At 40.7% G+C, this 54,168-nt stretch overlaps 2 protein-coding genes and 1 pseudogene across 2 annotated transcripts; all 3 read left to right on the top strand.

The window, feature by feature from the left end:
* The window catches only part of LOC137075883 (carcinoembryonic antigen-related cell adhesion molecule 3-like), a 16,799-nt pseudogene extending 13,663 nt beyond the window's left edge, over positions 1 to 3,136 (top strand).
* Positions 3,137 to 15,933: 12,797 nt separating this feature from the next.
* Positions 15,934 to 21,428, top strand: LOC137075882 (carcinoembryonic antigen-related cell adhesion molecule 1-like). Its single transcript, XM_067444834.1, has 6 exons — positions 15,934 to 16,018; positions 19,516 to 19,833; positions 20,046 to 20,297; positions 20,446 to 20,751; positions 20,845 to 21,138; positions 21,231 to 21,428. Exons 1-6 carry the CDS (start codon positions 15,934 to 15,936, stop codon positions 21,380 to 21,382), a joined length of 1,407 nt encoding a protein of 468 aa, XP_067300935.1. The 3' UTR covers positions 21,383 to 21,428.
* Positions 21,429 to 30,083: 8,655 nt separating this feature from the next.
* On the top strand, positions 30,084 to 41,669 carry LOC137075881 (uncharacterized). The gene is made up of 7 exons (XM_067444833.1): positions 30,084 to 30,120; positions 31,012 to 31,218; positions 39,161 to 39,478; positions 39,647 to 39,943; positions 40,167 to 40,469; positions 41,098 to 41,403; positions 41,496 to 41,669. The coding sequence occupies exons 1-7, from the start codon at positions 30,084 to 30,086 to the stop codon at positions 41,645 to 41,647; spliced, it is 1,620 nt and encodes a 539-aa protein (XP_067300934.1). The 3' UTR covers positions 41,648 to 41,669.
* The last annotated feature ends 12,499 nt before the right edge of the window (positions 41,670 to 54,168 follow it).

The following is a 54,168-nucleotide window of genomic DNA, read 5'->3' as shown; positions in this document are numbered from 1 at the left end:
TGCTCTCGCTGCTAAGCACCAAAGCACTTAAGAAACTCCCTCCACAAATACTGCGGTTCCGTCTGAGGCTGATAAAGTTCACTTTCAACATTGTGCATGTGGCGGGTAAGCAAATGATAACTGCCGACACGTTATCAAGAGCTCCAGTGAAACACACATTCTTAGAAGTGGAGAAGGAAAATGAGAGCGATGTTAAGGTGTTAGGGTAATTTAAGCCCTCCCAGCTACAGAAACAAGACTGAATACAATAACCAGAAGGCTGATCCCATCTGTGCTAAACTCATCCAATACTGTAAAACTGAGTGGCCTGAGAAACATGTCCTTCAACCTGAGTTGGGTCAATACTGGCCGGAGAGAGAAAATCTTACTGTAGCTGGAGAGCTGCTGCTAAGGGGCAAGAGAAAAGTCATTCCCCACAGCATGAGGAAAGAAATCCCCCACAGTATACATGAAGGTCATCAAGGTATTGTAAAGTGTCGAGCAAGGGCTCGTCAGGCCGTCTGGTAGCCAGGACTGTCCGTGCATATCAATCAACTGGTGGAGAACTGCAACACATTCTCACAACACAGGGCTGAACACAGAGAGCCTTTGTTAACCACTTCAGTGCCGGAGACCATGGCAGCGAGTGGGTCCAGACTTATTTTTCTGGGAGAAGAATACATACCTTCTGGCTGTAGACTATTTTTCACGTTACATTGAAGTAGCTTGCCTAAATGTGGCCACAGCTAATACTGTCATTGCCACTTTAAAAGAGGGGTTTAGCGGCCATGGAATCCCAGAGACTGTCCGATAATGGGCCACAGTATAGCTGTGCACTCTTTAAGAACTTTGCTAGGGAATATGAGTTTACACACATTACCAGCAGCCCTGGATACCCACAAGCAAACGGAGAGGCAGAGCACGCAGTGGCTACGGTAAAAGGACTCTGGAAAGGGGGAGGAGAGAGATCAAAAACTTTGATGACATCTACTCCTATGGAGAATGGGTATTCTCCTGCACAGCTCTTAATGGGGAAACAACTGCGTTCTACAATTCCACAGCTCCCTACTTTTCTAACCCCACGTTGGCCAAACATTAAGGAGTCAGGGAATCTCAACTGGGCAAAAGAGAGACAGCAACGCATGTCAATGTGCGTTACAAAGCGCGTCCGTTACCAACATTGACGACTGGACAAAGAGTGTGGCTGCAGAAAGAAAAATCACAAGGTACTGTCATTCATCAAGCAGAAACTCCAAGGTCCTACTTCATACAGACTGATGGAGGTTTGATCAGGAGAAACCGCTCTCACATGTGGGCAGTTCATGGGGCATTACCTCAAAATTCCATGGAAACCACTGACACACCCCAGAAACAGAGTGAAGCCGACACTCATTAGCATGCTGCTAAGGATGTGAACAGCTCCAGAGACACTGACTTGAGTACAGCACCTTACACGACAAGTTCTGGTCGCATGTCATGACCTCCTGAATGTTTGAATTTGTGAGAGAGAGAGAAAGAAGAAAAAAATATGTTCTCTTTTCGTGTATGAGAATGTAATGCAAGTTAGGTGACTTGTAACTAGGTTCAGGTTTAAAGGTTCAGCAAAGATGCTTTCAACATGTTATTAAGAAAAGAGTCCTTACTTAAAAGGGGAAGGTGCTCTGTAATGGGAACTTGTGGTGTGATGCTATTGTTGTAGTACAGACATGGGGAGTGGGGAATGCGTTGTGTTGTGTTGTGTTGTGTTGTGTTGTGTTGTGTATGTCTCGTAATCCTGGCTCGTTATTATCAGATAGATAACCGAACACGATGTGGATGAAAAAACTGCAGCTCAGCCTGGCAAAGACTAAGCTTCTTGAATTCCCTGCCAATCCGTCTCTACAACACAACTTCACTATCCAGCTAGGCTCATCCTTGATTTCCCCTTTAAAGTCGGTCAGAAATCTTGGAGTAACCTTTAATGACCAGCTGTCCTTCAAAGACCACATGTCAAAGATCATGCAGATTTGCGCTGCACAACATCGGTAAGATCAGACCATTCTTAATAGAGCTTGCACAGCTTCTTGTCCAAGCCCTGGTCATTTCTAGGCTAGACTACTTGCGCTTCTGGCTAAGCTACCATCCTGTGCGATCCAAACACTTCAAATGATCCAGAATGCTGCGGCACCTCTTGTCTTCAACAAGCTCAAAAGTACCCATGTCACACCTCTCTTCATCTATCTGCAATGGCTAACACTCACTGCTCACATCAAGTTCAAAGCTTTGACTCTTGCTTATGGATCCACCACAAGCTCAGCACCCGTATGGCACCATCTCTTCCATGAGCATTCAACATCACCTTAATAATAAATAAAATAAATAAAACTTTTTATTTTCCTCTATTCCCTCCATACTCTACCTTGTGCTACACTGAGTGTCCAAAACTAATGTCCGGCCAATCTTTGCGTTTCTTCACCTCTTCATGAAGAATCGCTTCCTGTATGTCTCAGTTGTAAGAGGCTTTGGATAAAAGCATCTGCTAAATGCATGTAAATGTAAATATAAACACTGGACAAAAAAAATAAAAATAAGATTGATTAGATTTGTTCATGTTTATCTCTTTTTCTGTCATGTTCTCCAGCTCATCTGCCTGTTCCTGTCATCAGCAGAGACTGTTCTTCATCTTCATCTTCATCATCATCATCATGTTCATTGTTGTGTTCAGCTGTGAATGTGGGTCATGTGACTCTCTCCTGGTACAAAGGAAACAGTTTATTGTCCAGCATCATCAGTGTGTCTGATCTCAGCATCAGTCTCTCTCTTCCTCTGGAGGTGGAATATCAGGATAACAACACCTACAGCTGTGTGATCAACAATCCCTTCATCAACCAGACCAGAGATCTCAACATCACTCAACTCTGTCACACATGTTCAGGTACGCAGCGCTGCTGATATTAGTTGATGTCTGCGCTGATATTAGTGTTGATTGACTGAGCTGATCTCAGTGTGATGCTTTTATTCCTCAGACTCTGTCCACTGTTGTGGTTCTACTGAAGCTGTGATCCGATTGGTCCTCTCTGCTCTGGTGGGCGTGGCTACTGTCATTCTTCTGGTTTATGACATCAGATCCAGAAGAGCTGAACCAGATCAAGCTCATATTCACACATCAGGACCCTAATGGTGTCATTTCTCATATTCAGTGTTTCCCACAGATCCGAAAGCGATGTGTGGTGGTGGCGGCAAGGTAATAAGTAAGCAGTTATGATCTGCAATACTTTAAGCAACTTGACAATTATTTATTAAAGAGTCATACAGGCACTTTGTGGGTAATGGCATTACAAATGAAAATTATAATTTTTCCGGCCAAAAAATGACTCTAATTTGCCTCTTTGTGTTGGAATTCTCTATTTTAACCATATATATATTATTAAATAATATAATATAAATAATATAAATATTAGAAGAAAAATATTTTAAGTGGTCATTAATGGATCATAATTATTGCACAAATAGTATTTAGTACCAAAAGATCTCAAAATATTCAACAAATATTACTAAACTAAAATATAGTTTATTTAATAACATTTATTTAATTGAATAATAGTTAAGGTGTACGGTCATATTTGACCATGATAAAATATCTCAGGGCTAAATACAAGAAGCACATAACATTACAATGTTGCATCTCCATCACGCTCCATTTTAAAATGGCACTGTAAATGTGGTAGATGTAATAATCAATGCGCACTATGCTGTACAGTTTATCAAAAATTGCTGCAAATACCTGTATAATGAAGCTGTTGTATGTTCAAATTAATTGATTGACACAGCGCTGGTTTGTTTAGAACGCGCTGTCGCGAGCTGAGCGCATGTCGCAAATCTGTCGCAAAGTTGTTCAATGACTCTAGTTTTTTTTGACTTATAGCCGAACGTGTGTGAGTGAGAGAGTGAGTGAGCGAGAGAGAGAGAGAGAGAGAGAGAGAGAGAGAGAGAGAGAGAGAGAGAGAGAGAGAGAGAGAGAGAGAGAGAGAGAGAGAGCGCGCTAAGGAAATGCATGAATATGAATATGCCTGTGTCTTTTAAAGCGTAAAAAGCCTGTGTTGATTCTATGGCGGAGCGCCAAAAATTAGTCTATGTGTGGGAAACACAGTAATTTATTAATCTTCATTTATTTGTAATGGCTTTATATGCTGGCATTTACTGTATGCTTATTTTAGTGTGCTTATTTACACCCTAGAACATAATCTGAGAACAAACAGCCACAGATTTTTGCTCATTAACTCAGTGCTCAAAGTGTCAAATGTGAGTGTTTGCTTATTCATATTTGATTGTGGCTTTAAAATGACTTCCAATCTCACTTAAAGTCTCACACGTCTTGTAGTGTAATTATTGTTCAGATCAGACGTCTCTAATACTGAAGCTCTTTTACTGACTAAACATGACATTTCTCTCAGATAAAACACACAGATCTCACTTTACTACTGCTGTTCATTTGTCATTTGTGTTTGCTTTCCTTTATCAATAAAGTTTTTCACTCTGAGGTTTGAGAGTCTCTCCATGTTTTATTACTTTTATTATGTCGAGCGCCCCCTGCAGGAATACTAACATAGTGTATTTTAACAATTTCAGCGCTACACCACATAAAAAACTTTACATTACTGTAAACATACATTTTCTAATACTATTAAGGTAATTCTTCCTTTACCACTAAATCTTTATTAAAGATTTAACTATTATTAAACTATTTAATAATAGTTAAACACTTAACTATTATTAAAGTTATTAAATTATTTTTGTACCTCTGCAAGATTTTATGAAGGAAACCATATATACGCATTACTTATTAATGTACATGTAATATATGTTTGCTGGGTAAAACTAAAATATATTCATTTTCACTATAGCCTGATACTAGTTTCTGTCTATTACTTCATACATGAATTAGGACTTAAAGATTAACTTAAACCATCTAAATCTTTGTCAAATCCACATAACCACTGATTTACATGATAACTTCCTTTCTATTAGTATCATATTTTACAGTGAACTCATGACTCTCATCTTTAAGATGAAAACTATATCACCTGATCGTCTTTGTTTCTGGCTTGGTTTGCAACAAATTCTGTGTTTTGGTAAAACTACAAAGACCACAAACCTACATAAAAAAATCAAGAGTGAAACTGCCCAACTAAAGGAAACACTGATCACCATAATGGTGACTAAATCATTTTAATAAAACATCAACATCTAAACCTCTGTTCCTTCTCGAAAAGATCTGTAGAAGAATGACAAGATAAAGTCAGTCTGGTTTGTAATACAGTGCATCCGTAAAGTATTCACAGCGCTTCACTTCTTCCACATTTTGTTACGTTACAGCCTTATTCCACTAGCCTAGAAATCTAGACGCACCCTAGCGGCAGCAAATTTAATCTGCCCGCAAGTGTCGTCTAGGAACTCTCAATACCATTCTGAGCTGTATTCCCCTTACTCTGGACGGGCCAATCACATCGTGTATAGAGTCAGTGGGCGGGGCCATAATGACGACGGCCGAGTTGCGTTTGCATGCTTCTAGCAAACACAGAAACTGGCGAACGGCGGCGGTCTTTCGAATCAGCTTTGACTGCGATTCTGGAAGACTTGGAGTTCAGCTTTTCTCTGAGAAAAGAACAGCACTGAAGTCATTCTTAAAAAAGGAAGATGTGTTCGGAGTTTAGCCGACCGGATACGGCGAATGTTTAATCAGTCAGCTCTACTTCACCTTCGTTGCTCTGGTTGGTTGTAGCGCTATCCTATCGCGTGCAGAGGGAGTTTGAAAGACAACCGTTTATCCGCCCCTCCGATTGAGCCGTCAATGGTGAGTTTCCAGACCAAACATCTTGATGTGGGTCTGGCTTGTCAGGCTATTATTCCACAATAGATTCAACTGATTAAGGCATGTAGCCTATAGAGGTTCATTTTTGTGACGGGCAGTTTTCGGAAAGCGACATGACAGAAAGAGCATGTTTTCTTTATTTTACAAAAGTGCAACGTTTTGTTGTTATTGTCAGTGTTCATGAATAAAAGTAGGTCTTTTACAGGTTTACATCATGTACTTTTATCCGTAAGACCCAAAACGTTGGAGTATTAAGTTCTTTCAGCTGTTATGAGCCATTACTCCGGCGCGTTCGTTCATTGAGCGTTAATTCAACATGCCAGAATAAAACCAGATTTTAGAACAATGCTTTGCGCCAAAATACTTATTTATAAACTTTAATATTTCACACAACACAGTCAAAAAAAAAACACATCTTGCCAAATCGTGGATGGATTAAGGCATCTGGAATCGTAACTTAAATGCATCATCCCTCATCACAGAAGCACTAGTTTTGATTTTATTGTTGAGATGTGTTGCATATCTTTATTTTTTATATATATATATATATATATATATATATATATATATATATATACTGTATATATATATTGGTAAAGAAACATTGAAGTAGCACAAGACATCTGAGAGCCACATCTGATTTCACTATCAAAGCTGTTCTTCGGACGGCAGTTTCTGAGTGTGTGCTTGATCTACAGCAGATGGAGACGCTGATCGCTTTTGCGTCTTTCCTTCACACATATCAATCATCTGGCCTCCGAGCACTTGAAACATTTGTACCTTTTGAACAGATTGTGTCTGTAGTCGTATCTGCCTGTTATATCCTGTTTTATATCATATAATACATAGGTTTAGGGGGTGGGGTTGGGTTAGTTTTCAAACGTGTATAAATAGCGTAAATAAATAAAATAAATGTAAATAAAATCATGCTGGCTGATTAAATTTAGAATCACACTCCATGTCATATTGGCAAAATCATAACCAAATATCTAATTTCATCATGACGACAACATTCCCATACCTAACGTTTGTGTATGATGCCACAGGTTTCTCAGTGAAATCAATGGAGTATCCTGTGCGTTAAAAAGTGACACTGAAGGTCCTGACCAAGCATCAATATGTGAGGAGTTGGGAGTGAGAATATAATAATAATAATAATTCATTACATTTATATAGCGCTTTTCTAGGCACTCAAAGCGCTTTACATAGAAGGGGGGAATCTCCTCAACCACCACCAATGTGCAGCATCCACTTGGATGATGCGACGGCAGCCATATTGCGCCAGAACACTCACCACACACCAGCTGATTGGTGGAGAGTAGACATTTACATTTACATTTACATTTAATCATTTAGCAGACGCTTTTATCCAAAGCGACTTACAAAAAAGGGGAGAGTAATAGAAGCAACGGAACAGACAAGGCCAAAAACCTGTAAGAGCTGTAAGAAATCTCAATTAATTAGCACAATACACAATTTTTTTTTTTTTTTTTTTTAAAGACAGACATCTACAACAAAAACTCACGTCCGTTCAGTGCCGAACACTGGATTTTGATAGCTAAGATAGCTACAACCCATTAGGACTAAGGCTGTTGCCCCAGCTGTTGTCGTTAATGCAGATTCAGTGGCCCAATGGGTTGGTTTTGTATTCTAGCTAAACGCGCAGCATTCGCCATCTACAACAAAAACTCACGTACGCAATATACAGAACACTGGATTCTGATAGTTATGATTACTATGTAACATACCCGCCTGAAGGCACAAATCCGGATGAGAGACGTAGATATGATCCCGGAGTGTACGCTTTTGGTCGTTGCTGTGGTGATCAGTAAGTGCTATTCTGTATTGGTTAAGTGCAAATGGAAAAGATGTGTCTTAAGATGTTTTTTAAGAATGGCTACAGACTCGGCAGCACGAATTGAGATCGGCAGGTCATTCCACCAGGTAGGAACGGTCCAGGAAAATGTCCGTGAGAGCGATTTCATGCCTCTTTGGGATGGAACCACGAGGCGCCGCTCGTTCGCAGAACGCAAGCTTCTGGAGGGTGTGTAAGTCTGAGCAAGTGAATTTAGGTATATTGGTGCCGAGCCAGAGGTTGTTTTGTAGGCGATAACTAGTGCCTTGAATTTGATGCGAGCAGCCATTGGCAACCAGTGCAGTTTGATGAAGAGAGGCGTAACATGCGCTCTCTTCGGCTCATTAAAGACCACTCTCGCCGCTGCATTCTGGATCAGCTGCAAGGGTTTGATAGTGCATGCTGGAAGCCCAGCCAGAAGAGCATTACAATAATCCAGTCTGGAGAGAACAAGAGCTTGAACCAGGAGTTGTGCAGCCTGTTCTGATAGGAAGGGTCTAATCTTTCTAATGTTGTATAAAGCAAATCTGCAGGACCGGGCTGTTGCAGTAATGTGGTCAGTGAAGTTTAACTGGTCATCAATCACAACTCCAAGGTTTCTTGCTGTCCTTGATGGAGTTATGGTCGATGAACCAAGCTGAATGGAGAAATTTTGATGAAGTGCTGGGTTGGTTGAGAAAACAAGTAATTCTGTCTTTGCAAGATTGAGTTTAAGATGATGCTCTTTCATCCAGTCAGAAATGTCTGTCAGACAGGCAGCGATACGAACACTGACTGTAGGATCATCTGGTTGAAATGAGAAGTAGAGTTGAGTGTCATCCGCATAGCAGTGATAGGAGAAGCCGTGTTTCTGAATGACAGAACCTAATGATGACATGTAGATGGAGAAGAGAAGTGGTCCAAGCACTGAGCCCTGGGGAACCCCAGTAGCTAGATTATAAGACTTAGACACTTCACCTCTCCATGACACCCTGTAGGACCTACCAGAGAGGTAAGACCTGAACCACTGGAGAGCAGATCCTGAGATCCCCGTCCTCTTAAGTGTTGACAGGAGGATCTGGTGGTTAACTGTGTCAAAAGCAGCAGACAGATCCAGCAGAATGAGCACTGAGGATTTGGAAGCTGCTTTTGCCAGTCTCAGTGCCTCAGTTACCGAGAGCAAGGCCGTCTCAGTCGAATGGCCGCTTTTGAAGCCGGATTGGTTGTTGTCTAGGAGGTTGTCCTGTTCAAGAAACCTAGAGAGTTGATTGAACACAACTCGCTCAAGGGTCTTTGCAATGAAAGGCAGAAGGGATACCGGTCGGTAGTTTTCTAAAAGTGCTGGATTCAGAGAGGGTTTCTTAAGCAGTGGGGTTACCCGAGCCTGCTTAAATGCTGTGGGAAAGGTTCCCGTGTGAAGAGAAGTGTTGACAATGTGAGTGAGTGCAGGAGTGATTGAAGAAGAAATAGCCTGAAGGAGGTGAGTGGGAATAGGATCAAGTGGACAGGTAGTAGGGTGATTGGAAAGGATGAGTTTAGAAATATCTGCCTCGGAGAGTGGAGAGAAGGATGGAAGCGTGTTCGTGTTAGTTGTTGAGATGTGCGTGTCAGTTAGTGATGAGGAGAACTGTTTGCTAATGAGAGCTGTTTTGTTGGTGAAAAATGATGCAAAGTCATCAGCTGTAAGAGTTGATGAAGGAGGGGGAGGAGGAGGACAAAGAAGAGAGGAGAATGTTTTAAAGAGTTGGCGAGAGTCAGAGCAATTGTTGATTTTGTTGTGGTAGTATGTTGTTTTAGCAGTGGAGACATTTGTAGAGAAAGAAGAGAGAAGAGACTGATAAAAGGCAAGGTCAGTATTGTTTTTAGATTTATGCCATTTCCTCTCTGCCGCCCTGAGTCCAGAGCGATGTTCACGGAGAACTTCAGACAGCCAGGGGGCAGATGGGGTGGGGCGGGCTGGTCTGGATGAAAGGGGGCAAAAACTGTCTAAGGAGGATGTTAGAGTGGAGCAAAGAGTGTCAGTAGCACTGTTAGTGTCCAGTGCTGAGAACTGAGCAGGTGGAGGGAGTGAAGATGAAACCATAGTGGATAGGCGAGAGGGAGAGAGTGAGCGTAGATTACGCCGAAAGGTAATCTGTGTAGGAGTATGTTTTGTATCAGGAGTCAGTATGAGGTTAAGAGTGATGAGAAAGTGGTCTGAGGTGTGTAATGGAGTAACTAAAGTGTTGTCTGTGGAGCAGTTGCGTGTGTAGACCAGGTCTAATTGGTTACCTGATCTGTGAGTAGCCGTAGTAGATACTAACTTAAGGTCAAATGAAGTCAGTAGAGTGCTGAAGTCTGCAGCTAGGTGTTTATCAAGATGGATGTTGAAGTCGCCAAGCAGAATCAGTGGAGTGCCATCCTCAGGGAAGCTAGAAAGTAACACATCCAACTCCTCCACAAAGTTACCGAGGTGACCTGGAGGACGATAAACCACTACCACATGGATTTTAACAGGGTGAGTAATAGTGATTGAGTGCGATTCAAATGAATTGGCCGGTAGAGACGGTAATGGATCAAATTTCCAATCATTTGAGATAAGCAAACCAGTACCCCCACCCCTCCCAATAACGCAATAATTCTCACTCCCAACGAGTTGGGAGTGAGAATATAATAATAATAATAATAATTCATTACATTTATATAGCGCTTTTCTAGGCACTCAAAGCGCTTTACATAGAAGGGGGGAATCTCCTCAACCACCACCAATGTGCAGCATCCACTTGGATGATGCGACGGCAGCCATATTGCGCCAGAACACTCACCACACACCAGCTGATTGGTGGAGAGTAGACCGAGTGATTAAGCCAATCAGGATAGGGGGAAGATTAGGAGGCCATGATGGACAGAGGCCAGTGGGCAAATTTGGCCAGGATGCCGAGGTTACACCCCTACTCTTTATCGAAGAACATCCTGGGATTTTTAATGACCACAGAGAGTCAGGACCTCGGTTTAACGTCTCATCCGAAGGACATGTTGTTCTTTCACAGACTCCATTTCAACATCCTCAATCAGCACATTAGTCTCTGTCTGTTTACCAGCAGCCACAAAACCTTCACCATAATTATTTACACTCATTTTCACACAGTGCTGAAGTCATTCACCTTATCACTAACTTTAAAACTTAAGCAACCAATGCATTGGATTTAAGGTATTAAAGCAGCACTAGCTAACTTTTTAACCTTCATAATATATTTTCAAGACTCTTGTGATGATACATCGACTTACAATAGGTTGAATGACACGTCTGCCATAGCCTGAAGGGGTCTGTATCATTTTTAATCGTACTTTTAAACTTCGGGTTTCGGGTAGTAACCCGAGAACAAAAAGAACTACAAAATTCGACTGCTTTACGGCATATACGTAATTTCCACCCACACCTACACTTCCTTAAATTCGGATGTGTGAGCTCAACTATCGTTTTTTTGCCGGGTGTTATAGTCATGGTCGAAGCAGCACAGAAAAATAAGAAAGCAAAGGTTTTGTCGGAGCAAAAAGCAAAAAGAGGAAACGAGAAAGAGATCGGATTAAAGGCAGGACGAGGATCAACATTGGGCCAGCGTTTGCTCATTGGCCTGAGCTGAAGGAGGAGGAGGGGTGCCCGACTGATGCATAAAAATCATATTTTAGGATACCTAACATATCTGTGATATTTGTTTATGTGTCTTGCCTCAAGCTATAATGCAAAACGATTTTTCAAATTTGCAGATTCTATGGTAGCTTGATATTATAATATTGACGATATATGGTGATTACCTACCACTCAAACATTGAACTGAACTATCATATAGATTCTGTAAAACGTTAACCAATAGACTAGGCTACTATAATGACACTGGCTTGTAAACGTGAGCATCGCGGTTATTTGGCATTTGAAAAAAAATAAAACCCATGAAATTATATACATATGACATGCTGAAACATAAGCCACTGACTGTACCTGGGATGAAGACATTTCACACACGACGCAAGCAGAACACCTGCATGTGAACTCCTCCTGCAGTGTTCAGGGCTATCATGGTTGTCATGTCAACAAATGCTCACACGCATCCCCTGATGTAGGATGACAGAGTTTACGACAGTAGTAGAGGACAATTCTGTCTCCCAACTGTAGGGGACCACCAGAGCGAAACCTACCTGGTGCTGCTATAAATGTGTGCACACAGAGTCATTTATAAGGTATCGCTTCACATATCTTTCATTGGATTAATTTACTGGTCCCTGATTCATAATTATTTTCAAAATTCAAAGCAGAATCCAGTGCTAAGTCTGTTAAAAAGTTAAAAAAGTTCAAGATAATCCACAAAGAAGCAATTATCTAATTGTCCAATCTAATCGAATCTTTAATAAAAGAATTAACATTCCCATGCCCAATGCTTCTGTGTATGATGCCACAGGTTTCTCAGTGAAATCAATGGAGTATCCTGTGCGTTAAAAAGTGACACTGAAGGTCCTGACCAAGCATCAATATGTGAGGAGTTGGGAGTGAGAACGTGTTGTTCTTTCACAGACTCCATTTCAACATCCTCAATCAGCACATTAGTCTCTGTCTGTTTACCAGCAGCCACAAAACCGTCACCATAATTATTTACACTCATTTTCACACAGTGCTGAATTCATTCACCTTATCACTAACTTTAAAACTTAAAGGGTTAGTTCACCCAAAAATGAAATTTATGTCATTAATGACTCACCCCAATGTCGTTCCACACCCGTAAGACCTCTGTTCATCATCAGAACACAGTTTAAGATATTTTATATTTTATAATCTCTTGAAGTATCCAAAATACATTTTGGCCCAAAAATATCAAAAACGATGTTTTATTCAGCATTGTCTTCTCTTCCGCGTTCCTCCAAAAAGGTACAAACGGTGTGAAACGATCAATGATTCGGGTCGCCAATGTCACGTGATTTCAGCAGTTCAGATCGCGTCAAACCGTCAAACTGCTGACATCACATGACATTGGCGACCCGAATCATTGATCGTTTCACACCGTCATTTTTTTTATCTTTTAGGTGAACTAACCCTTTAAGCAACCAATGCATTGGATTTACGCTATTAAATGTGTGCACAAAGAGTCATTCATAAGTTATCGCTACACATACCTTTCATTGCATTCATTCCCTGATCCTTGATTCATAATTAAATCCAAAATCCAAAGTGGAATCCAGTGCTTGGGCCATTAAAAAGTTCCAAAGGGATGAGTGATAATACACAAAGAAGCTAAGCAGTTTGCATGTCCACTCCATGGTTTGCTTCCCTCAATCCACCTGACTTCACTTACTCTCTGGCTACCAATATACCAATTAAAGCCCACACTCCACCCAGTGTCCAACAGTGGAACTACAACAGACATTTAAATAGAGCCCAATGGCTCTTACAGCTCTTAAACTTTATCTGGTTCTCTGGCCTCGACCACAGCATGAACCCTTTCAGCGATCGAGTCAGTCCCCCTTTCTGAAATCAGCTTTGCAACGAACTTCATATTGTCTTAATGTTGAGTGTCAATCCACAGTGCACGAGCCTCTGCTAGACTACATGTAGTCTCTGAAATGATTACACAACCTCACTTTGTTTTGTGTGAGTTGATAAGGCAGACTCATTTATGTGGAACGTTGAATATGAATCATATTTTCATATCAGTGAAAGAATCCAAAATAATCAAAGATATTTGATATTTTTCTTTGAACAAAGACATTTGTTTTATTGTGTTTCACCCCCCTCTCTCTTATCAGTGGGGCTGTTTGGGATTCCTAAAGACAAAGAGATGTTGAGGGCCTGTAGGCCAAATGGTGCCACACCTGTAGTACAGTGGGGGAAGTCTGGTCTGACTGGTCAGTTTGAATGTCTCAGGGTTTCAGTCACATGGTCACGGGATGGATAAAAGAAGATTGCAACTGTTGCTCTGGGTCTCTTTTTTCTCTGGGGGTCTCTTTCCTCTGACGCTGTCTTTTTCTCTGGCTGTCTCTTCTAGGGCCTTCTTTGGCTCTTCTCTTTTTCTCTCTCTTTCTATCTTTCTATCTCTCTCTGTCTCTCCCTTTCTATCTCTCAGGTAACATTCTATACATGCAGGGTACGATTAATGGTATAAGTTTTATCATCTCATTCATCTATTTTGTAACTATTTTTAGTGTAACCATAACCGGATTTTGTCATTAAATTCTTTCAATTAGAAATGATTTGCTAACTAGTTTTGATTTGGTATTGACTTTGAAGTGCTCCCTATTGCAATACAATATTGTCACATTAAAGCAACGCTCTCCCACATATTTTGCTATTGTAACTGCGCTTATTTCCGTCGTTGGTATAAGTTGCAGTGGGTGGTTATAGACAAGAAATGTACAGTTTTCTACCATCACGCTGATAACGTTTCTTTAGTCGTTCGGCAACCCTGCAGTCAGAACCCCTGTAGGCGATCCACCCTTAAATCAAAAGAACTCTTTGGTCTGTTCCTGCTCCATAAAGCCATTAGAGTATCTCTGAAATCATTCTGAGAGGAAAAACAATTGAGACAACAAATGACCTGAAGACAGTTAGAGGAGACAGCAGAGCCGAACACTCTCATGATCTCATGACAAGATGAAACTGCTGCTTTAAGACATTTTAACACGTTTCTATTGAAACTGACATCATTGATCTAGAGGAAGTGGAGGCCCACTGGCACTGAAATGGACAATGTTCAGAGTGTGAAATAATGAGCTAAAAATAGGTCAGATGCATTAAACCCTGAAGATGTGCAGTTATTTCAGATGTTGGTGGCATATGATATCATTTCACCACTGAGCAGCTTCACATCAGCACGTCTGTCATTTTATTACTGAAGCAGTTTTGAAGAGTTTGTCTTCTCATATTTGTGGACTGAAACCGCTGAAGATGTTTTGGACTGTTTTGTTCTGTTTGTGTTTCTGGCGTCTGGATGGTGAGTTTTAAATGTGTTTTTATGGCTTCAGCTGCTTCTGTTCTGGTCCCATGTAATAAATGACTGGTTAAATTAGTCAGAGAGGATTAACATTCACTGTCAGGACAGCACTGATAGGGGGCATTCAAATTCTAACGCAAACCCACAGAAAAATACAAATACAGACACAGCGTTTATCCATATATAACCAAAAAACAAAAGTCAAGCTTATAGTCCGTAGAGTTGGAGACATCGCAACTTACAAAGTTAGGGTTAGGATTAACCATTTCAAGATTTGAAAGACGTTCGGCTTTGTTATGGTACGAGATCTCAATGACGGTTAGTTTAGTTATTTTATAAGATTTCAGTGACGGTTGGTTTTGTTTTGTTGAGTTTTCAATGAGGGTCAGTTAAATAAAAGTATTTCAAAGGCGGATGGTTTTGTTCAGTTACGTGATTTCAATGAAGGTCAGTTTAGTTTGATTGCAAGATTTCAACGATGGACATTTTTGTTCAGTTAGGAGTTTTCAATGACAGTCAGTTTCTTTCCCATATGAGATTTCAAAGACGGTCGGTTTTGTTCTGTTACATGATTTCAATAATAGTTAGCTTTGTTCGGTTACAAGATCTCAATAACAATCGGTTTTACTGGTTTTACTTTATTATGAGATTTTTATAGCGGTCAGCTTTGTTTGGTTATAAGATCTCAATGAAAATCGGTTTCTTTTAATGTCAAAACTTCAGTGACGATCGGCTTTGTTTTGTTGAAAGCCTTTGGTTTTGTTAACTAATGATATTTCAATGATGGTCTTTTTTTTGGGGGGGGGGGGGGGGGGGGTTACGGGAATTCAATGACGATCAGCTTTGTTCCTTTACTCAATCTCAATGGCAATCGGTTTTGTTACATTAAGAGATTTCAATGATTGTCGGTTTTGTTCAGTTATGAGGTTTCAATAGCATTCAGTTTTGCTACCTAATGATATTTCCATGACAGTTTTTTTCCATTGCATATCTCAATGAAAGTCAGTTGTATTTTATTATGAGATTTTAATAACGGTCGGCTTTGTTCTGTTACGAGATTTCAATGACGATCAAGCAACTCGTCAACCCTCAGCATTGGATAAGCTTCGGATTTCGACACAGCATTCACCTTGCGGTAATCCACACAGAACCGAACTGAGCCGTCTCACTCACTATGGGATTCTTCTAGTACCTGCAAGTCTAGCATCCTAGATCCCTCTATCCTCTAATTCCACCTGGACTACCTTCTTCTTATGTTCAGGTAATCTATATGGCCGGCTGCGAACTACCACGCCCGGCTCCGTCTCAATATGGTGCTGTATGAGATTATTTCGGCCGGTAGGGGCAAGAACATGTCCACAAAATCTCCCTGCAACCTGGCAATGTCAGTGAGCTGTGAGGGCAAGAGGTGATCTCCCCCTGGGGCCAGAGCAGTCGGATGGCATTTGATGCTCGCTTCTGGCCCAAGATCCTCCTCGTCTGATATCACCATCGCCAGCATCACTGACTCTGCCTCGTTCCATTTTTTTAGGAGATTGAGGTGGTATATTTGACGTGCCCCATTCCTATCCGTCCTAACTACCTCATAATTGATATCCCCTATTCGCTGTATGACTTCGATCAGCCCTTGCCACTTAGCGAGTAATTTTGAGCTAGACTTTGGCAATAATACAAGCACTTTTTCTCCCGGTGTAAATTCTCATAACCTGGTTGGTCTGTTGTACAACCGGCTTTGTTTGTCCTGGGCCTGTAGCAAAATCTCCATTGATAGCCACCCCAACGTGTGGAGTTTTGGTCTCAGGTCCAGGACATACTGAATTTCGTTCTTGCTTTCAGACGGTCCGTCCTCCCAAGTTTCCCGCATGATGTCAAGTACCCCTCGGGGTTGACTCAATACAACCTGCCTTTTATTACTGCAAAATAAGGATACAAAAGCGGCCAGTTGGAGAAGCTGTCCGTCGACGATACGGACGTGCTCAAATGCATTTTTGAGCAATTTGCCCTGAGACTGTTCCAGAGGAAAATCATGCAATCTGAAAGGATTAGCCTATCCATTGCACTCCGTTCCTCTGACCCAGCCCCAGATGGTCCTGCCTCGGCTTCTCCTAGCTGCGCGACTGCACTCTCCCCCCGCTCTCTTTCCTCCTAGGAGGAGGAAACCTGTCAATTGACACCTGTCAATAAAATGTCCCGGGTCCCCGCAGCGCCAACAAGCCGGCCCAGACTATAAGCCGGCCCAGACTTTGAAACGTATAATTTTATGAATTCATCCAAACTGTCTGCAGGGCCCTAGAGCACGGCCCTAGATTTACACACTTTCAAAAATTAATTTATATTTTTTTAAAAAGTGCCTATTTTTTGGGGGGTTATTACAACTTAGACAACATATACTTACATGTTTATCACTTTTAGCAGTGTTTTACGTAACTTCAAAGAGTTTCCTGTAAATTGACACCAACAGTTTGAACTTAGACCACTGTATGTGTGTATTGGAAGCTTTTCAATTTGGGTAGGCCAAATCCAGGCGGAAATCCCAAAAATGGTCCTGGAGTTTAAGAGGTTAAACAATTGCAATAGATATTATTATTTTTAGTATTTTAAAATTGGACAGTTGAAAATCCTTATACGTCATTAACCCATCCATAGATAATAAAAAGTCTTTTTGCAAAATTGCAAAAACTGACCAAAAAACAGTATAAAAGTATTAACTCATGTTGCATTCCAGGTCTTCTGAAGTCATAAGATATCTCCATGTGAAGAACAGAGTTGATCTTATTGTTTTAGTCGTTGAAATGATGATCGCGCTCCTTTGCGAACAGAACACACACGCACTCGTTCATTCATATGTCTGATTCAAATGATACACACAAGTTGAATGACGCGATCGGTCAAGAGACACACGAGAGCCAATGGCATTTTACAATCAAAGCTGACGTAATGACGCAATTGGTCACGAGACACACGACAGCCAATGCTGTCAAAGCTGACGTGACGTTTCTTCCGGCGGCTATATTTGAAATGTATTAATCTTTGGCGGATGGATTCGACATTCTGATCGCTTTTGGGGATTTCCTTCACACAAATCAATCGTTTGGCCTCGGAACACTTGGAGTATTTGTACTTTCTGAATAAATTGTGCCTGCAGTCATATCTGCCTGTTATCCTGTTTTTTATAATACCAAATGGGTAGGTTTAGGGAAGCGTTTGAGTTATGCGTTCAAAATGTATCTGAATATGTGTGTGTGTCCACAAGGTAAATGGATTTATAAACATACTAAATTATGTTTTTTTTTTGAAAATGTAAAAATGCAGAATGCTTCTTGTGATGGGTAGGTTTAGGGGCTGTGTGTGTGTGTGTGTGTGTGTGTGTGTGTGTGTGTGTGTGTGTGTGTGTATATATATGTGTGTTTGTGATAGGTAGGTTTAGGGGTAGGGGCAGTGTAGGGGGACAGAATGTAACAACGTTGATAAACACGCTAAAAAGCGATTATGCGTCTTGATAGCACGCCAAAATGGTATACGAATTGAATACGAATACGCTAGGGGTGTGCATTGGCACTGCCTTCACGATTCGATTCGATTTCGATTCACCAGGTAACGATTCGATTCAATTCGATTCTACGATGCATTGTGATGCATCAAAATTGTACTGCACACAAAGCAAATTTTTCATCAGTTATGAGGCAATACAAGCAGATATTAAACAACAGATTGTATTGGCTGCTATGTGTCTCCTGTATCTTTGACATAAAAGTTATTAAATAAAATAAAATGTAATTAAATAAAATGCAATTAACCCTTAAATGCATGACTGTTTCACCAAACATTCTTACATATTCAGGTCGTTAGCGACCCAGATCTATATTTAACATGGATAGACCTCTACCTGTCGTGAAAATATATAAAACTCCTGATTTTAGAGTAACAGCTACAGAAGAATAAAATAAAACCTATTTCGTTACCTTTTGGAGCTTGGAAGGGTTTAGTTTGAGCAGATGTTTAATACCATCACCATCTGTCCTCGTCAGAGCTCATTTACCACTATATTCAGCATCTGCCTCATATTCGCGATCTCCAGCATATTCTCCAAACTCATTTTCAATGTCTTCAAAATCAATATTTTGATCGCTGACAGCTTTTTGACCACATCCATCATCAGTGACAGTGACACTAACATATGATTGTGTTTAGTACTTGCTCTCTGAAGTAAATCACTGAGTCATTTCAAGTTTTGCATATTATATTTATTGTTTTGTTTTCTGTCAGAGGTAACTATGAGTGAAACGTCACTTCATCATTGCGTATCAGACATCGCCACCTTGTGGAATAAAGGTGAATTGCGCCGTATTTCGTCATTATAGATTAATTTATTATTGTGCAAAAAATATATACGTACAATCCTACACACCTCGGGTCGTTAGCGCGTTTTTAATAACCCGTCTATCGCGGTCATCTCCCTCCGCCTCAGCCATCTTCCTTGTTGTTGTTGTTATTCTCCCGGAACCAGAAGTATTTGAAACTTCACAACTTTATCGTCCGCCAGAAAATAAACAGTGACATAATCGATTATGGCACTTTGCCGCATCGATGCTGAATCCTTCATGCCCCGCATCGCGATGCATCGCCGAATCGATTATTGTTGACACCCCTAGAATATGCCATTTCATGAGATCAGTCTGGGAATGGAGAAAAAATATTACCACTTAGCGCCTCCGGTGGACGTTTCACCCAAAAAGTGCAGGTAAACGTACCTGGAGGTACATATTTCGGGTGTTGCAAAAATGTAGGCAGAGTCACATTTTCCAATGAGCCTGGGTTGCATATTTTAGTGAAACTTCAAACCAACATCAAGTGATTTTAAAGCTTTAATCTGTGAAAACTCTGTTCTTCAGCTGTGTTTGGTGTTGAAGAGGAAAAGGAGTCAGTGCCAGAGGGATATTCAGTCGCTCTAAACTCTGGTCTCACTGAAATAAAGGATGATGATGAGATTCATTGGAGGTTTAGAAACACTGTAATAGCTGAAATCAATAAACGGGCCGACAGATTCACTGTATATGATGATGTTCTTGATGGGAGATTTAGACACAGACTGAAGCTGAACAATCAAACTGGATCTCTGACCATCACAGACATCACAACTGAAGATGATGGATCTTATACACTAGAGATCAACAGTGTGAAAAAGAAAAATATCAAAGTTAATGTCTATGGTGAGATTTTAAAAAAACTTTGTTTAACCTGTTTTTTATTGACTAAATTTAAATTAATTCAAGCATGATTTTGTTTCTTTTGTCATTTTATGATCTTGTTTATTTCAAACAGACATTTAACTTTAATTTAGTAAAACATTATGAAGTGATTTCACAGTATTCATTTTTGACAAACCCTGTGTGTGTTTTTGGTTTTACAGAATGGTGGTCAGAGTCAGTGACAGAGGGAGATTCAGTCGCTCTAAACTCTGGTCTCACTGAAATAAAGGATGATGATGAGATTCAGTGGTGGTTTGGAGACACTGTAATAGCTGAAATCAATAAACGGGCAGACAGATTCACTGTATATGATGATGATCTTGATGGGAGATTCAGAGACAGACTGAAGCTGAACAATCAAACTGGATCTCTGACCGTCACAAACATCACAGAACAGACTGGACTTTATACACTAAAGATCAACAGTATGAGAAAGAAAAAGTTTGGTGTCTATCTCCATGGTAAGGTTTGAAACAATTGTCAAACTTACATTTGAACTACTTAATGTAGTGAAACATTAAGTGATTTCACAGAATGAATCTGACAAAACCTGTGTGTTTGTATCAGGATCAGTGAAACCAGTGTCAGTGAAAGAGGGAGAATCACCAACTCTAGACTCTGGTCTCACTGAAATAAAGGTTGATGATCGGATTCAGTGGAGGTTTGGAAACACTGTAATAGCTGAAATCAATAAACGGGCCGACAGATTCACTGTATATGATGATGTTCTTGATGGGAGATTCAGAAACAGACTGAAGCTGGACAATCAAACTGGATCTCTGACCATCACAAACATCACATCTGAACATGATGGACATTATGAGCTACAGATGAGGGTTTCAGACAGATACTCATTAAAAGCATTCAATGTTTCTGTAGGTGAGTAGAGATCATTTAAACACTGATTGAACCGAAAATAAGATTGTTGATTAGTTTTGTTCTTGTTTATCTTTTTTCTGTCATGTTCTCCAGCTCATCTGCCTGTTCCTGTCATCAGCAGAAGCTGTTCTTCATCATCTTCATCATCATGTTCATCATGTTCATTGTTGTGTTCAGCTGTGAATGTGGGTCATGTGAATCTCTCCTGGTACAAAGGAAACAGTTTATTGTCCAGCATCATCAGTGTGTCTGATCTCAGCATCAGTCTCTCTCTTCCTCTGGAGGTGGAATATCAGGATAACAACACCTACAGCTGTGTGATCAACAATCCCTTCATCAACCAGACCAGAGATCTCAACATCACTCAACTCTGTCACACATGTTCAGGTACGGCAGCGCTGCTGATATTAGTTGATGTCTGCGCTGATATTAGTGTTGATTGACTGAGCTGATCTCAGTTTGATGCTTTTATTCCTCAGACTCTGTCCACTGTTGTGGTTCTACTGAAGCTGTGATCCGATTGGTCCTCGCTGCTCTGGTGGGCGTGGCTACTGTCATTCTTCTGGTTTATGACATCAGATCCAGAAGAGCTGAACCAGATCAAGCTCATATTCACACATCAGAACCCTAATGGTGTCATTTCTCATATATTCATTTATTAATCTTCATTTGTTTGTAATGGCTTTATGTAACTGATCGGTTCTCTGTATTGTGTTGTGTGTTGGAAAAGAACAGGACAGCATTTGAATTACCAATAGCCAGTTTCGCTTATCTTTTAATTCTGATAGGGAACATAAAACAGTCTCTTTACAATTTAAAGTTTTCACTCCTTTGGGCCTAGTAGGAAAAAATGAGCTGCGGGTGATAAACCTGATAGATGATAGAAGTAGGCTTCCTGATCATTCGATGCTAAATTTACGCTTTAAAACACAAAAGCCAGGCTTTACAAAAAAGTATATAATTTGGTTTGATAAGTAAAAGTCTAATGAGAATTTTGCATAATCATTTTCTGGAGTCTGAGGTCTGCTATAAAGCTCTGAATGACATTGCAGACCAATTAGAGAATGGGGGGAAAACACAGGAAAATGTGAATCATTGCTATGGCTTTTCAATCAATCAATCAATCAATCAACTTTATTTATATCGCGCTTTTACAATTACGATTGTGTCAAAGCAGCTTCACAGTGTCAAACAGGATAATATTGCAACAAAATTAGATTTGGCTGTACAGTCGTACTGGAGAAAACAGTGATGTTATCAGCTTATTTTAATTTATCATATAGCGACAATGTTGGCAGATCAGTATTATAGTTTATAGAATTAAATAAGACCTAATTCATACATTTTATTTGTATAATTAGTTGAATAACTTTAATCATAATTGCAGTGGCTCAGTGGTTCATGTAGGTTGTCTACAAACCAGAAGGTTGGTGGTTCAATCCCCGGTTCCACCTGACCAAGTGTCGAGGTGTCCATGAGCAAGACACCTAACCCCAGCTGCTCCCGACGAGCTGGATGGCGTCTTACATGGCTGACATCGCCGTCGGTGTATGAATGGGTGAATGTGAGGCAAAATGTAAAGCGCTTTGGATAAAAGCGCTATATAAATGCAGTCCAGTCCATAGTGTCCCCAACTGAGCAATCCAAGCCAAAGGCGACAGTGGCAAGGAACCGAAACTCCATCAGGGCATGATGGAGAAAAATAAACCTTGGGAGAAACCAGACTCAGTCGGGGTGCCAGTTCTCCTCTGGCCTATTAACACACCGTGTAAGATTATTATTCTGGCAACCTTACAGGTCAGAAATCATATTAGATTGGAATATTCAAAATTTCAGGGTATCACGGAAGAGACGGATTTATTTAGGATGGGGCATCGATTACACAAGAGTATGAATACATGAAAGATCGGAATTATTTAAAAGTCCATTCAAAAGTTCCAAAAGTTCCAAAGCGATGCGTGACACAAAGAAGAAATTATTTTACTAAAAGAATTGACAAATGACCATCTTGTCACATAGAGGATTATTTCTGACATGTGAGACGCTTCCAGTCCTGCATTTATCAACTGTATTTGTCACTGATACACATTGTAATCCTCAAGTTTGCATGTCCACTCCTGACGGTCAAAGAATGGTTTGCTTCCCTCATTCCACCTGACTTCACTTACTCTCTGGCTACCAATATACCAATTAAAGCCCACACTCCACCCAGTGTCCAACAGTGGAACTACAACAGACATTTAAAGGGTAAGATCACCCAAAAATGAACATTTTGTCAATAATTACTTACCTTAATGTTGTTCGACACCCGTAAGACCTCCGTTCATCTTCGGAACACAAATGAAGATATTTTTGTTGAAATCCGATGGCTCAGAAAGGCCTTCATTGACACCAATGTCATTTCCATGTTCATGAGAAAAAAATATTCTCATCGCTTCATAAAATTATTGTAGAAGAACTGTAGTGAGATGGGCATTGTAACAACATCTTTAGTGCCTTTATGGGTCTACAGTAGCCAACACAAATGTCAAACGGGATTTATCATTTACACTACACAGCGTTACATAAAGCACCAAAACTTCAAAGGAATTATATTTGAAACTAGACTTCTGAGAAATACTGAAAATATTATTATAAATTACAGCAACACCTCCCCCTTTACCTTTCAGACGTGGCTCATGTTTGTAACAATAATCTCGGGGGGTGGACTCATTTAAAGTAATGTAATCGTCAGGTTTTAGCCAGGTTTCTGTCGAACACAGCACATCTAAGTTATGATCTATAATCATATCATTGACAACAAGCGTTTTTGGCGAAAGGGATCGAATATTCAGCAACCAAAGCTTTATCAATTGTTCATCCGTATTATATCTGTTGTTTATTTGTTGGACATCAATTACATTTTTACTGTTGAATGGTTTTGATGGTTTTTTGTATTTACTAATTCGGGGAACAGACACAGTCTCTATATGATAATGTCTAGGTGAAAGAGTCTCTATGTGCTGGGATTTAGCTGACTTTGGTGACGTGAGACAGCTAGCAGACGGTTGGTTTAGCCAGTTTGTCTGCTTCCTGACCTGGGCCCCAGTGAGTCAAGGTTTAGCTTTAAGACTATGTGCCAAATTACTAGAGAGAAGAGCAGCACCAGCCCAGGAGGGATGAATGCCGTCTATCTTCAACAGGTCATGCCTGCCCCAAAAACGTTTCCAATCGTCTATGAAACCTATGTTATTTTGCAGACACCACTTAGACAACCAGCCATTGAGTGATGATAATCTTCTAACTATTTCATCACTCCTTTTCGCAGGGAGAGGACCAGAGAAAAATACGACCTTTGACATCGTACTTGCGAGTTTACACACCTCTTTAATGTTAATTTTGGTGATCTCCAACTGGCGAAGTCGAACATCATTAGTGCCAACGTGAATAATAATCTTAGAGAATTTACGATTAGCTTTAGCCAGCACTTTTAAATTTGCTTTGATGTCAGGCGCTCTGGCTCCCGGTAAACATGTGACTATGGTGGCTGGTGTCTCTATTTTCACATTCCGTGTAATAGAATCGCCAATAACTAGGGCACTTTCAACAGGATCCTCAGTGGGTGCGTCACTGAGTGGGGAGAACCTGTTTGATGTTCTAATCGGAACGGAAGAGTTGTTTTTTGATCCGCGACTATGCTTTCTCATCGTCACCCAGCCCTGCTGCGCGGGCTCAGCCGGAACCAAACAATGAGTGTTCACTAAGCTAGTCGCATCCAAAGCAGTATCTAAAGCTGTTACATTCTCACTACTCTCACATAAAGCTTGGATGCGTGTCTCTAAATCTGAAATCTTCTCCGTCAGCCTGATTAATTCCTTACATTTATCACATGTGAAGCCCTGTTCGCCACGGAGATAGATATGCTAAACATGTAGCATGCAGTGCAAGTGACAATGACAGGAGAAGAAGACATGGCTTACCGTATTTGTTGATGAATCCAAAACCACAGTTGTCTGATGGAGTCTTTTTAATAATCCAACTCACCACAGTTGTCTAAAGAACTCAGAAAACAGGAGACCCGGATGCCGGGATGGAAGGCTACCAGGCTAGCGAAAAGCTAAGGTGTGGTAGTGATTTAGATTAAAAGCTAGTAAGGTCAAATTTAAATTGATAGGCTATATTAAACACTATATGGTGATGAGTAAGTTATATTTAGCAGTGTAAATAGCAAAGAAAATATATCAAATAGAGATTCAAACAGTTATACAGAGCTACAAACACTGAGGCTGCAGCAGCAGCAGGCAGACAGACAGGAGCAATCGATCAGGAAATCGATATTAATGTACTAAATAATGTTCATGTACAGTCTTGTTCAAAATAATAGCAGTACAATGTGACTAACCAGAATAATCAAGGTTTTCAGTATATTTTTTATTGCTACGTGGCAAACAAGTTACCAGTAGGTTCAGTAGATTGTCAGAAAACAAACAAGACCCAGCATTCATGATATGCACGCTCTTAAGGCTGTGCAATTGGGCAATTAGTTGAATTAGTTGAAAGGGGTGTGTTCAAAAAAATAGCAGTGTGGCATTCAATCACTGAGGTCATCAATTTTGTGAAGAAACATTATCTTTTTACCAAAGATAATGTTAAGATGATATGTCCAGTTAAAGGGGTCACATAATGCCATTTTTGTACAAGTTAATATGATTCTTTAGTGTCTAAATGAAAACTTTGTAATATACTTTAATTAAAAAATCTCATTAGTATTGTAAGAAAACACTAATTTTACCTGGTCAAAAACAGCTCTGTTACTACATACTGAGCTGTTTGAAACTGTCTGTCTGTCTGTCTGTCTGTCTGTCTGTCTGTCTGTCTATCTATCTATCTATCTATCTATCTATCTATCTATCTATCTATCTATCTATCTATCTATCTATCTTCCACCACCACGTCCCGTTGGGGGCGGAGCTCCATTCAAACGAGCTTTTCTGATTGGCCGTGATTCTCTGCTCTCTCCACCTTCCGCTTCCTCTCAGATGCACAACTCACTTTTGCTCCACATTTCTCGGCGTATATGGGGGAAAAGTGAGAACTGAGACTCGTAGCAGCAGATTCAAGCAGTTAGATTAGAGTTGAGATTGTGTTAGAAAAATATCCAAGAAAAGTAATGAATGCATTTGTGACCAAATATTCTACAAGTGTTCAACTCTCATTGCATGGATTCACATGTTCATTTGCGGATGTGCAAAATTTGTTCGTGACTTCACATTTTTGATACTGGTGTGTGACTTCGTTTTGCACCATATGCACTGCAGCAACTGTAGCAAAAATGTGAGCGCATGAGTTTCTTCATGTGTGATTCGTAGAGTAGGGTTTGTGCAGCTGCAGTGAAGAATGTGTGAAGGTGTAACTGGTGTGTTGTGTTTGTAGGAGAGGAAAAAAAGCTACATGTGTTTACAACTCCTAAAAGATTTTTCTCTGTGACTTAAAATGTATTGATACACGTGTGGATATTCTCAACAGATACAAATTTCACTCTCACACGTTTTCAGTTGTTTTTCACCAAAAATACCTTCATAGTTCCAGCCACGACTTCTTTGCAACATCTCTTTAAATACCCAGACCAAGATGCAAAACTCTTTCAAAAGAGGTAAAGAACATTTAGCCGGAGACACATCCAACACACACACACACACACACACACACACACACACACACACACACACACACACACACACACAAAAATCTTTAAGCCTTTAAAAAAGCCTTTAAAGCCTTTATTATTTTTTGTTTAACTTCTGTGGGGATGAGATCTCTGTACCAGTCGCACTGAGACATTTCAAATAATATCAAACATGTATAATACTGTATAACTAGAATTCACATTAAACCATATAGACTTTGAGTGAATTCTGTAGGAGGGATGTGGGAAGAGGAAAGGGAAACGCGTGTGAATTCAAGTCATTCTTAGATGATTCCCTCAGTGTGAAGTTGTCTCGGATGGGGACACTAAATGCATGAGTGAGTTCAGATGCTAATTTCCATTATTTTCTCAGAGAGTCCTCGTTCCTCAATCAGACATTCTGGCATTTGCTTGATTTTTTGCTAGTGAAATTATTGTAATAATTTAGAGTAGTGTAAGCATTTAAAAACTGTAAGATTGTAAGAAATGTTTGGTAAGAAATTGTCATGTAAATTTAGGTGATCCTAAAGTGATAAACAATTTTTTCTACGTAAACCATTTGAATATAAATCAAAACAGTATTGAGTCATTTACTCAAGAGACCCCTTAATGCTTAAAAGAAATCGAAATAAAAATCTACTTTATATCATTAATGTTTGTTTTAATCATCACATTCTACCCCCTTTTATTTAAACAACCTTTTTCAGCAGGTAGGTTTTGTGGTGGCGTGAAACAGCTTCCCCTCCCCCAATGACTTCCTGAGCACTTGAACACAAACAGTCCGGAAACGGAAGAGCAAAAGGTGACAACTGCACACATGTTAGTAATAAATCATCTTATAATAGCACTTAGGACGTTTTCACACCTGAAAGTCCGCACCAAGATCCGATCCAAAGTTCGTGTTTTGATATATTGTATGCATTTGGTTCGTTTTGGTTTGCTTTCACATTGCAATGTCAGCACAGCAAAGAACTTTACATGAGGCTGGCGTCCTGTCGTCATCATCTATGAGGGCTGCATCTTAACATTGATTGGTTTGTTAGCGGACGTGCGTCTGACGTCAGTGTGTTGTCAATTCAGCGGCTAACTTTGACAAGAATGAATGAACAGACGCATATCGTTGCCAACCCTGTTAATATTATGGCATTACTCTCTGCAGCACCAACTATACTCGAGGCAAATTCACCAAATGAACGTCCTCGTAGTGCAAACATTTTATCGGCGCCGACAGGAAAGGAGGAGAAGACTAGGCTTTTTAGCCAAACAATGTATTTGGTTTTATAGTTATGTTTAAATATTATAAATGTTATTTTTAGATTTCATCTAGGCTATATTGATTATGAAACGCGCACAGTTGTGCAATATATGTCAAAGACATCGGGTCAGAAATGATTTTGACCACTTTTGTTTTGTAGAAAGCTTTGTATAAATTGTATCTTAATTGTAATAAATGTTTCATCATTTGCCTGAATTTAATAAATAAGCTTTAATAAATAATATAGCAGACAAACCGTGACGGAGCGATCATTTGCGTTACACATGAACTGGAGCGGTCTCATAAATAAACCGAAACTGAGCATACAGGCTACTTCTCAGAGACATTAGAAATATATATACAGGTCCTTCTAAAAAAAAAATGTGCATATTGTGATAAAGGTCATTATTTTTCATAATGTAATGATAAAAATTAAACTTTCTTATGTTTTAGATGCATTGCACACACTGATAAAAACAACTTGTAAGATTTACTTGATAAAATCTTTTCATCATTTGCACTCAGTTTTTCTAAGTAAAATTTACTGCTGTGATATAAAGTACAACTTACTTGCCAATATCAAGTGAAATGTACTAACTATAAATGTAACATTTGCAAAGACATTAAGTAAAGGTTACTTAATTATATTTAACTTAGCATGTTGTATTTATTAAAAGTAATAAGTAAATTTAATTTTAAAAGGAGCATAGCTTATGAAAATATCAGGTAAATTTGATAAATCTGTATTATTTACTCTTAGTAGATTTTATGTCTGTCCATTTCACATTTTGAATTACTTAGTTAAATTAATTTATATTACTCACTATTATTATGTAAATGTTGCTTTTTTAAAGTGTTACCAAATAAATGTAATAATTTTCTCTGCATCAAATACATTTATCACAAATCACACATAAATACAATAAAGTTGAACAGTTTATTATGTCAAAATTTACAATTAACCATTAAATCAGTAATGTTCACATCAACTGATTAGTAGTTAAGGTACATTCATTATAATTTACAATAACTGTAGAATTAACCATGTATGGTTCAACTAAACATCAGCAGCCAACAGTGGCATAACTAACATTAAAGGGTTAGTTCAGCCAAAAATGAAATGTCTGTCATTAACTCCTCTCCCTAATGTCGCTCCACACCCGTAAGACCTCGGTTCATCTTCACACACAGCTTAAGATATTTTATATTTAGTCCGAGAGCGTATGCAAGTGTATGCACACTATACTGTCCATGTCCAGAAAGGGAATAAAAACATCATCACAGTAGTCCATATGAGACATCAGTGGGTTAATTAGAGTCTCTTGAAGCATCCAAAATACATTTGGGTCCAAAAATAACAAAAACTACGACTTTATTCAGCATTGGCTTCTCTTCTGGGTTTGTGTTCAATCCTCAAAAAAAGATTCAAACGGTGAAGAGAAGACAATGCTGAATAAAGTCCTAGTTTTTGTGAAGTGAATAACGTCGGATGGCATGTAAACATGAATCTGTATCCAGTGTATGTGCAACTTCAATATGCACGGCTCTCGTTGTCAGGCAGGTAAACAATACGCCATATCTTTTAACATTACTTCTACCTTGTCTGACTTCAAACGGTCCAAAATAGTCTACCCCGACATTGGTAAAAGGGGGATGATCTGGTATTATTCTGTCATGTGGCAGCTCAGACATCTTCTCCTCTACAGCCTTTGCTCTGATCTTTCTACAAGTCACGCATCTGGAGAGAAACTTCCTCACAATGCAGTTTGCAGAAGAAAGACAGAATTTTTGTCGCAACTTTGACAGCATATAGTTCCTTCCACAATGTCCAATTCTCTCATGAATGTCTCTTAAGATTAAAGTTGTGACATGTGAGTCTTTGGGTATAATGATCGGATGCTTTACATGCTCAGGCATTGCAGATCTACCAAGACGACCTCCCACTCTCAGCAATCCATCCTGAAGTATTCGACCCAGTTTAGAGAGGCAACAGGTCATTTTAACAGATGGATTACCTTTGTTCGACATGGAAGTTTCCTCTTTGAATCATAGACTTTGAGTGAACTTGATGATTTCATTTTCAGCCATTGTTACTTCTTGCATTGTTAGAGCTTTGCAGGTTTCTGCTGTAGATTTTGTTTCACCATTTTAAACTTTACTGTCTTTGGCTGTTTTCCGTTTGCTCCGCTGAATAACTATGTCCTTAAAACGCAGGATCCATGCCACAGCTCTCTTTAATTTGTACCAATCAGAGTAATAGTTGATCAATTTGTTCACAGCATTTTCTCCGTCCATTACACTCACATAACTCACTGAAGCTGAGTGTTTGACCTCACTGTCATCCACTTTTGTTGATGGGTCATAATTTGTCTCAGGCCACTTGCTCTCTGGTTCTTTGAGAAAAGAAGGACCATGGATCCAGCTGACGTTTTTCATGAACTTTTCGCAAGTAAGTCCCCTGGATGAACAATCAGCCGGATTCATAGAGGTATTGATGTACCTCCACTGCTTAGGTGTGGTCATCTCTCGTATAATGGCAATCCTGTTGGCAACAAATCTTTTCATACGAAGACTTATGTCAGCAACTCTCTCACCATCCGGAAGAGAGGCCAACAATGCACGACTGTTGCTTGCCCATTTTGTAAGATGAAATCCTCCACTTGCACAAAGTTGTGAGATCATTGTACAAGGCAATTGCTTGAGCATGGTTTGAAACAGACTTCAAACAGTCGTCTACATAAAAGTTCTTGAGAACTGTGTTGACTGCTTCAACTGATGACTTGCTGTGATTTTCTTCTGCTGTCTTCTTAAGAGCAAAATTGGCTACACTTGGAGATGACTGCTCCAAAGAGATGGACAACCATCTTGTACTCATCCAAGTTCTGCTTTACATCTCCATCTGGCCACCATAGGAAGTGGAGCATGTTGCTTTCATAAAAGACCTAAACATCACGCTGAGGTAGACAAGACATCCGTTGGTTCTTCACAAGCATTGCTGTGATATCTGTCTGACGTTGCATCACTTGTTGAAGTTCTGATGCATAAGTATCGCGGCAAAATGTTTCATTGGCTGGTGTTGACCATTCCTTTAGAGTGTTTGTTCTCTTAGGTTTGACACTTGCAGGTATACTTGAGTGAACTTCAGGACGTGGTGACCTTTTGCCATGCTTTGATGATGCACTGTATTCATAATGCTCCTGTTTTGGAATGCCCACATCTATTGCTTGGATAACCAAATTTTGACCTGAATACTGTTGTTGTTCTGCACAATCTTGACACACTTTAATTTTAGCCTTAGACATTGCAAGAGCTGTTTCTATTTCCAACTTTTCCATTTCAGCCTTTAACTTCGCTTCTTTCATTTCCAATGCTTGCCTTTCTTTCAAAGCGGCTGCTTTAGCCAACAAAGCAGCTCTGTTAGCTTCTTCTTTAAGACGAGCTGAAGATGCTGTGAATATTGAGGATTTTTTGGAAACAGACGTTGCTCCACTTCCTGACTTATTAGAAGTGATCGTCTTAGTCGACACCATTGAAAAACTGTCCATTGGTGAGACTTCATTATCACAAATATGAGACACTTCTCATATGCACTTCTTAATTTCCTCAATCCAATATTCCACCTTTTCCATGAATTTTTTGCAGAACATTAATTTAGGCTGAAACCAGAAATCCTGATCGGCACCATGCTCTTTATCCTTCAAATACAGCTACACTGATGCATTACTTTCAACAAATTCTTCAAAGAGTCGTTTGTAGAGTTTAAACTGCCTGTTTTAAACATCATTCAAGTTGCAAACATCCTCCATAAGCAATTCAATCTCGTTTGATTTTGCAGTTAACTGTCTCAACTTGCCTCTTCTTGCGTTTATCTTGTTATGAAGCTTCTCTTCCAGACCCTTGTCAGTGGGCGCCCTCTTGCGTTCAAACCAAGCATTGGCATCGGTGTCGTCGTCATCTCTGTTGTCCGCAATTTATGAAACTTTAAAGTGTGCAAATTCACTTACGATCAAAGTTCCTCAATTAACACTTTTGTACATAGTAAAACATCTAAAAATAGAAATTCTGAAATATTGAAATATGGCTCTTACAGTTCCAAAGCGATGCGTGACAATCCACAAAGAAGCAATTATTTTACTAAAAGAATTGACAAATGACCATCTTGTCACATAGAGGATTATTTCTGACATGTGAGACGCTTCCAGTCCTGTATTTATCAACTGTATTTGTCACTGAAACACATTGTAATCCTCAAGTTTGCATGATGTCACGCCTGGCTTTGCCGTGCTGGGGGTGCTTACTCCACTATGGATAGAATGTGTGGGTTGTGTTTCTTCCCCCAGGCTGAAGGGGGAGCTGTCCGTTTTCGGTCCGTCTGATTATAGGGGATGGGTTCGACTATGGTGAAAAGGATCTCCTGCCAGTTGCTCAGGGCTGCTGCTCTGAGCTGGGTGTCTCTGCGTTTGCTCTGGCATCCAGGTTGATGGCAGCCATACTCTCCTGCTTTTTTTGTTGTTTTCTTTTGTATTGCACATGTTTGATACTTTACTGATTGGCACTAGATTTTGATTTGTTTAACTTTGTTTCTCTTTTGCTGATTACTTCTCTTTTGACAGTAATTGATTTTAAAACATATATTCCTTATCTTTATCCTTGTTTAAATAAATTATTTTGCATTTAACTTTACATACGGTGTGGTCTCCCCTATGTCATTGCTACTATGAGCTAAGTGGTCGTGACAATATCCACTCCTGACGGTCAAAGAATGGTTTGCTTCCCTCATTCCACCTGACTTCACTTACTCTCTGGCTACCAATATACCAATTAAAGCCCACACTCCACCCAGTGTCCAACAGTGGAACTACAACAGACATTTAAAGGTGCCCTAGAATGAAAAATTGAATTAACCTTGCCATAGTTAAATAACAAGAGTTCAGTAAATGGACATCACATACAGTGAGTCTTAAACACCATTGCGTCCTCCTTCACATGCAAATCTTGCTTGTGAAAAACTACGAAAAAACAAGCGATTCTCAACATAAAACCAACTGTGACGCAAGCGTCAGAGACGTCAGCCCATGTGCAATGTCAGGCGGAACTGAGCAGCCGAATCATCGGGAGTTCAGCAGATACAAGCGTTACGCGAGGATAGCGAAAACATCATGTCAAAAAAAGGGAAAAAAATGTCATGTTCCCGGCTGTGCAGGGGATGTGAGGACTTTTCATACCATTCCCACAGATAAAAAATGTCAACAGTCATGGTTGATGTTTATTATAATCGGACCAATTTTACCGCAACAATTTATTTTAAAGTTGTTGGTTTGCTCGGCCCATTTCACCATTGATAGTTTTTCTAACCTGGGACAATATCAAGCAGGATTCGCTCAGCGTCTAAAACTGAAGAAAGGCCCTTTTCCAACTATATTCCTGCAAGCAGTAAGTAGGGATTTTATCCACTTTGTGACTGTCGAACCCATTTCTGATTAAATTCCAAGTAGCATACATAACAGTTTGTCAAATGACAAAGGTTAATATCATTTCCTGCCAGTCCGTGATTCAAAGTTGAGAAGCTATCATTGTAAAATCATTGTCATTACGGATGGTATAGATGTGTTAGCTGTCTTAGATTCAGTGATGCAGGGAAACAGCCAATCAGAGCAGAACTCTACATTAATATTCATGACTCTCCCAAATAAGGTAAAAACAGGGGCATCCTAGGGACAATTTTTAAGGTTGTAAATGGACCTGTAAAACTGTATCTAGACAATTTTTGACCTTAAATAAGCCACATACCCTCTATATAGATATCAGAGAACAATTTAACATATTGTTTCAAATCATTCTAGGGCACCTTTAAATAGAGCATAATGGCTCTTACAGCTCTTAAACTTTCTCTGGTTCTCTGGCCTCGACCACAGCATGAACCCTTTCAGCGATCGAGTCAATCCCCCTTTCTGAAATCAGCTTTGCAACTTGCACTTATCAGTGTATCTGTGTAAATCCATTGCACCAGCACAAGGTGTGGAATATGCTGGAATACATTCACTCACCTAGTGTTATGTGTTACAGTGAATAAATTCATGGGAAAAGAGTTCTTGAAACATGAGCTTTATTGATATACAACACAATGCAGAGAAGAAAAGAGACTAGTTACACATCTAGTCTCTGAAATTATTACACAAACTCACCTTGTTTTGTGTGATTTGATAAAGCAGACTCACTAATTTGGTGTTTATGTGGAACGTTGAATCCATAGCGTATGAATATGAATCATATTTTCACATCAGAGATCACTTTGATTTGTCCCTGCTCAATAAAGCCATTAGAGAAACTCTGAAATCAGTCTGAGAGGAGAAACAATTGAGACAACAAATGACCTGAAGACAGTTAGAGGAGAGAGCAGAGCCGAACACTCAAAGGATCTCATGACAAGATGAAACTGTTGTTTATTTCTGTTGAAAATGGCATCAATGATCTAGAGGAAGTTGAGGCCTACTGGAGCTGAGAGTGACAAAGTTCAGAGCGTGAATTATCAGAAATTAAGAGGTAGACAGTCACATGCATTAACACCTAAAGATGTGCAGTTGGTGTTGGTGGTTTCACATCATTTTACCACAGAGCAGCTTCACATCAGCACGTCTGTCATTTTATTACTGAAGCAGTTTTGAAGAGTTTGTCTTCTCATATTTGTGGACTGAAACCGCTGAAGATGTTTTGGACTGTTTTGTTCTGTTTGTGTTTCTGGCGTCTGGATGGTGAGTTTTAAATGTGTTTTTATGGCTTCAGCTGCTTCTGTTCTGGTCCCAATTAATAAATGACTGGTTAAATTAGGCAGAGAGGATTAACATTCACTGTCAGGACAGCACTGATAGGGGGCATTCAAATTCTAACGCAAACCCACAGAAAAATACAAACTCATGTGACAAACGCATTTATATACAATATTTATACGAGACAATCCCAACACTTAATCCCGGAAACAATTGCTATACAGTGTGAAATCCACTATAGACACAGAAATGAACCACAGCAGTTTATCCATAGATAAAAAAACAACATTAAAACTTTTAGTCAGCAGATTCAGAGGTGTCGGCATGAATCCAACTTCTGCAGTTCTTTCTCAAAAGTAAGTTTACAAAAAAAATTCAGACTAGGTGGCTAACTCAGTTTGCTGGATTTGATTGTTGACGATTTGGCTTGATCTCGGACCGTTTGGTTCTTTGAAACTCATCCTGGACTTGCTGTCAAAGCAACATGTCCGTTAGCTTAAACCTGCTCGGGAGCTTATTTCATGTAAACACGATTAGATCGCATCTTGAGGTGATGTTAAAATCTGTCCCAGCCACTGATACTTTATTACCAGAGTTGATTACTGAACCAGGGGCAATAATAATTTAAAATAATAATAAATATAAAAGTTTATTTGAAAATAATATTTTAATGTTGTGTAAAATGTGTGTATAATTCTATAGACAGAGTCACTTAATTGAGAGATTAATTTGTGAATTGTGATGGAATAATTACTTTATAGTTGTATTGGAGGTTTACACACATTGTGCAGTTAATCTTTGTTTGTTTTTATTGCCAGAAAAAAAACATGTAAAATACAGCAGAGAAGATATATTAATACACATAAACAACAAAATAAAATAAAAAACATAATAAAAAAGAACAATGAAACAAAACAATGCCAGAGTATACAAACCTTGATAAATTCATCAAAAAAATATATTCTTTAAGAATATTCTTAAATATTCCATCTTTCTTGCTTTTGTATTCATGCTAAATAATATAATAAAATGATTTTGTATTCATGCTAATATGTAATAAATGCTAATAAATATAACATTTGTTTTCCTTCTAATGAAATTTTCAATGTCCACCCAAAAAATCTTTGTGTACACAATCACAAAAGAGATGAATAATAGATTATTTTTTAATTGAACAAAACTCACATGAATAATCAATATCTAAATTAAACCTCTCTAGTAGTTTTTAACTGGATATATACCATGTAAAATGTTAAATGTAACTTTTTTTACTTTACTATTATTTAAGCAGTATGCTTCACAAATACACCAAGCTTTATTCCAGTTTATATTCCTAAATACACGGTTCCACAATAAACTTTTATGAGTATCTGTTTTACCTGTTATAATATCCCTAATATGTTTATTAGTACAACTGTGTTTCAGAAAGTCAATGGGTGCGTTTACATGCACAACAGTAAGCCGATAACTCCAAAAAAATCAGCTTATTGAAATAACCAGTTTTCCCCGTTTACATGCAAACCAGTAAACTGACAACGCAAGTAAACCGCATTTACATGACTATTTATAAACCGGGTTATTTCCTTGTAGTGCCGTCAAAAATAATAATGTCTATATCTGACTCTGAGTTTTTCAAATGTGACGTCAATTGTGATGTTAAATAAAGCGTGCGCCGTGTCAGCGGGAGATTTACGGCTCATATTACCCCTCATGCAGTTATGCAGCGTTTAGACTGAACCCTTTTCTACTTCTGCTGCGAGAGATGAGAACACATCTTTACAATTTTCTGGGTCTTAAAAGTGTCTGTGTTTGTGATATACAGTCTTGTTCAAAATAATAGCAGTACAATGTGACTAACCAGAATAATCAAGGTTTTTAGTATATTTTTTATTGCTACGTGGCAAACAAGTTACCAGTAGGTTCAGTAGATTGTCAGAAAACAAACAAGACCCAGCATTCATGATATGCACGCTCTTAAGGCTGTGCAATTGGGCAATTAGTTGAAAGGGGTGTGTTCAAAAAAATAGCAGTGTCTACCTTTGACTGTACAAACTCAAAACTATTTTGTACAAACATTTTTTTTTTTCTGGGATTTAGCAATCCTGTGAATCACTAAACTAATATTTAGTTGTATGACCACAGTTTTTTAAAACTGCTTGACATCTGTGTGGCATGGAGTCAACCAACTTGTGGCACCTCTCAGCTGTTATTCCACTCCATGATTCTTTAACAACATTCCACAATTCATTCACATTTCTTGGTTTTGCTTCAGAAACAGCATTTTTGATATCACCCCACAAGTTCTCAATTGGATTAAGGTCTGGAGATTGGGCTGGCCACTCCATAACATTAATTTTGTTGGTTTGGAACCAAGACTTTGCCCGTTTACTAGTGTGTTTTGGGTCATTGTCTTGTTGAAACAACCGTTTCAAGGGCATGTCCTCTTCAGCATAGGGCAACATGACCTCTTCAAGTATTTTAACATATGCAAACTGATCCATGATCCCTGGTATGCGATAAATAGGCCCAACACCATAGTAGGAGAAACATGCCCATATCATGATGCTTGCACCTCCATGCTTCACTGTCTTCACTGTGTACTGTGGCTTGAATTCAGAGTTTGGGGGTCGTCTCACAAACTGCCTGTGGCCCTTGGACCCAAAAAGAACAATTTTACTCTCATCAGTCCACAAAATGTTCCTCCATTTCTCTTTAGGCCAGTTGATGTGTTCTTTGGCAAATTGTAACCTCTTCTGCACATGCCTTTTTTTTAACAGAGGGACTTTGCGGGGGATTCTTAAAAATAGATTAGCTTCACACAGACGTCTTCTAACTGTCACAGTACTTACAGGTAACTCCAGACTGTCTTTGATCATCCTGGAGGTGATCATTGGCTGAGCCTTTGCCATTCTGGTTATTCTTCTATCCATTTTGATGGTTGTCTTCCGTTTTCTTCCACGTCTCTCTGGTTTTGCTCTCCATTTTAAGGCATTGGAGATCATTTTAGCTGAACAGCCTATCATTTTTTGCACCTCTTTATAGGTTTTCCCCTCTCTAATCAACTTTTTAATCAAAGTACGCTGTTCTTCTGAACAATGTCTTGAACGACCCATTTTCCTCAGCTTTCAAATGCATGTTCAACAAGTGTTGGCTTCATCCTTAAATAGGGGCCACCTGATTCACACCTGTTTCTTCACAAAATTGATGACCTCAGTGATTGAATGCCACACTGCTATTTTTTTGAACACACCCCTTTCAACTAATTCAACTAATTGCCCAATTGCACAGCCTTAAGAGCGTGCATATCATGAATGCTGGGTCTTGTTTGTTTTCTGAGAATCTACTGAACCTACTGGTAACTTGTTTGCCATGTAGCAATAAAAAAATATACGAAAAACCTTGATTATTCTGGTTAGTCACATTGTACTGCTATTATTTTGAACAAGACTGTATGTACTTATTTCATGTAAAACGCTAGCTCACTCTGTCTGGATGCGTTTAAATCTGCTCTAAGTTTGTGTTTTTGTCACCTATCACACATGCGCACTTCAATAAGCCGACAGAAAGCAGGTTAATGCGTTTACATGCTGCGTGAAATCAGGGTAAGAGGCAAAAAATGACCTGTCCCGACCGGTTTATGCTTACGGCGTTTATGACCTTAATCTGATAAAAGAAAACGGGTTACCGCGTTTACATGACCATGATCATTGTCGGCTTACTGGGCATAATCGGCTTAAGAACGTGCATGTAAACGCACCCAATGTCTCCTAAAAACATGCTGTCTTGAACATATACTGCCTCAGAAGAATCACTTCCACACGCTCTTACAAACTGTATAACTTGTTGAGGTATGGCACCAAATACAGCAGCATACTCTTGTGGTGTAACTGGAAACCCAAATGTTTCCAAAAATTCACCATAAGATAATAAAATACAGTTTGAATTTAAGAGTTGTTTAACTAACACAATGTTGTTTTCATGTTTCTATTTTTATATTGAATGCATCTATTATTCCAAATGTGCAGTTAATCTCCGTCGTGCATTAATGTGAGAGATGAAAAATATTATGGGATGGCTGATGCAGCGCAAGAGATGCAGATCATTTGATCTTGACTGTTAAGAAACTTTAATTAATATTGTCACACAACAAATCTGCTTCAAATTGAATTAAAAATGAAATTACAACATTAAAATAAAAATGTAAACTGTGTACAATAAATATTATAAAATCGTGAATATAAATAATTGGGAATCATGTTCATCAAAACAGTGCACATTTAATTTATCTAACTTTTAAGTTGGTTTGTTCGTTTGTCTGTTTCCTTATAAAGGTTCTTTTTTTTTCTTTGACAAGTTTTTTGCCAGGTGGCTTTTTTAATTATATGTCATTACGTTGTCTTGACGCCAGCCAATCGCTGCATTACTGATCGTGGTTTCGAGTATCGATCATCTGCCCTCTTCAGGGAACACAGGCACGAGCAGTGATCTCAGATAACTTAATCCAGATATATTAATCCAATCCACAAATTCGTTTGAAGAACCAAATTAGCCAGAGATCAGTTATCATCTATCTATTTCTCTTTTTATTTGTTGTCTTTAGTCTTTGTACTGCAGTAGAATATTATTAACATCACATTTAACTAATTACAAGTATTTCAGTGAAACTTCAAACCAACATCAAGTGATTTTAAAGCTTTAATCTGTGAAAAATCTGTTCTTCAGCAGTGTTTGGTGTTGAAGAGAAGTTAATATCAGTTACTGAGGGAGATTCAGTCGCTCTATTCTCTGGTCTCACTGAAATAAAGGATGATGATGTGATTCTGTGGAGGTTTGGAGACACTGTAATAGCTGAAATCAATAAACGGGCAGACAGATTCACTGTATATGATGATGTTCTTGATGGGAGATTCAGAGACAGACTGAAGCTGAACAAACAAACTGGATCTCTGACCATCAGAGACATCAGAACTGAACAGATTGGATCTTATACACTAGAGATCAACAGTGTGAGAAAGAAAAAGATTGATGTCTTTGTCTATGGTGAGGTTAAAAAAAACTTTTTTAAATTTATGAATAATTTTGTTTGTGTCATTTTATGATCTTTTTTATTTCAAACAGACATTTTAACTATTTGATTTAGTAAAACATTATTAAGTGATTTCACAGAATGAATCTGACAAACCCTGTGTGTGTTTGTATCAGGATCAGTGAAGTCAGTGTTACTGATGGAGGGAGATTCAGTCGCTCTAGACTCTGGTCTCACTGAAATAAAGGATGATGATTGGATACGGTGGAGGTTTGGAGACACTGTAATAGCTGAAATCAATAAACGGGCCGACAGATTCACTGTATATGATGATGTTCTTGATGGGAGATTCAGAGACAGACTGAAGCTGAACAATCAAACTGGATCTCTGACCATCACAAACATCACAACTGAACAGACTGGACATTATGCACTAGAGAGCTACTATATGTACACTGAGTTCTTCCTCGCCGTCTTTGGTGAGTTAAATATCAGTTTTACCATTTTATGTTTGAATCACCAGATACAATTATTAATCCAAACACCATTTTGCTTCTTTTCTGGCTGTTTTTGTTTTATTATATTATTTATTTGAAATTGAAATATATCAAATGATTTACTTTTAAAAGCCATCATAAAGTTATTTAAAGTCTCTCTCTGCTACAAACTCTGCTTCTGTTTGTTCTCTGTTTGGTGATACAGAAGAAATATCAGTGATGGAGGGAGATTCAATCGCTCTAGACTTTGGTCTCACTGAAATAAAGGATGATGATGTGATTCAGTGGAGGTTTGGAGACTCTTTAATAGCTGAAATCAATAAACGGGCCGACCGATTCACTGTATATGATGATGTTCTTGATGGGAGATTCAGAGACAGACTGAAGCTGGACAATCAAACTGGATCTCTGACCGTCACAAACACCAGAGCTGAAGATGATGGACTTTATAAACTACGGATGAGGGTTTCATACAGATCCTCATTAAGAGCATTCAGAGTTTCTGTCGGTGAGTAGAGATCAAGTCACCTTCATAGCGCTTTTTACAACACAGATTGCTTCAAAGCAGCTTTACAGTGATAATAGGAAATACAATTTTGCTTTTGAAGAAATATTTTTGATAAATTTCTGTCATTAAAACTGATTTAATTCGGTGACATTTAAACAACATCACATTACGTGTTCAGCCTATAGGCAAGCGTGTTTAAATATATTTGTTTGCATACGTGTTTTTATCTGAAGGGAAGGGAAGGGAAGGGAAGGGAAGGGAAGGGAAGGGAAGGGAAGGGAAGGGAAGGGAAGGGAAGGGAAGGGAAGGGAAGGGAAGGGAAGGGAGCCTTCACAGGGAGAATCTAGTTGACTTGGTCTCTGCAGAAACTTCAGGGATGTGTTGGTCATGTCCAGGTGCAGGTCCATCTGATCTGGATCCAGCTGACTACAGTAAACCTCTGTATAAACAGAGAGGCTAACATTAGCGTAAATGTAACGAGTACATCAGGTGTTATGGGAAGTGTTCCCGGTTGCGGCTGACCTAGTTAATGCAGCCTAACTAGCATCATTTCAACACTGATTGAACCGAAAATAAGATTGTTGATTAGTTTTATTCTTGTTTATCTTTTTTCTGTCATGTTCTCCAGCTCATCTGCCTGTTCCTGTCATCAGCAGAGACTGTTCTTCATCATCATCATCATCATCATCATCATCATCATCATCATGTTCATTGTTGTGTTCAGCTGTGAATGTGGGTCATGTGACTCTCTCCTGGTACAAAGGAAACAGTTTATTGTCCAGCATCATCAGTGTGTCTGATCTCAGCATCAGTCTCTCTCTTCCTCTGGAGGTGGAATATCAGGATAACAACACCTACAGCTGTGTGATCAACAATCCCTTCATCAACCAGACCAGAGATCTCAACATCACTCAACTCTGTCACACATGTTCAGGTACGGCAGCGCTGCTGATATTAGTTGATGTCTGCGCTGATATTAGTGTTGATTGACTGAGCTGATCTCAGTTTGATGCTTTTATTCCTCAGACTCTGTCCACTGTTGTGGTTCTACTGAAGCTGTGATCCGATTGGTCCTCTCTGCTCTGGTGGGCGTGGCTACTGTCGTTTTTTTGGTTTATGACATCAGATCCAGAAGAGCTGAACCAGATCAAGCTCATATTCACACATCAGGACCCTAATGGTGTCATTTCTCATTTATTCATTTAATAATCTTCATTTAAGCTCTGCACTATGGGGGATCGAGCCTTCTGCTCAGCCGCACCGCGTCTTTGGAATTCCCTTCCAGAAAACCTAAGGGCTCCTCAAGCCATAGACTCTTTTAAGAAAGAACTAAAAACCTCTCTTTTTAAACAAGCATTTTTTACTTTTTGCTAATTCATTTTTTTTTTTTTACGTGTAGCACTTTGGGATTGTTTTTAACTATGAAAAGGGCTTTACAAATAGAATATATTATTATTATTATTATTATTATTATTATTTATTTGTAATGGCTTTATATGCTGGCATTTACTGTATGCTTATTTTTAGGTGGCTTATTTACACCCTAGAACAAAATTGGAGAACAGACAGACACAGATTTTTGCTCATTAACTCATTAGTGCTCAAAGTGTCAAATGTGAGTGTCTTTGTAAATAATTATTTTTTTTCAATCTTTAAAATAACTTCCAATCTCACTTAAAGTCTCACACGTCTTGTAGTGTTATTATTGTTCAGATCAGACGTCTCTAATACTGAAGCTCTTTTACTGACTAAACACGACACATTTCTCTCAGATAAAACACACAGTTCCCTATATCGAGGGAACTTCGGACTGTGTCGGAACGACGATTTGGGGATACTCCCTAAGCATGAACGCGTCTGAAGTATGAATGAAACTAGTCCAATCCTTATTGGTCCTACGTCATGACGTAGATGTATTAGATTATGCCAATGTTATGGGTGCGCGCGAGGCCGGCTACGGGACGATGCCGCGGGTAGAAGATGCTCTCGCGAGCTATCTGTCTACCGAATCGGCATCGTCTCTAAAAGCCCCGGTACTGCCCACCAAGCCATGCAGGGACACATCGGCTTTGGTGGGCAGGGCATATATGGCGGCGGGTCGGGCTGGTAGCGCTCTGCACACCCTGTCTATCTTGCAGGCATACCAGGCCGACCTTCTAAAAGAGCTGGATGAGGGAGAGGGTCCCTCCCCGGAGGATATTTTAGAACTGAGGAAGGCCGCTGATCTGTCTCTCCGCGTCACCAAGGAGACGGCCCGTGCCATCGGCCGCTCCATGGCCTCAATGGTGATGGTGGAGAGACACCTATGGCTAAATCTGTCGGGGATGAAGGAGAAAGATAAATCATTTCTCCTGGACTCCCCGATCTCGCCTTCTGGCCTGTTCGGCGACGCCGTTAATTCGGTCGTCGACAGGTTTCAGGAGGCGAGAAAACAGTCAGCGGCCTTCCGACAGTTTCTCCCTCGTCGGCCAAAATCAGCGAAGGCTGCCACTAGTGGGCAGCCTCAGCCGTCAGCCAGCTCCTCGCACCGTCAGGTGCAAAAGGAGAGCGTCGCCTCTAGAGCCCCTCCTCCGGGAGCCTGGCAACAGAGGTGGCGCTCTCACCAGCAGGCTTCCGTGCAGAAGGGCGATCTAAGGAACGTCCTTCTCGCTAAGAAGGCTGCTGGGAAGAAGTCCTAGCTGCGGTAGGGCTTCTGAGAGCGGTCCCCTTCGCGCGGGAACAACCGAGGTTGTCTCTCGCGCGACGCTCTCGAGGGGAAAACGATGTGGTAATCCCGCCGTCACAGACGCTTCGGGCCACATCGTTTTCCCTCGGACACGTTTCGTTCCAGTCGCCTCGAGTGAGACCTGCGACTGGGCGGGACGAGTGTCCGAATACCGAAAATCGTATTTCGTCCCCTGCCGGGTATCCGCTTCAGGGGACGAAAAACGAGACTCAAGTAACACCCGAGACCAGCCTCAAGAGGCTGATTCCCTTAGTAGATTATCCCGGCGCATGGAAATGCCTTCCGAATATATCCACATGGGTCCTGCGTACTGTAGAAATAGGGTACAGTGTAACTCCCTCTCCAGTCAACAGAATCGGACACAAGGCGTTCTTCTCTACGGGCATTTATTAGTCAAATTATGTCATCCTCGATGCCATCAAACATGCCGTGAGAACTAAATGAAACATAAAGTCACATAAGTTACAGAGATAATAATATTCTCACAGAGAATAGCACATTATTAAACAAACAATACAACTCCAGATAGACTGTTAATAAACCGTCACACAGTTATACCTTACATTGATAATTACACATCAAATAACTATGCATACGTCGTTGGCCGCGTTAACTCCAGGGAGTGAAAAACAGGTAATAAAGGCACTTCTCTTCCGTGTGTCTCTTGGTGAACTTACAAATGTAATAATGACATTACCAAAGCTTTGCGAGCCGCAGTTAGCTCCGTATGCGCTAGCTGGTGCAACATCAATAATCGTCTGAACTAACCAAAACACAGAAAAATAGTTCCGCTATACAAGCCTACAAAAACAAGTCAGCTTGAACACATAGTATAAAGTAAAAGAAATACAGATAAATATAAATATATTACGATATATTTAAATGTGGTAAATTATTAAATTAAACCCTTTCTTTTATGGAACTTAAATTAGGCAACTGTTTCTGCTGGCAGCTACACTCCCACCAAATCACTGGTGATTTTTATTTTTATTTTATTAACTTAATAAACATAAGATTCTAACTTAATCATAAGACTTGGTTTAAGTGAGGTAGCAACAACCAAGACTGCTTTATTCAGCTTCAATCAGGGTTACAGTCTTGTGGATAGGTCGTTCTAGGTAAGCCTGCTTTGTGAGCCTCTTCCCTTTGTCATCTAGTGCTGATTCACTGATCAGCAATCGCAGCTTTCTCACACGTCCATCTTCACCAGGATACACTTCAGTGACCTTGGCGAGTTTCCACTCATTTCGTGGTGCATTGTCATCTTGCACAATCACGATATCGTTGACCTGCGCATTTCTGTGGGTTTTTCTCCATTTTTGTCTCTCTTGAAGATTTAACATGTACTCCTTTTTCCACCTAGACCAAAACTCATTGGCTAAGTGCTGAACTTTACGCCATCTTTTGCGAAGATAAAGGTCTTCCCTCACAAAGTCTCCAGGTGGTGGCAAGACTATGGAAGACTTCATCGTCAAAATGTGATTGGGCGTAAGAGGCTGCGGCCCAGCTGGATCACTCAGCAAATGTGCTGTTAAAGGTCGGCTGTTTATAATTGTCATTACTTCGTAAAGGTAAGTTCTCAAAGATGAACTGTCAAGTCTTTGGGATGCCTGATCTAGAATAGATGTCAACACACTTCGTATTGTCCTGATCTGCCTTTCACAGGCTCCACCCATGTGGCTAGCAGACGGAGGGTTCATGACAAACTCACATCCCAATCGCTTGAGGCATTCTTGGTCCATCTCTTTAACCGCTTCCAGGAACTCACGTCTTGCGCCAACAAAGTTGGTGCCCTGGTCAGAACGAAGTTGTCGAACGTTACCACGCAGAGCAATGAGAGCACGAAGAGCATTGATAAAGGCATCAGTCGTCATATCATCAAGCACTTCTAAGTGCACAGCACGAGAACACAGACAAGTGAACAGCAGGCCATAACGCTTCATTTCCCTCCTTCCATCTTTAACGTAGAATGGCCCGAAACAATCCATCCCACAATATGTAAAGGGGGGAGTTGTCTCCATACGTTCACGAGGTAAATCTGCCATTCTTTGTTCCTCAGTACTCCTTCTGAACTTTCGACACTTGACACACTTGTAGATGTAGGATGACACCATATGACTGCATCCAAGTATCCAAATCCCGTTAGCCCTTAGCTCGTTCATTGTAATGCCACGTCCTTGGTGTTGCACTCGCTGATGGTAGTGGGCTACCAGTAACTTTGTTATGTGACTGGTCTTTGGTAAGATCGCCGGGTGCCTGATATGAGGGTGCAGAGCAGCATGCTCTAAACGACCTCCCACCCTGAGGATGCCTTGTCCATCCACAAAAGGATTTAGCTTTTGCAGGTTGCCTTTGGTTACTTCCTCATTGCACTGAAGACTGTGAATCTCCATAGAGAAGTTCCTTCTCTGGACAATGCTTATGATGGTAAGTTCTGCATCTTCTCTTTCTTCCAGGCTACTAGCTTCGTTAGTTCTTGATGTCAACCCTTTGAACTCTTTGACACATCGCTTAAGCCTAGCGATGGCTTTGACCAACCTCGTCCAGCTGGAGAACTTGAGAAAGCGTTTAAGCAGTGAATCTTCTGTTGTCAGTGTCTTATGCACAAAGACCTTACGAACTTCTGGGTCTTCAACTGCAATGTCTCCCACCTTACTATCTCCACTGGGAAGCTCTTTACACCAAAGAAAATCTGGACCGCTAAACCAGTTAGAAGCAATGAGCTCCTTTGCTTTAAGGCCCCTTGACGCATGGTCAGCTGGATTTTCTTCCGACGACACATATCTCCATTGACTTGGTCTGGTACTGTCTTTAATGCGCTGAATGCGGTTTGCCACAAAAACATGGAATCTCCTTGCATCATTGTTCACGTATCCAAGGACGACCTTGGAGTCAGTCCAGAAGAATTCCTGGACCTCTGCTATGTCCAACTCCTTTCTGAGCAGATCACTTGTACGCACAGCAACAACAGCTGCTGAAAGCTCAAGTCTTGGAACGGTTGTGACTTTCGTAGGAGCCACTCTGGCTTTGCCCATCACCAAAGCACAGTGAGTTTGTCCTGATGTCCCGATCACTCTCAGATAGCTGCACTCTCCATATCCTGTGATGCTAGCATCAGAGAAGTGATGGAGCTCATATTTCCGGTCTTCTGGAAAACTTGCTGGAAGGTAACATCGGTCTATCTTGAGATCACCTAGATTCTGTAGGTCCAAGAGCCAGGATTCCCATTGTGGTCGAAGATCATCCGACAGTGGTTCATCCCATCCAACCTTGTCCCGGCACATTTGCTGAAGCATCTGCTTTCCGACTAGAACGAACGGTGCTACAAAGCCAAGAGGGTCATAGACAGACGCAACGGTCGATAACACTCCTCTTCTAGAGAAAGGTTGTTCACTCACCACTATTCTGAATCTGAACTGATCTGAGGTAATGCACCAGTTAACACCTAGAGCTCTCTCCATTTGGTACTCTCCCAAGGCTAGATCTTGATGTATTACTGTTTGAGCACACTCTTCTTTGGGGATTGATTCTAGCACCTCCTGACTGTTAGAAACAAATTTGTGAATGCGTAGCTTGCCATTGCTACAAAGCTGCCTCGCTTCACTGACTAGCTGTTTCGCTTCTTCTTCCGTTGACACACTAGTCAGCCCATCATCCACATAAAAATTTCGTTCAATGAAGCGGATGGATGCTTCACTGAAACGACCTTGCCCTTGTGCAGCAATGTGTTTCAGGCCATAGTTTGCACAGCCAGGAGACGAGGCTGCACCAAACAAATGCACTTTCATCCGAAAGACAGATGGTTCGAAGTGGTAGTCCCCATTCTCCCACCAGAGAAACCTTAGATAGTCTTGGTCTTCTGCTCTTACGTGAAATTGGTGAAACATACGTTCTATGTCGCACATTATTGCTACTGGACTTTTGCGGAAACGACAGAGAACACCTACCAATTTATTGGTCAGCTCTGGCCCAGTAAGCAGATGATCGTTCAATGACACGCCTTGAAACTTTGCTGAGCAGTCAAACACAATGCGTATCTTGCCTGGTTTTTGTGGGTGATACACCCCATGATGAGGGATGTACCAAACAGGGCTCTTGTTAATTTCTTCTTCAGGAACTTTCTCAGCATCTCCACGCGTCATTGTCTCGTTCATGAATATTAAGTAGTCCTTGTGGTACTGTTTATCCTTCTCAAATCTCCTCCTCAAACACTTAAGGCGATGAACAGCACATTTCCTGTTGTCTGGCAGACTCGGCCTGTCTTCTTTAAATGGCAAAGGCATTTCACAGTGACCATCAGGCTTGATCTTAATTCCTTCCTCCATTATTGAAATGAAGCGAAGATCTTCTTGTGAGAAGTGAGCATCCTCCACGCTTCTTTCATTAAAGTCTGACTCCAATATCTTCACAACATTTGGCGGAGTAACTAACTCCTTGACTTGCGTTCGACATATGTATCGGACTTCACTTGTCAGATTGGCAGATGACTGAAGGCATGGCATTACTTGTTTGACAATAGTTCTGTGGCTGCATCCAATGGCATCTCCGTAGTCGACACAGGAACTACCAGGGCCAACAATACTCCAGCCGAGGTCGGTTTTTTGAGCAAAAGGTTCCTCATCTCTGCCTGACACAACTTCTCTGGGTAACAGGGCTTGAGAACAATTGTAACCTATAAGCAGACCAACGTCACAGTCAATTAAAGGAGCGATCTCATCTGCAAGATGCTCTAGATGAGGCCATGCTCTTGCTGTCTTGGGTGTGGGAATGTGACTTAAATTGACAGGAATGAAGTCTCTTGAATAGGTTACTGGAAGAGTGATTTTCTTAGTTGAATAAAACCCTCTGATCTGCAACCCAGTTACCTTCTGACTTGGAATGACTGTACTTCTCGATGACAATGTTGAGAGTTTTAGTTGCACTGGCTCCTTCTGTGTGTCCAGAGCATCTGCCTTTTCTTTCAGGATAAAGGTGGTGTCACTTTGATTATCCAGTAAAGCATATACGAGAACTTCATGCTCTGGGCTACTTGTTGTTGACAACCACACTGGAATAACGGTGGACGTGTATGTTCCATTCATGTTTTGCACCACACGGTTTGAAGTGGCTTCCCTAGAAGCTTCCTTTGGCTGTTTAGAATCCGTCCTTTCCTTTGACCTCTCCTTCTCATTGACCCGGTCTTCATGCAAACAGGTTGGGTGCTTCCTTTTACATGTGTCGCAGACACTCCTCCATTCACAGTTCTTAGAACGGTGTCCTGTCTTCAAGCATCCAAAACACAGTCCTTTAGTTTGCACAAACTTGACCCTTTCTGAAATGGACTTTTCTTTGAACTTTCGACATGTTTGAATGCCATGGTGTAATTTCTCACAAAAGACACATGTTTTAGGCTCTGGGTTTTCTTCTGAGCTGCTTACTAGCACCTTTGCACCAACATTTCGAGGCTTTGGGGTCTTAACCCTTTCACTATCACCAGACTTCAAAGCATGAAGAGATGTCACAGGGTTACATGCTATCTTGGCTTCTCTTGCAACAAAGTGAACAAATTCACTAAAGCTTGGAAAATCATGTGTCGATTCTTCAACCGCCAGGACCTTTCTGTTCCATCTAGCTATGAGCCAATCAGGAAGCTTGTTGAGCATTCTTTGGTTTTCACTGCAGTCATTTAGGACTGCAAGACTCTTGATCTGCAACGATGCTGCTTCACAGCTTCGTAGAAAATCGGAGAATTCTCTTAGCTCAATGCTGTCCTTGGGTCCTATTTTTGGCCATGAAGTTATCTTATCCCTGAAGGCCTTGGCAAGCACAAAAGGGCTTCCATACCTTTCTTCCATGATGTCCAATGCTGAATAGTAGGCTGCATCCGTGCCTAGCAGGAAGTAACCCTCAATAGCCTTCTTTGCAGGTCCTCCAACATACTTGCGGAGGTAGTAGACCTTCTCATTCACTGGAATATTCTTCCTACCGATCAATGTCTCAAAGGACGTTTTCCAGTCTTTGTACCTTAGTGGATCTCCATTGAAAACAGAAGGCTCTGGTATTGGGAGATGGCTTGCGTTGATCGACTCTGTTATTGCTTTGGCAAGTGCTGTAGTGCTATTTTCTTGATGAGCAATGGCAGCAGGTTGCACACTTTCAACAGTCTGTGTCACCATAGCAGGTTGCACATGTGTGGCGTTTTGTGGTGTAGCCACATGATGCACAGAAAGACTTCTTTGGGTAGTTTTAGATTCTGTTTTCACATGCTTGCTGCTATGGAGCAACTCTGATATCTCTTCGTCCGAGCCCACTTCATGTTCGTAGACCTGTAGACGTGCTTTTGCAGCATTCATTTTCTTTACTGTCTCTAAGCGCTCTAACTGCCTGCGCTTCTCCTCTAATAAATTTTTTCGTGCAGCATTTTCTTCTTCTTGCAGTGCAAGCCTCTTTCTGTTCTCAACTTCGAGGTTCCCAAGCTCTTGTTCCTTAAGTTCCATGTCTTCTAATACCTTTAATGTGGCTTGAGTTGCAGCTAACTCTGCTGCAGCTTCCAGTTTCTTTGAAGAGGTCAGGCTTGATTGCTTGGAACTGGTGCTTGCAAACTTTGAACTTCGTGAACATATACTAGACCTTTTGGAGGTTGCGCGTGTAAGCACTGAGCCAGTATCAGTCCAGTATACTTGTTCTTTGTAAGTAACTGGTATCTTTTCTCTTAATTCAAGAGAATCCTCTGCCTGTTGCAATAGCTTTCCTGAGACAGCATCACACGTGTCTACTCGGCGGCGCGTCTTTCCATCCGGAGTAGTGTGTTGGCGTAAATCTTGATAAGCTTGTTTTACACTTGTTGAAGCATTACTGATCTTGGTTATGTAGGTTTGCAGAATTTCAGTGGAGAATGTTCCATCGATTGCTTTCCTAGTCTCTTTTGCAAGAACTTTCCATTTGTCATAAGAGGAAGTAAAGCGATGTTGAAGCTTTTTAGTTTGGCTATCATACAGTTCTTGACCCTTTTCAGTGAGCTCTCGGGTTCTTTGGCTTCTTCTTAAACTTTCCTCTACAGCAGTTGGAGTTGTTACCTCAGTCTCTTTTGATGGGTGTGTATCTATATTAAGGTCTTTTAACTGCTGCTGTAAACCTGTTGCTCCATTGTTAGCATCTGAGCCCTTTTCATTTGTCTCATACTCGTGCTCAGACATTTTGATATTTTTGAATTGGCACTTTAACACCTTTTGTTTAGTAGCTAAACCAAAAATGAGCTAAATAAAGTAAATGACAAAACTAGCTTAATGTTACCAGTTAGCCTTTGTTTAAATTATAATGATGTACCTTAACTTTACCTTTAGATTTAACCAAGTTTGTTTGTACAGTGTGCTCTGTTAGAAACTTAACAGTTAAGCTAACTGTTAGCTGATGTTAACTTATTTTCACTTAAACAGAATAAACACTTCTTAATAGCAAATTAACAATAATAAAAAAAAAGAAATATTATGATGGTCTCTTTAAATAATTATTTACCCTTAAAATAGATCAACAGTAAATAACTTGGTGAGTTGAGCAATCACTTCCAAATGTAAACATGCACAATACAAATTAACATTTAACTTTTAGCACTTATAGAGCCCCTTTAGCAGTTGAAGGTTATTCCACTTCTTAATATTTAACTTGTTTTAAATATTCAACTTCTTGTAGGTTTAACAATGCAATGCTACCGGGTTCTGCTTGCCTCTTAAAGTTAACCTTGTATGCACAGTCTTATCTTTTGACGCTCACATTCAATGTAAACGTGCGTGCAGCTCCGTTGACGGATGGCAGGCGCGTTTCATCATCTCCCCCACGTCTCCACCTCGTGTCGAGCAGGGCGAGTTCTCACTGTAACTCCCTCTCCAGTCAACAGAATCGGACACAAGGCGTTCTTCTCTACGGGCATTTATTAGTCAAATTATGTCATCCTCGATGCCATCAAACATGCCGTGAGAACTAAATGAAACATAAAGTCACATAAGTTACAGAGATAATAATATTCTCACAGAGAATAGCACATTATTAAACAAACAATACAACTCCAGATAGACTGTTAATAAACCGTCACACAGTTATACCTTACATTGATAATTACACATCAAATAACTATGCATACGTCGTTGGCCGCGTTAACTCCAGGGAGTGAAAAACAGGTAATAAAGGCACTTCTCTTCCGTGTGTCTCTTGGTGAACTTACAAATGTAATAATGACATTACCAAAGCTTTGCGAGCCGCAGTTAGCTCCGTATGCGCTAGCTGGTGCAACATCAATAATCGTCTGAACTAACCAAAACACAGAAAAATAGTTCCGCTATACAAGCCTACAAAAACAAGTCAGCTTGAACACATAGTATAAAGTAAAAGAAATACAGATAAATATAAATATATTACGATATATTTAAATGTGGTAAATTATTAAATTAAACCCTTTCCTTTATGGAACTTAAATTAGGCAACTGTTTCTGCTGGCAGCTACATACAGACTGCAGTTCGATCACCCCCCGCCAAAGTTCAATGGGGTGACATGGACTGCAGTGGTGCCAGAGCAGGTTCGGGTAATGGAACAAGAAGTAAAATCCTTGCTGGCAAAGGGGGCCATAGAGTGGGTCCCACCGTCGGAGAGGGAGGCCGGGTTCTACAGCCGGGACTTTATAGTTCCAAAAAAGGATGGAGGGCTTCGGCCGATTTTAGATCTGAGGTATCTGAACCGGTCTCTGAGGAGATTCAGGTTCAAGATGTTGACCATTCCCACAATCGTGAGTCAGATCCAGCCCGAGGACTGGTTCGTCACGATAGATTTAAAAGACGCCTATTTTCATGTCTCCATCCTTCCATGCCACAGGAAGTTTCTGAGGTTCGCTTTCGGGGGCGAAGCGTACCAATATCGAGTGCTTCCCTTCGGTCTAGCTCTTTCCCCTCGCACGTTTACCAAATGTATGGATGCAGCTCTGGCTCCATCGAGACATCAGGGCATCCGGGTACTAAACTACATCGACGACTGGCTTATACTGGCCCAGTCGTTCGAGATGGCAGTTCAACATCGGGATGTAGTTCTAGCACATATCCAACGCTTGGGGTTGAGGCTCAACACAAAAAAAGAGCGTGTTGGCGCCAGCTCAGAAAACGAGTTTTCTGGGGGTATTATGGGATTCGGTTTCGATGCGGGCGCAACTCTCTCCCGCACGAATCAAGACCATTCTGGCAGTAGTCTCAAGAATAAAGCTAGGCCAGAGTATCACTGTGAAACACTTTCAGATAGTGTTAGGGCATCTAGCGGCAGCGTCCAACATTATTCCGTTCGGCCTGCTACACATGAGAGCTCTACAGTGGTGGCTGAAAACCAAGGGGTTTTCCCCCAGAGGGAACCCATTCCGTATGATCAGAGTCACGCGCAAATGCCTTCGGGCTCTAGGTATATGGAAGAAAGCTTGGTTTCTGTCCCAGGGGCCAGTCTTGGGAGCATCATGTTGCCGGAAAACCGTTTCAACAGATGCTTCCCTTACTGGTTGGGGCGCGGTCATGGAAGGCCGCTTTGCGAGGGGTTCATGGGAGGACCATCATTCGACCTGGCACATAAACTGCCTGGAAATGATGGCGGTTTACAGGGCTCTCAGGAGTTTCCTCCCGTAGCTTCGCGGGTACCACGTTCTAGTCCGTACAGACAATACGGCAGTCGTGGCATATTTGAATCACCAGGGGGGGTTGAGGTCGCGCTCGCTATGCAAACTGGCGCTTCTCATCCTTCGCTGGTCACAAGACAAACTGTTATCCCTCAGGGCAATGTATATCCCGGGGATACAGAATCAGGGGGCAGATATACTATCAAGGCAGGGGCTGAGGCCCGGGGAATGGCGGCTCCACCCAGAGGTGCTGGAGGCGATTGTCAGGAGGTTCGGCCCAGTGGAAGTAGATCTGTTTGTGTCTCGAGAGACGTCCCATTGTCCACTGTGGTTCTCCCTCACGCACCCAGCCCCGCTGGGGTTGGACGCCATGGTACAGACGTGGCCGAGGCGGCGTCTGTATGCATTTCCCCCTGTCGCTCTACTCCCAGGGGTCCTGGAGAGGGTTCGGCAACAGGGAGTCAGTCTCCTTCTGGTAGCTCCTTGTTGGCCAACTCGAGTATGGTTCTCGGGCATAATAGCGCTGCTGGCGGGTCACCCGTGGCAGGTCCCTCTGAGGAGGGACCTCCTATCGCAGGCAGGGGGCACAATATTTCACCCCCGCCCCGAAATCTGGAACCTTTGGGTCTGGCCCCTGAGGGGGCCAGGTACCGAGAGGAGGGCTTGCCGGCAGACGTTATAGAGACCTTGCTTAGCTCTAGGGCCCCGTCTACTAGGAGATTGTACAGCCTCAAGTGGAATGTCTTCGTCACTTGGTGTAGAGAACGTGAGGTAGACCCAGTAAACTGCCCAGTGGCTTCAGTACTGGAGTTCCTCCAAGATCGTTTCTCTACAGGGCTTACCCCGTCCACGCTTAAGGTGTATGTGGCAGCTATTGGAGCTTTCCACACTCCGTTAGGTGATGGGCCTTTGGGTAGGCATCATTTGGTTGTACGTTTCCTTCGTGGGGCGCGTAGGTTAAGACCTGTAGTGCGTACCAGAGTTCCAACCTGGGATCTGGCAGTGGTTCTCGAAGGCTTGGCTGAGGCCCCCTTTGAACCACTGGAGGCAGCAGAACCTAAGAATCTAACGCTTAAAGTGGCGTTCCTCCTAGCTATTACCTCTCTCAGGAGAGTGGGAGATCTTCAAGCCTTGGCCATCACGCCAACCTGCTTGGAGTTTGCCCCGGGAGGAGTAAAGGCCGTACTGCACCCTAGGCCAGGGTATGTGCCGAAGGTTCCGTCCAGTACGGTCAGGTCTTTGGTTCTTCAGGCATTTCATCCTCCGCCCCACGTGACGGCGGAAGAAGGGAGATTATTCCTTTTGTGTCCAGTTCGGGCCCTAAGGATTTATCTGGAAAGGTCAGCTCAGTGGA

The sequence above is a fragment of the Pseudorasbora parva genome, chromosome 5 (assembly GCF_024679245.1).
Source record: "Pseudorasbora parva isolate DD20220531a chromosome 5, ASM2467924v1, whole genome shotgun sequence".
NCBI classification, from domain to species: Eukaryota; Metazoa; Chordata; class Actinopteri; order Cypriniformes; family Gobionidae; genus Pseudorasbora; species Pseudorasbora parva.
The sequence above is the reverse complement of the archived record's forward strand: the minus strand, read 5'-3'. Positions and strand labels throughout refer to the sequence as shown.

What these genes read in the sequence shown, in the direction of transcription:
- LOC137075882 (XM_067444834.1), top strand. Translation starts at nt 15,934, where the DNA reads ATGGTGCTGTATGAGATTATTTCGGCCGGTAGGGGCAAGAACATGTCC. An exon ending in AGCATTCAATGTTTCTGTAG is followed by an intron (nt 20,752 to 20,844) that starts GTGAGTAGAGAT and finishes CATGTTCTCCAG; the next exon opens with CTCATCTGCCTGTTCCTGTC. An exon ending in ACTCTGTCACACATGTTCAG is followed by an intron (nt 21,139 to 21,230) that starts GTACGGCAGCGC and finishes TTTATTCCTCAG; the next exon opens with ACTCTGTCCACTGTTGTGGT.
- LOC137075881 (XM_067444833.1), top strand. Translation starts at nt 30,084, where the DNA reads ATGGATCCAGCTGACGTTTTTCATGAACTTTTCGCAA. An exon ending in GATTGATGTCTTTGTCTATG is followed by an intron (nt 39,479 to 39,646) that starts GTGAGGTTAAAA and finishes TATCAGGATCAG; the next exon opens with TGAAGTCAGTGTTACTGATG. An exon ending in GTTCTTCCTCGCCGTCTTTG is followed by an intron (nt 39,944 to 40,166) that starts GTGAGTTAAATA and finishes TTGGTGATACAG; the next exon opens with AAGAAATATCAGTGATGGAG.